This window comes from Herpailurus yagouaroundi, unplaced genomic scaffold (genome assembly GCF_014898765.1).
Source record: "Herpailurus yagouaroundi ecotype Mexico unplaced genomic scaffold, PumYag 142, whole genome shotgun sequence".
NCBI lineage: Eukaryota > Metazoa > Chordata > Mammalia > Carnivora > Felidae > Herpailurus > Herpailurus yagouaroundi.
Genome location: NW_024412397.1, coordinates 28,615,678 through 28,687,365, shown reverse-complemented (window position 1 = coordinate 28,687,365; position 71,688 = coordinate 28,615,678). Strand labels below are relative to the sequence as shown.

General features: G+C 45.8%; 1 protein-coding gene across 5 annotated transcripts; it reads left to right on the top strand.

Moving 5' to 3' along the window:
- Positions 1-13,838: 13,838 nt before the first annotated feature.
- SLC14A1 (solute carrier family 14 member 1 (Kidd blood group)) lies at positions 13,839-54,911 on the top strand. Of its 5 annotated transcripts, none has more exons than XM_040478938.1 (11): positions 22,014-22,148; positions 22,827-22,890; positions 25,070-25,234; positions 35,705-35,861; positions 36,552-36,741; positions 39,182-39,310; positions 40,780-40,972; positions 44,932-45,079; positions 45,276-45,410; positions 51,294-51,343; positions 52,847-54,911. In XM_040478938.1, the coding sequence occupies exons 3-11, from the start codon at positions 25,088-25,090 to the stop codon at positions 53,021-53,023; spliced, it is 1,326 nt and encodes a 441-aa protein (XP_040334872.1). In that variant the 5' UTR covers positions 22,014-22,148; positions 22,827-22,890; positions 25,070-25,087; the 3' UTR covers positions 53,024-54,911. The 5 variants fall into 5 exon arrangements, with proteins under 5 accessions (XP_040334876.1, XP_040334872.1, XP_040334874.1 ...); XM_040478939.1 differs by having other exon boundaries at positions 22,020-22,148; positions 22,260-22,890; XM_040478942.1 differs by lacking the exons at positions 22,014-22,148; positions 25,070-25,234 and adding an exon at positions 13,839-14,054.
- Positions 54,912-71,688: the final 16,777 nt, after the last annotated feature.

Sequence of the window (71,688 nt, the reverse complement as noted above, 5' to 3'; positions counted from 1 at the left end):
CTTCTGCTGCTGGGTTTAGGCTGCCTTTGCTGTTCTGCTTCTATTTCCTTTAGGTGTGCTGTTAGATTTTGTATTTGGGATTTTTCTTGTTTCTTGAGATAGGCCTGGATTGCAATGTATTTTCCTCTCAGGACTGCCTTCGCTGCGTCCCAAAGCATTTGGATTGTTGTATTTTCATTTTCGTTTGTTTCCATATATTTTTTAATTTCTTCTCGAATTGCCTGGTTGACCCACTCATTCGTTAGTAGGGTGTTCTTTAACCTCCATGCTTTTGGAGGTTTTCCAGACTTTTTCCTGTGGTTGATTTCAAGCTTCATAGCATTGTGGTCTGAAAGTATGCATGGTATGATTTCAATTCTTGTAAACTTATGAAGGGCTGTTTTGTGACCCAGTATATGATCTATCTTGGAGAATGTTCCATGTGCACTCGAGAAGAAAGTATATTCTGTTGCTTTGGGATGCAGAGTTCTAAATATATCTGTCAAGTCCATCTGATCCAATGTCTCATTCAGGGCCCTTGTTTCTTTATTGACCGTGTGTCTAGATGATCTATCCATTTCTGTAAGTGGGGTGTTAAAGTCCCCTGCAATTACCACATTCTTCTCAATAAGGTTGCTTGTGTTTATGAGTAATTGTTTTATATATTTGGGCGCTCCGGTATTCGGCGCATAGACATTTATAATTGTTAGCTCTTCCTGATGGATAGACCCTGTCACTATTATATAATGTCCTTCTTCATCTCTTGTTACAGCCTTTAATTTAAAGTCTAGTTTGTCGGATATAAGTATGGCTACTCCAGCTTTCTTTTGGCTTCCAGTAGCATGATAAATAGTTCCCCATCCCCTCACTCTCAATCTAAAGGTGTCCTCAGGTCTAAAATGAGTCTCTTGTAAACAGCAAATAGATGGGTCTTGTTTTTTTATCCATTCTGATACCCTATGTCTTTTGGTTGGTGCATTTAATCCATTTACATTCAGTGTTAGTATAGAAAGATATGGGTTTAGAGTCATTGTGATGTCTGTATGTTTTATGCTTGTAGTGATGTCTCTGATACTTTGTCTCACAGGGTCCCCCTTAGGATCTCTTGTAGGGCTGGTTTAGTGGTGACAAATTCCTTCAGTTTTTGTTTGTTTGGGAAGACCTTTATCTCTCCTTCTATTCTAAATGACAGGCTTGCTGGATAAAGGATTCTCGGCTGCATATTTTTTCTGTCTAGCACACTGAAAATCTCGTGCCAACTCTTTCTGGCCTGCCAAGTTTCAAAAGAGAGATCAGTCACGAGTCTTATAGGTCTCCCTTTATATGTGAGGGCACGTTTACCCCTTGCTGCTTTCAGAATTTTCTCTTTATCCTTGTATTTTGCCAGTTTCACTATGATATGTCCTGCAGAAGATCGATTCAAGTTACGTCTGAAGGGAGTTCTCTGTGCCTCTTGGATTTCAATGCCTTTTTCCTTCCCCACTTCAGGGAAGTTCTCAGCTATTATTTCTTCAAGTACCCCTTCAGCACCTTTCCCTCTCTCTTCCTCCTCTGGGATACCAATGATGCGTATATTATTTCTTTTTAGTGTATCACTTAGTTCTCTAATTTTCCCCTCATACTCCTGGATTTTTTTATCTCTCTTTTTCTCAGCTTCCTCTTTTTCCATAACTTTATCTTCTAGTTCACCTATTCTCTCCTCTGCCTCTTCAATCCGAGCTGTGGTGGTTTCCATTTTGTTATGCATTTCATTTAAAGCGTTTTTCAGCTCCTCGTGACTGTTCCTTAGTCCCTTGATCTCTGTAGCAAGAGATTCTCTGCTGTCAGCTATACTGTTTTCAAGCCCAGCGATTAATTTTATGACTATTATTCTAAATTCACTTTCTGTTATATTATTTAAATCCTTTTTGATCAGCTCATTAGCTGTTGTTATTTCCTGGAGATTCTTCTGAGGGGAATTCTTCCGCTTGGTCATTTTGGATAGTCCCTGGCGTGGTGAGGACCTGCAGGGCACTTCCCCTGTGCTGTGGTGTATAACTGGAGTTGGTGGGCGGAGCCGCAGTCAGACCTGATGTCTGCCCCCAGCCCACCGCTGGGGCCACAGTCAGACTGGTGCGTGCCTTCTCTTCCCCTCTCCTGGGGCGGGATTCACTGTGGGGTGGGGTGGCCTGTCTGGGCTACTTGCACACTGCCAGGCTTGTGATGCTGGGGATCTGGCGTCTTAGCTGGGGTGGGTAGGCAAGGTGCACAGGGGCAGGAGGGGCAGGCTTAGCTTGCTTCTCCTTAGGTGATCCACTTCAGGAGGGGCCCTGTGGCAGCAGGAGGGAGTCAGATCCGCTGCCGGAGGTTTGGCTCCGCAGAAGCGCAGAGTTGGGTGTTTGCGCGGAGCGAGCAAGTTCCCTGGCAGGAACTGGTTCTCTTTGGGATTTTGGCTGGGGGATGGGCGGGGAAGATGGCGCTGGCGAGCGCCTTTGTTCCCCACCAAACTGAGCTCTGTCGTCAGGGGGCTCAGCAACTCTCCTTCCCTTTGTCCTCCAGCCTTCCCGCTTTCTGAGCAGAGCTGTTAACTTATGACCTCCCAGCCGCTAAGTCGCGCTTGCTGTCGGAACACAGTCCGTCACTAGCCTCCATACTCTTTAAGCAAGCTATAATTTTAATATCAAATGTGAGATTGACCACGGGACTTAACACCTAATTTTATGGAGTCCGCTATTGCTAGTTTCATCGGGATGAGTTCATACTCATACTTCCTCAATGAGGCGGCAAATTCTGAGGCCAGGGACCTCATCTCATAATTATGTGGATACAACATAGTCTTGGGTTCAAGTACATGGCTGGGCGCAGGGTTTCCTTGCAGCTTGATTTGCTTGTTTGGGCTCATAGAACTGTTATCTGAAGGAAGGAAGGCGCTGGGAGGGCTTCCTTGGGGAAAGGGAAACAGTGTCTGAGTGTTAAGGGTGAGGGCTGGGTGTCTGCAGAGCCGATTCCAGTCCCAGCCCTGCTGCTGGCCATGTCCGCTGCGTGACTCTGCATCGAGCCATCTCTCCACCAGCCTCCATCTCCTCACCTACGAAATGGGAGTAATAGTGGAAGCCGCCTTCTAGGTTTGTCACGAGGTCCAAAGGAACTACACCATGACCCCTCCTGCACTTGAATGTGCACCCAGATCTCCTGAGGGTCTTCTGTAAATGCCAGCTGTGTGTCAGTAAGTCGCAGGTGGGTCTGAGCTGCTGAAATTTGCAAGTGCCCGAGTGATGCTGATGCTTCTGATCTCCCAGCCAAATTTTATGGTGACATTGTGTGGTCCCCAGTTAAGCAGCACTGCATCACTGGGGACACTTGGTAGAAATGCAGATTCCCAGGTGCCACCGGACCTACTGACTCAGAGGCTCTGAGGGTGGGCATGGCCGAACCATATGAACAAGCCTTCCAGATGCTTCTGCTGCAGGTGGGTTTGAGAACTCTTCAGCTCAGCACGGTACCTACTTTTCAATCACACGAGTACCGACATAAGTACCTGTTAGGTACGTAAAAGTGTGCTCAGTGATGTGGTAGGAGCAAAGACCCTGGAACCCTCCTGGTCTCTACCTGTTTAGAATTTAGCTCGCTGGGCACCAGCTGTTGTGTATATAAGAATGGGGGGAGGAGGTAGGTCGGGGGGTATGCTTATGGGAAATGCAGATTTAAGGTTTGTCTACCATAAGAGATTTTTTTTCACCCCCAAGAGATTTTGATTCAGTAAGTCTAGATTTTTAAAATAGAACCCCAGCGTTTTCTGACCCTTATTCTGTAATCCACTGACAAACAGTGATTTAGAAGGTGACACCAGAAAACTCATTGGAAGTTAACCAGCTGCCAAGCTGTGTGATGCAGACCCTTGTGTTCTTGAAACATCTTTTGGAAGGGGAAGAGGTTGCTACAACCTGACGAGCCAAGCAGAATCCCTTGGATGGGATGCAATGTCAGCCAGTAGAACTGGGTGGGACCGATGCAGCCTTAAGCCCCGCACTTTATGTAACAACTCAGCTACATCTTATAAGTCCTATCCAGTTGAACATCTCATTCCCATTTTACAGGTCAAATGCCCAGAGATCTAATACATTAAGTGGCATCTTCACAGATACCCAGTTGGTAAATCTCACAGCTGCAATTCACACCCAAGCCCCCATGACTGCCTTTGAAGGCTCTAGAGCAGGAGCGGGACTTGAAGACAGAGATCATTTGGAGATGTTAGTTTGTTAAGGGTGGGCAAGACAGACAAGGGACCAATGACAGCAATCAGCCTGGCTATGGTCTTCTGGCCAAGGAAAGTAAACAAAGGAGACTCAGAGCTTTTGACCATCATAAAGTGCACGGAGACCTCTCTGGGTAGAGGACAGTTATTGACAATGGAAAGAAGCCACAGTAGTGTAAACAGACATGGAATCCAAAAACCTCAAGCCCATGTCCCTTTTCTTCCTAATCGTGGCCCTGAGCAAGATATTTCCTGTCTTGAACCTGTTTTCTCACCAGTAAAATGGAAATTATAATCCCTGGCTTGCCTGCCTCAGAGGTTACTGTAAACACATGTTTACACGTTTTGGAAACCGTAAGGTGAAATACTGTTAATAGTGTCGGCTAAGCTGCCTTAAATGGTACTGGGCATGTTAATAGACTTAGTCCAAGGAGAACTTTTCCCCTGTCTTTTCTCCAAGAATATATTTTCAAAAACTGTAAGTCCTTACCACCGTTTCAGCTCGGGCAGCTAATAGTTCTTCTTTTAGTGGGAAGGTGCAATTTAAAAATAAAGATTTCTTTTTATACCCAATTCTTGTGATTTTCCCATGGCTTCTATGGTGGAAGGAATTTATTAGAATTTTTCTATAACACTTTTGTTGAGATGAAATTCACATTTTATCAGACAATTCATCCACTTAAGTATACAGTTCCATGGAATTGTGCAAACATCACCACCATCAACTTTAGAACATTGTCATTGCCCCCAAAGAAACCCTGTACCAATTAGCAATCACTCTCCATTTCTCCCCAAGCCCTCCAGCCCTAGATAAACTTTAATCTACTTTTAAGATTAATATTAATACTAAACAGTAAGGTTTTTTGAAAATCGAGGTGGTCCAAGAACCACCTGCATAGAATCACCTGAATGGAGTTTAAAAATGCAGATCACTGTGGCCCCTTCAGACCTAGTAATCAGAACTCTGCAGCTGGAGCCCAGATGCTGCCTTCCCAGCTCTTGTGACTTTTGTTCACACCAAGGCTTGAGAACCACTGCTCATCCTTGGATTAAAGGAGAGAGACAAGCTGTCTGGGGAGAGATGGGGGCAGAGGTTGACAGGCACCTAGGACTAAGATGGCTCTTCCTGTCTCGTCTTCCTTTCTCTTCCCCAGCTTCACTGCCCACCTCTGTGCCCTTTCTCACGCTGACTCATCCCATGTGTGGGTATGATCACTGAACTTCAACAAGTACTCCTTGCCCTGTGATACCTCCAGATTCTCACCAGAGGGCACCAGAGCATCTCCAAAGCCAAGCCGCCCTCCCCTTCCAAGGCAGACTCTCCACTCAGGAGGGTCTCCCAATCTCAGGCCGTCCCTCACCTTACCGGTTCTCCAAAGGATGTCAGGCCACAGGAGGGTGCACAACTGCTAAAAAGCACTTATTACTTGAGAGCCCTGGAGAGTTTGTCTAAAGACTCTGAGCCCAAGTTTCTCCTCCTAACAAGGAAAAATACGAACTTGGCTATTGCTGTGCTTTCAACAGTGAAAGGAGGTAACTGCAGTAACGCTCCTCCATCAACTCCTGGCTACTACTGTTCTACCACAGGCAGTGATTTGCACTGCTAGGAAACCAGAAGCTTGAGTGGCCAAAACGTGTATTTTTTTAACTTTATTATGCTTTAGGAGCATTAACTTAATCGAGCCAAATAAGGAATATTCAGTTCTGAAATTTTGGATCATCTCTGCAATGAGGTAGGTGTGCGTGGCCTGCCCTCTCCCCAGCCCGCATGAAAGCTAGAACTTGATGTTCAGTGGATACACCCCACTTCAGAGACCCTCATGAGCTAGGACTTCTCGAAAGGATGGGTTCAGGAACTTGACCTCAGACTTAGGTACACTGTGATTGTGTTTTAGAGAAATTGGTATTTGCTAAAACCCGTTACGTTTTTGTAGGTGTGTAAGAGACAGAAAAATGAATTTTACAAAATGCTTATAAAAGTATTTATTTTATTATTATTTATAATTAATTTCATAATGAACAAATCTAAGTTTCATTTTGACTAAACCGGTGGGCAGTGACGCTGGGGAAAAGAAAGGAGGAAGAGAGAAGAGCCATCTTGGTCCCGGGTACCTGTCAGCCTCTGCCCCCCAGCTCTCCAGACAGTTCTGAGAAAGTGCTTCACAGGCCTTAGAGGGTGTCCTTACATCTTTAGCCTCATTTCTCACCAGCCACACATACATACACACACACACACACATACGCATACACACGCATACACACTTACACACATACTCACTAAGCTCTTCCGCATTAGGATACTTCCTGAGCCTCAGACACAAGGCACCTTATTTTACTCTGTCTTTGTTCATACTACTCTCATCATCGTTGTCTTCCCTTTTCCAACCAGAAATATTCCTATTCAGGCTTCAATACCCAGTCCAAATGTCGCTGGCATCTTTTGAGTGGAGTTCTTTGATTCTTAAGGCAAAGTTAAGTTTCCTTCCTCAACATTTCCATGGTACCTCAACTCCGACATTTTTTATCTGCTTTGTAACAAACGGGCTAATGGGATCTCTTTGCCCACCAGAGGTGGCCTTAAAATTGACCCCTCCACAGATCTTAGGCTCTGACTCAATGCCCTCATGCCAAGCCAGCAGTCACTCCATTTCAGTCTGGGATGCCTGCTATGAGGTCAAGTGGCAGAGCTCAGAAAGCCTACAACAAATTTTTTTTTATGTTTTATTTATTTTTGAGAGAGAGCATGAGAGGGGGAGGGGCAGAGAGAGAGGGAGACAGAGAATCCCAAGCAGGCTAAGTGGTGTCAGCACAGAGCCCAATGTGGGGCTCAAACCCATGAACTGTGAGATCATGACCTGAGTCAAAGTCAGATGCTCAACCGACTGAGCCACCCAGGTGCCCCTACAACAAACCTATTTTTAACATATATCCAGAAAAGTGACACAATCATAAGTGAATACTTTGTAAATGAATTATTGATAAGTGAACATACTCATGTGATCAAGAAACAGAATGTTAGCAGCCTCCAGAAGCCCCTCAACAATTGTATTTAAAAGTGCATTTCTATTTAAACTCATAATTTCAAAAATGACCCATCAAATTTCAAATATGCAAGCAGATACTTGCTTTTCCAAGATATTTTAGAAGGTACAGAAGCCAGACGCCCCCGAGGAAGCCACTCTGAGGATCTGGAGACACTGTGTCCCTTTCCAGAGCAACACCCAGGCCCTCAGCTAACCTGCACCCCACAGTGGGCACTCCTGAGCTTTAGAGCTGACCCAGGATCAGGGGCAGCAGGTACATCATCTAATTGAGTGAAATCACTAATGACGTTTGAAGAACAAGCTCACATTGACTATAAGGACATTCCAGGATAGGTTAATGGAAGTGAGGTCGTGAGCAGCTGCTGTCGGTCGCCTACCAACTCTGTGCCCATCTCTGCCAGGGACTTCCCATATACCACCCCCCCGGGAGACCATTGAGAGTGTCGTCCTATCTGAAAGAAGAGGGAGCTGAGGAGAGCTAACAGGACTTGTCCCAAATCTTCTATCTATCATGCTCAGAAGCCCCAGAACCAGGATTTCGATCCATCTGACTCCTGAGAACATCTTTCTAGAAGTAACAGCATAGGGAAAGGCACTGAGGTGGGAATGAGGACCACTTGTCCTGGGCACTTCCACTCTGGGGGAACGGACACACCCATGTGACATCCCACTGAGGAGCAATGAGAGTTAAGGACGGAGGGGGGGCGGAGGAGCACCCACATCACAGAGCTGGTGGGCAGAGGGGTGGAGGAGCACCCCATTTCAGAGGGGCGTCCTGAAAATAGGTAGAGGAGCCTTAGTGAAGGGACTTCACTTGCCCCAACCCGCTACTTTGCCCCTCCTGCCCTTCCGTGTATGGTTAAGAGTCTGTGGTGGGGACCTTGGTGTGTGTGTGTGTGTGTGTGTGTGTGTGTGTAATGTCTTAATACACATTTTTCTTCTGCATTTCTGCAGCTGTCTTGATGTTTCCCGTTGGCGTGTTTGGTAGTCCCCACTGCCCTGCTATTTTCCATTAGAGGAAGTGTACTGGCTCTGTTATCAACATATTGCCTTGGCCCCCAGCATCACACAGGGGTTAGAATGGTACCCTGACCTTCTGACCTAACGTGCTTACAGGGAAAGCACAGGCGCAGCAGCCCACAAGTGGGACAACGAGCCTGGGTGGCTGTTCTGTGTGTGCCCGTATTCCAGCACATTCCTCTTCTCTCCGGAGGCCCCTGTGTTCCAGGGAGGAGTGCCGGGCAGCATGTCGCTTAGTACCCCCTCAGGCTGACCTTCAAGGTCTTCTGTGGGGCTTGTCCACCTGCCCAGGTGGCTTGATGCCCTGTGCTAACGGCAGCCACAGTGTCAAAGGTACCACGTGCCTTGGAGGTGGATGGCGTGGCTGGCTCCTGGCTCTACCGCCCACCAACCCCAAACAGTTCGCCTCACCACCCCTCTGTTTCTTCACCTTTTAAAAGGTGATGCCACCTGCAGGGATGAAGAAGCATCTGCCCTCCACCCAAGAAAAGTAGAAGTCCCAAAGGACAGAGCCAAGCAGCGGATCCCAGCACAGTGAAGTGCTGAGTGGCTTCTTTTTTTTTTTTTAATTTTTTTTTAACGTTTATTTATTTTTGAGACAGAGAGAGAGAGAGAGAGCATGAATGGGGGAGGGGCAGAGAGAGAGGGAGACACAGAATCGGAAGCAGGCTCCAGGCTCTGAGCCATCAGCCCAGAGCCTGACACGGGGCTCAAACTCACGGACCGCGAGATCGTGACCTGAGCTGAAGTTGGACGCTTAACCGACTGAGCCACCCAGGCGCCCCTGTGCTGAGTGACTTCTGATGAACGGCTCTGCTCACTCCTCACCCTCCCTGCACCTTCTCACGGGGCCTGATGCTGGTTCCAACAGCCCCCAATAGCCACTAGGCTCTCATCTTCCCCATCACCTCTGGGTAAACAAGCCCCAAGTTCAGTGTCTCCAGACCTGCACTCTTGCCCAGACCAGTCTTCCATCTCCAACTGCATCCTGGGCATTTCCACCGGCCTGTCTAGACATCTCAAGCTCCCTGCCACAAAATGGACCTTATCTGCCTTTACTCTACCTCAGATTGTCATTTCAAAATTGTTATTAAAGAGCAATAGACTTACTGGGGCATCTGGGTGGCTCACTGAGTTAAGCATCTGACTCTCGACTTTGGCTCAGGTAATGATCTCACAGTTTGTGGGATTGAGCCCTGCATCAGGCTCTGTGTCTTATGTCTTCCAACATAAGACCTGCTTGGAATTCTCTCTCTCTCAATCTCTCAAAATAAATAATAAACATTAAAAAAACAAGAGTAATAGACTTCCCTTGAAGTGCACATATCGTTAGTACACAGGTTGGTGGATTTTCACAAACTAACACACCCCGGTAACCAGCATGCTGATCGAGACACAGAATGTCATGTGCCCCCAGAAGACCTTCCTGTTCCCCTTCCAGTGGTGGCTGACATACAGATTTCTCTCAGGTTAGCCTGTTTCAAACCTTGCATAAATGGAATTACACAATCTATTATTATTCTTTTGTGTTTTGCTTCTTTTGCTCAATGCTGTGAGATGAATCCCTACCATGGCCCGGAGTTGTCAGGCACTCATTCTCTTCAGGCACAAATAGATCATTATTTATCCTCTCTGCCACTGATGAACCATCGGGCTAGCTCCTATCTGGGGCTGTTACGAGCCGTACTGTACCGAACTTTGTGGTGCGTGTCTTTTGGTGTGATGGATGCACGTCTTTCGTCTGTGCATGTTGCTGGGAAGGAATTGCTGGGCAGTGGCTGTGCAGATGCCCGCTCTAGCAGAGACCGCCAGGCAGTTCCCTAAAGCAGTTATAGGTACATTTCTTCCAGCAGCGGATGTGAGTTCTGGCTGTTCCACATCCTTGCCAACACTGGACGCCATTTTTGATTGATTCAACCTTCACCCCGTGCCTATCTGTGTCCCTTCTGCCTTCCAGACTATCTCATATGTGCAGCCCTTTCCCGTTGACCCTGCCCTGCTTCAGGTTCAAGCCCTGTGAACTCCCGCCAGCCTCCCTAGCTTGGGCCTTGAGGCTCCGTGAAGCACTCCCGGCCAATCCTCCCTAAATGTGGCTTTAATCATCATGCTGTTCTTTCCACACACCTTCAATGGCTCCTCATCTCCTATTACATTAGAGCTACATCTCTTCATTTGTCTGGCTTTGGACACTGTCTGCAAACCTAGTCAATGAACAAGTAGTCCCCATCTTTCCCTCAGGCCTCAACGCCACCTCTACAACTCTCGTATGGTGAATTCCAATGCCTCAGTCCCTCTCCCTGTAAGTCTGGGATGTCAGCTTCTCTGGCAGGAAAAATGTCCTCCTTGTTGGCAGTTCTGTAAGAAACCCCCCAGCTGGAGAGGGTTAGGGCTGGCAGAGGCTTAGAGAGCCTGGTCCAACACCCCAGTTTCCAAAGAAGCCCCAAGTTATAAAGAATTTTTTTTTTAATCCTAATGACTTGGCAGGTATTTTTGTGACTTTCTTAAGGTGACAGCTATCGTTTCTTATTTGCTGGTAGCTTTGATCTGAAAGCAGGCAGAATTGGGGATATTAGCCGGATGGGGAGAAGAGGGGCAACAGGTAGAAATTCCAAGTCAGCTCTGCTTTTAAAACTGCTTCTTGGTGAGAGAAACATCCTCACCAGCGGAAGCTCTCAAGCAGCCACCACATTTAAGGAGCTTTCTGATCTGTAGAAAGTTTTTGAAACCTCCTGTCATTACAGAGAATCACAGAAATAAACGCAGAGGAAACAGAAATCAGATTTTTCTTACTTCTCCCAAATTTTAAAAAGGCAAATAAAACTATGTGTTTTGTTTGCTTACAGTTACTTATAGTTATCACTTAAATTCTTTACACAAGGGACCCCAATATACTCTAGTTCGTATTGCCCATCTTTAGAGCTTGGAGCATCATTTTGCTATTTGAAATGGCCAGAGAGGTTCATAGGCCCATATTTTCTTCTATAACGTAGCATTTTTCTCATCTGTACTTCTTCTGGTGCGGAGTCCTTCGGAAGGGATTCAATGCCTGGCTAGTGTATCCTATCGGGGGAAGCCCATGTCAGAGGACACCGTCAGTCTGGATGCCTTGCACAGATGGAGCACTGCCTTCCGTGGGGACCCGAGTGGGGGCTGGACCTGTGACCCACAGCACGCACCCTCCCGTGCAATCGTGAGGCTGTTCACAGCCCACCAACACGCCATGTTTCTCTCGGCTGACTCTCAGGTTTCTTCCTGAAAGGCTGTTCCGTCTTTTCCTGCCTTCACCAAACGCTGCTCAGATGTCAAGGGCCCTATGAGGCCCATACCTTCAGTAAAGCCCCGTCTGCCTACTCCAGACACCACTGGTAGTATCCAAAGTCTTCTAGCTCTAAGCTGCGTCTGCTCACGATTTAACACTTCATTGCACATCATCTTGTATCATTTAAGAGAGCCCTAAAAGCTGCCAGTTCTTGATTAAACTTGACAGGCATCTTGTCCCTCCCTGGAAGACTGCATGATGGGCTTTCTTGTGGGCTAATGATATTACACATCCCTTCTGTGCTGAAGGAAAAGTTCCTTTCTGCTCATAGCATGACCAGTGATCACATACAGCCTTAAACCTGACACTAATGCTCTCCTGTGTCTTACTGCTGCACCAGATGTGAGAACTATCTTATACTTTGTGCCATCCACTACAGTCATGAGGACTTACCTTCGTATGGCAGGATGGGAAATTGGGGATGAATAAATGGCAGATAACTAGAGGAAGGGGGGTGCCTCAGAGCATGGCCTACAGCCTGAGAGAATGCTAAGTCTGAGGTCAGCAGGAGAGCAGTGAATGGGCAAGGCGTCATGAGTATACAGCCTCAGACCTGGGATGTAGAGAAAGGAGGAGTCAGCCATGCCCCACCCCCCAATCTTTGGAGAGCCCAGGCCTCCTGGGTTTAGGGTGAGCCCAGGTTGATAGCTGGGATTGGGGCTGTCTTATATCACAATCTCCACCATGGAGACCCCGAAGGTGCAGGCTTCCTTTCGGCTCACCCCTCCTCAGGATGACTCAGTGACCCAAGAACTGGGCAGCCTGCATGCCTGGAGATGGGGCTCAATCCTCCCCGATTTTAAGACAGTCCTAGAGTCAAGCCAGAGCCTCTGACCAGAAAGGCTGACCTGTAAGCTAGAGTGCTGGGTGCTTGGTGCCTATGGCTGGTTGACCTGTGGCAGAAGCAAATGAATAAGGGCCATCCATGTGTGTTCCAGAGGGCAGGGGCCCTGCCCCCTGGACTACATGTCCCAGTCATAATGCAGGATGCCACTCTGAGGGCTGTATTTGACACAAAACTACCTCAGTACCATACAAGAACTCACCCCAGCCCGTCAAGTCCCCACAGTCACGGGCTCATTCACCCATTTATTCATCCATATACTCAATGAAGAGCTATTGAGGATCTCTATGACCCAGACACTGAGCTCAAAACTGGGGCTACAGCAGCGAACAACATAGCCCAGACTCTGCCCTCAGGAAGCTTGCAGTCTAGTGGGCAAACTCAATGGAGCAAAAGCTCACATGATTATGTAATTACAGACAATGGTCAATGCTGTGAGAGAAAGAGAAACACTCTGGGAGATGTGTGCTGTGACTGTAGTCCTGGCCTGAGAGTCACCTTCTCTCAGACAGTGAGTCCCAGTGAAGGACAATTTAGCCGCCCCTGCCCCCACGTAGGAGGGATAGCAAACGGGAAGGCAGGTATAGTTTGTAAAATGTATTCAACATGTCTACTGGGTAGGGTAAGCTATAAAAAGTACAGTTCCACATGGGTGTTTTTGCCTTTCAGCCAAAGCAGTTGTATACCAGGGTGGGGTGGGGGAATTATTGCAGGGCCCCCAGGGTAAAAAAGCCAAGGAATCCCAGATGGAGAACCAAGTGGTGGGGGCCCCCAAGGAAACTGCTCGGGGAAGATCCTGAGCCCTGGGGGGTGGGCACTGTTCTGCAGTGTGGGGGTGTTTGTCCTGTGGATGGGCAGGATGCAGTGGCCTCTGGCCGGACCACAGGTGCCGCTACTGGGCTCCCCAGGCAGGAGGAACCTGCCCCTGTGCGTGCAAGCTTCCCCCTCTCGTGACCTGTGATAATCTCTCTGCGGTGACTGCGGGCCTCGAGGCACTCACCAAGCCCATGTGAAGCAATCGACACCAGGCAGAGGGTGAGGCCTGATGGAGTGGCCTGATGGAGTCTAATGGGATGATGAGGCTTCTCCTGGAATGCTGCCTTCCAGCGGCGTGGCCCAGCCTGTGACAGCATGCTCCATGCTGCCAGCTGGACCGGCACAATGACTCACTTGGGCTCTCCATGGCGTCTCCAACCAAGACGTTGGAATTCGTAAACGGTCGCCGCTCGGGGGTGGAGGTGGGGGTGGGGGGTTGAATCCATCCCTTTTCACCGAGTCTCAAGGACAGGGATGTTTGAGAGGGTGCTTCCAAAACTTTAATGTGCATGCAAGTCCCCTGGGGACCTGGTTAAAATGCAGATTCTGATTCCAGCAGGCTGAGTGGGGCTGAGATTCTTCATTTCTAAAAAAGTTCCCAGGGATGTCGAGGCTGCTGGTCTGTGGACACTTTAAAGACTTGAGAACATCGGTAAGAGTGAACGAAATTAAACCTTCCCCACTTACTCGTAAGTGAGGAGCGTCAGATCCACCATCCATTACTCACGCAGCAAGCATTTGTTGAGCCCAAGAACTGAGGCCGTGATGGCACCACTGGCGGAAATAAGGAAGTCAGAGGTAAGAACTGTTTTAGATGCAAGTAAAGATAAAGATTACCTTTCCCTAAATGTCTTTCGTGTTCCATGATCCTGCTTAATCTTCGGATTTGGCAACGTAGGTATTGTTGATCTCCATAAATTTCATAATGGAATTAAGGCTTGGAAAGGTGAAATAATCTTCCCCAGGGTGGGATAGCTGGCTGGAATTTGAATCTGATCTGTCGAACTCCAAACTCCAAGCCATCTCACTATGACACATGTCCTTGTTTTAGAGGGTAAGGAAGTAGGATTGAATTCAGTCCAGTGGTTCTCAAACTTGCTGGCATGTTAAAATCAAGAAGACTTTTGAAGCTCCCACATCCCAAACCAATGACATCAGACTCTAGTATCAGTGTTTTGTCAAGCTCCCCAGCAATTCCAATGTGCAGATAAGGGGGAGAGTCACTGAGCTAGTCCCGCTCCCCTTCTAATAAGTGAGACAATTTGAGAAGCTTATGGTTGAAGTCCATTCTCATCAGAACTAGTACCTCTCAATTCCTACTCCAGGACTCCTTCCAAGAATCCAGCTAGACACAAAATGATATATCAGGGTGAAGCAAGACCAGAGAGGATGTAGGATGGAGGCGCTTGCCAAGGAAAACTACGTAGAAAAGAGCAGAAAATGTCAGCTGATGCTAAAGTACTATAATTTTAGTACCTGAGGCGAAAATTCAGAAAGAAAAACTCACCAAACCGAAGTCCTTGACTTATCTCTAAGTCATCCTAGCATATGCTAGACAATGGATAGATGAGTGAATGGATGGAATAAGGAAGATGGGGTGGGTCCCATGGACAAGGAAATCTGAAACCCAAGTTGAGCAGACAAGTGGGGACTCATACTGGGATTAAGGGAAGGGATAATGATGGGAGAAAAGCTTTCACCTAGTATAAAGCTACCATCACAGAAGGGACTAGTCCATTAGGAAACATTGTGTTGGGATTTTATTTGTAGGATTGGAATTGTTTTTTTTTTTGTTTTTTTTTTAATTTTTTTTTTCAACATTTATTTATTTTTGGGACAGAGAGAGACAGAGCATGAACGGGGGAGGGGCAGAGAGAGAGGGAGACACAGAATCGGAAACAGGCTCCAGGCTCTGAGCCATCAGCCCAGAGCCTGACGCGGGGCTCGAACTCACAGACCGCGAGATCGTGACCTGGCTGAAGTCGGACGCTCAACCGACTGCGCCACCCAGGCGCCCCTGGAATTGTTTTTTAATAATAGGATGAAATGCACCAAGTGGAGGAAAAAATGGAGCAATCTGAAGCAAAAAAAAAAAAAAAAAAAAAAAGTTTAAAGCTTTTCTAAGACACTTGGCACATCATCTCTTGCCATAATCAAGATGAAGGACTGAGGCTGCCCACCAACCCTTCAAATGGAAATCTCAGATTCTAAACCAAGCAAAACTCTGGGTCCTCCACCTGCCCCCAAAGCTGCCTTTGGGTAACTTTTTACAACTTCCAGATTTATACCTTTACAGACTTATTACAAGTCTGTAATAGATATTAATTTAAAACTAGTTTTGCCCTTTAAAATTTTGGGGATGAGAAGCTATTGAGAAATTGGTGGTCAGCATTACATGGCAGTTGGCTCCCTCTCTGAGAGCCTGTAAACCCCAGATTCCGCAAAAGTATGAGTCAAGAGGAGTCAAAACTCCGAGTGACGTAGAATATTAAGAGTCCACCTGGGGATGTTGTTTTGCTCATCACTTATCAGTATGTTTGTTTAAATTTCTTACTGGATTTTTCCCCTAATTCAACAGTGTTTAATTCATCCATCATTAATATCTTGTGTGGCTTTAATTATGAACCCACAGACCTTCATCTTCAAAGATGACATTGCCTGAGCTCTATCTCAGGTGTTTTTCTGCAAAGAGGATGAACTTTTCCACAACCATCCAGGCTCCCCTGGCCCACTTTGTCACATTGGCCAATTAGCTTCCAAGAAGCTGAGTCCTAACCTGGCTTCTTCCATTTGGAAACAACATCATTGGGGTGTTTTTCCAACTAAGGATTACAATAGTGTTGAGAATTGCCATGCTTTCTTTAAAAACAAGAGTTTGTGATTAATTGTGAACTCTTCTTCTCGTCTATTGCCATTTTTACATCTTGTTTTAAATAAGAAATTGAAATTTTTTATTTTCAAATAGCTGTGTACAGAGAACAATGGCATTATAATGCTTAGGTTTTTTTTTTTTTTTTAAGTTTTAAGAAGAGATATTGCACCAAAAACATATAATGCCTTCTCCACTGGGTTTAATTTTGGTTTTGAATGAAACATGGAATTAACTTCATTCTCTAAGAACAAGGTGCAGTGTCAGACTTGCACAGGAATTCTCCCCCGTGTCTGTCGCGGTATGCCTGCACAACTGCGTTTCTTAAGCCAAGAATTGCTAAGGTTTGAGTCAAGGCTTCGAGTTGAGGATTGCTAAGGCTCTGATGTGAATCTGTGGCCAATTAAAGCATAATAGCTCAACTAATCGGCTCAACTGAAAATGCAGTATGGTCCGCCTTTGAGCTGGTTGGCAGACAGGTAGCGGAGCTGGTTAGTTTGCTCTCAAGGTCCAGACTCTCTGCCTTTGGCCCCCACCCCAGCTTGGCAGATGCCAACAGTGGGGAAAGAAGAGGTGAGGAGAACAGAAAGACGGGTGAGGGCCAGAAGATTCTGCATCCCTCTCTAGCTCTCGGCTGCCAGTTGGTAGGAGGCAAGGGATGGTAATAGTGTGCGTTTCTGAAAACCACAGAACTGTGCAGCCAGCACTCAGCAAGCCTCCAGTTGGGACAAGCGTGAGGAGCCCGAGCCAGCTGCCACCTCCTGAGCTCCAGAGGGCAGCCTCACCTAACACGTCCACACCATCCACCATTCTTGGCGACATTCCTGCCAGGTCTGTCTGTGATGCTCTCCAGTGAGTAATCCCGATTCTGGAAGTGACCTCAGCCCGTCCCGCTCAGACTCTGGTGGCTGATGTCTTTGGCAAGAGCCTGTAGCCCTTGACCCAGAGAGCCCCGTGGGCAATGGTGGTGCCAGGTCATCTCACTTTCTCTTCCGGGCCCAATTATAAAATAAAGCTCGACTCCCCAAGCTTGGAGCCAATATCACAATATCTTTAATGGTGAGGAAACAATTGAATGAGCTTTAAATTAGTCTCAAGAGAGGGTCAGGGAAACAGGGCCGCTCCCCAGCCCTCATTTTCCCCAACACTTCGATCCCTTCCTCAGTCTACTCAAGAGATTGAAAAGATACTAATCCTACCCCCTTTCCTATTGTCTTTCATTGGGATTTTTTTTCCAATCCTGGAGAAACAAAACACCAGCAGGACCATTGCTAGGTGACATGGCCCCTTCGTGCAAAGGCATCCTGACACCCTTTCCTCAAGACACGTTAGTACCCTCTGCAACAGTTTTGTTGCCATGAATACATAAATGTCTAGGATGTTAGTGGTACCACTTTAGACGTGGTGCATTTGTGCAGTGCACAACCTGCTCATCCTTAGACACTGTCTGTGGAGATAAGAGATCTACATGACGGACCTTAATGTGACCTGAGTTTAAGCTAAAATCTGGAAAGAAGGTGCTGCATGGAAAGAAGGCACCTGATAAAAGTCATGGCAGGGATGGAGATTCTCTCACCATTCTAATGTGTGCAGGAGAAACAATGAGCTTTTAAATGGAGCAGAATAATTGCATGACCGCATCTGAGAGCTAAAAATGTAGGCGCCTCACTGCCTCCTGCTTCTATCCAACCCCACTCTCCCCTGGCAAGGACAGGCAGTGAGAGAGACACGACACTATGCGCCAGCTTGCCTCTTGGCTCTACATCTAGGGAACGCCTGTCACAAAGGGTGCCCCCCAAATGACGCTCAGGGTCAGTGTGAGTTTGGGCTCTCATCTGGTGCTTTTTGTCTGACTGTTTACCAGATGACAACATTGTGGGCTCGGAACACACTGCAGAGGAACATTGTGTCCTGGATTTGCTGGTCCTGCTTCTCTGGGGGGGGGGGGACGGGGGGATAAGAAATGACTTGAGAATAAGTTTCTCCCATGCTCCCTCTGCCATTTAGAACCTGCTGCTCAGGATGCAAAAGACACTCACAGCCGGCCACACTTCCCGAGCGCGGGCACTCCAGCTGTGCTGTGCTGAAGTCATTTGTAAAGTTTAAGTGTCTATAGGTAAACCCAGAGCAAACAGCAGTCCAGACCAGGTGGTGTTGGGATAATTTCTGGGTCAAACAACACGTATTTAGAAACACCTACAAATGCAAGATGTAGGAAACACTGAAACCATGTCATTATCCGTAACTTAGTTCTCCTTCTACACCACTTTTTTCATCTAGTTCCTTCCTCTTCTCACATATATTTTATGAACTTTCTCAAAACCTTTCTGGAGAGAGATCTGTTGGGAACAAAGACGACTCTTAGATCCCAACCTTGTTGCCTAGTATCTTCCAGTCCAGGTGGGATGGTGCAGCATAAGATACATTTTTTACACAATAAAGGACAATGCCAGAGCTGTTGCGGGGCCAGGGGGTATGGTCGCCTGTCTAGTGAGGAATAGGGACATAAATTGCTTTTGGTTCCCAGGAGTGTGGCATGGACAGGAGTCTGCTACAAAATCCAAATAGAGGAAGAAAGAAAGTGGGGTGTGAAGGTTGGGGCAGAGCAGGTGGGGAGAAGAGAGAGAGAACTTTCTAGGGGCAGAAATTCTATGGAGACATTCAGAGGAGGGAAAACTCTGCATACATTCGGTTGTGATAGAGCCAGACCGAGGGCTGGCAGATGGGTTCAGAGAGCCGGTGGAGGAGAGGGGCGCACACACGGGGGAACTGGCGGGGGGACTCAGGGCAGGTGAGAAAAGAAAAGCAATGTCTGGGCTTAAACACTCAGACAAAGATATGCCGTAAGTGATAGCAGGAGATGCTGGAGAAAGAACTGAGAAAAAGGCATCAAATTCTGCAACGAGCATTGAAAAGCACCTAAGAACCCAGGTTTGCACCCATTGGGTGCCCAATCATCCCTCTGCTCTCCTGCTCAGGGGGTTCTCTGCAAAGCTCCTGGGTGACAGTAGACACTTGCGCCTGGGGATCTTGCAGGACAAAAACTTGGGGAGCCTCATCAGCCAGCCACCTACCCCCGAGTTGTTGCTGAACAGTGGTCTCCATGCTCATAACTCTGCCCCTTCTGGTGTCACAGCCGGGAAGATTTTCCCCGTGTCCAAGCTGGGAGGAGGGACCTTTCGGGAAAGCTCAAGGACAACCCAACCTCTACGGAGACAGGGAGGCGTCGGAATGGCAGCACCTCCACGGGTCAGGCGCAGAGCTTTACCAATTATCCTTGCCAAAACTCGTCACGACCTTTTTAGTGAGGAATCTCACTTTCATAAAGGGGTGCGCACGTATCTAAGGTAGAACATCTAGGAACTGACAAAGCGAGGATTCGAACACAGGTCCGCCTGACCCAGAAGCCCACATGGGCACGCTGCCTCTTGTACATACCACATAGCAAGGCTGCATTTTGCAAGCGGTACTTTAGGTGTGACTTTACAGGAAGTGGGGAAGAGGATGGGGAGGGATGAGGAAGGTGGTCCTGCCAAGAAGGTTTGGGACTCAATTCTGACCAAGGCCACTGAGGCAGAAGACTGCATGGGTGCCGTGTGGAGGCGGCTTCAGGATTAGGATCGATGTGTTGAAGGCCACGTTCACGAAGTTAATCAGTGAATTAGTGAAAAGCAAAGCATGGGCAGCAGTTGGAAATATTGGATGGTGCTGAAGTACATCAAAGTACAAACTTTGGTGTTAGACTTCGGATGAGTTATTTAAACCCTGTGAGCCTCTGTTTTCTCATCTGCAAAATGGGGATAATAGCATTTAACTCATGGGGTTTTTTGCAATTTTTTAAAATGTTTATTTTTGAGAGAGAGAGTGCGTACAAGTAGGGAAGGGGCAGAGAAAGAGGGAAACAGAATCCGAAGCAGGCTCCAGGCTCTGAGCTGTCCACAGAGCCCAATGTGGGGCTCAAACTCACATACTGCGAGATCATGGCCCGAGCTGAAGTTGGACGCGTCAGATGCTTAACCAACCAACTGAGCCACCCAAGTGCCCCTAATGTTTATTTTTGAGAGAAAGAGAGAGAGAGCACGTGCGGGAGAAGGGCAAAAAGAGAGGGTTAACGAGAATCTTCGAAGCAGGGTCTGTGCTGACAGCAGCAAGCCCAACAAGCCTGATGTGGGGCTCAAACTCATGAACCATGAGATGTAAGACCTGAGCCGAAGTCTGATGCTCAACCAGCTGAGCCACCCAGGCGCCCCAGACTCTTACAATGTTTAAATGGCTGATGGGAATTAGAATGAAGTGATTAGCACAGTGCCCAGCACACAGAGTGATTCTCAACCACTCCCACCACTCTTACCTCTTACCGCGATCGTTATTATTACTGTGAGGGAAGGATTTATGTTCCATTTGCACGAGGAACTTCTAGAAACTAGTGTGATGCCTTTCATTCCCATTCCAGGCCCTCTGACTGTCCTCTTGACATTCATTTTTCCCTTTCAGTGTAACCCAGGAGCTTATTTTCTCCTTATTTTCCTACGACAAAATGTTGGAGGCAGATTTCCCTGAAGCTCAGAACTGGAATCATGAACCTGGACCTCTGGTCTCCTCCTAGACCTCAGACACACACACACACACACACACACACACACACAGGCATTAGCACACACACACACAGGCGCACACACACACACACACACACACACACCCTGAGCTGCAGCAGGTAGGAGTGGGGGCTGCCCACAAAGGGAGACCTGTGGTTTCGTGGGTGTCCAGTGGGAGGAGCCAGAGAGTCGCAGCTGCCTCGAGGACCTCTGACAAGCCCTTCAGCTCCAACAGGAGGCCAGAGGCCCAGAAGCCAGAAACATCATGACATCTGCAGGGCTTTCTGGGGGCTGTCTGGTTTTTTGTTTTTGTTTTTGTTTTTAATTCCGTGCTCCATGAAGTGCACCTGAGTTAGTTAGATTCCTGCCATAACAGAGAAAGCCCCAAAACCTGAAGTTTAAGAAGGATGGGGGAAGAAATGGATTTTTCACTTGAATTTTAGATTCCTCTGCTATGGAATGTTTGCATCCTATTAAAAGGCAGCAGAGTTTGTCCTGGGATCCACACCTGGAAAAAAGAACATTCCAGGGAACTTTTATTTTTGGTTCCTTCTAACTGGGGAAAAGAGCAGGTCGGTTTCCAGAAAATGAATTGCATGCCCCTTGCCCTCCCCACCCTCACACCACACCCCTCGGGACTTTGCTGGATTCCTACACCTGTGCAGAAGCTGCGTGGTGTCTAAGAGAAAATTCCACCGGGAGCAGTCACGTAGCACAGGAGCCTACAGTATAGCAACCTGACCCTCAGTTTCTAGTTTTCAGGGACACTATGTTGATCTTTTTTAGTTACAAACATTCCCCGAAATATTTCAGGGTGAGGGCAGGAGCTAAAGCAAGAGGGAAAAGACAAAGTTGCAGGATTATCCCTGGGCATGGATCTTGGAGCACCACACAGAGATGGCACCAAATCAAGGCCAGAGGGGGAGACAGACAGAGAGAGAGAGAGAGAGAGAGAGAGAGAGAAACATCAGCAGAGAGAGGAAGAGAGAGAGACACAGAGAGAGAGAAACAAGAGACAGAGGAGAGACACACACAGAGAGAAACATCAGCAGAGAGAGACAGAGAGGGACAGGGAGGAAGGGAGGGAGGGAGCGAGGGAGGGAAGGGAAGAGAGAGAAACATCAGCAGAGAGACAGTGAGAGAGAGGAAGAGAGAGAGGGAGGGAGGAGGAGGGAGAGAGAGAGACATCAGGTACAGGACAGGGGACTGGTCCTCCGCAATGCTTTGGCCCTGGGGCTCCAAGTGGGAGGAGAAAGCCAAGTGCAGGGGCGGGGGCGGGCGGGGGGTGGGGGGGTGCAGAGCCAGTTTGAGTATAAAACTGTTAGGTGCCTCCTCCCAGTGCTATCTCCTCCTGAGCACCTCCCTCTCAGTCGAGCCCAGCAGGGCTCTATCAGCCAGTGCCTTCTGCCACCAGGAAGCCCGTGGAGTGTGAGTACCCTCCTCCTCCTCGTTTCTATTCATTTCCAACTGCTCCTTGCTGCCGGTTCGTCTTCTTACTCCTAATGGTTGCTTTTCGCCCTTTTCTTCTCTTTAATGAAGAAATACATCTCAGATGGTTGCAACTGAGTAGAAGCAGCCAAGTCCGAGTCCTGGCAGTCTAGAAAGCAATTCACCAAGGCCGCGGGCTTCTTCCTGGAAGCCTGGAAGCAATGTCTTTGCTCATGGTTTCCAAAGCAGGGTAGAAGGAGCACCTGAGTTCCATGTGCAAGCGGGGTTTGGGCAAGCAGTCCACTGCACCTGCCTAATGACTCTGGGTCCATCAATGCTCTATAGGAGTTTCGAGCGTGTTCTTGAAATAACTGAGTAAAGTTGGAAACCTATCATTTTGACTCAAAAAAAAAAAAGCGGGGTGCTAGGAACGGCCCTTCCCAACTCTGGCTCTGTGCACCTCTCTGCCTGTGCCGTCATGCTGACGGGAGTGTGCTGGCCCATCGGAGAGCCCAGCGGCCACACTGCAACCATAGATCTCACAGCTTCTTTGCTGCTGCATTTTCTGGTGTGGTATTCAGACCTCAAGGCTTCTAGGAGTGGTGCCTTCTGAGGACAGAAGTGTTTTCCTCAGGAGACAAGAACACCTGACAGCATTTTCTTTGTTTCTGATAACAGCTTTAAAGAACACCGAGCACCTCCTACCACTTCAGACCAAAAGCTACCTAAAATCAGGATTATTGTAAGTACCAAATAAATGTCAATGCTTTCGTTCTCTTTGTGATAGAGCATGAATGTTTAAATGTTTTCTTCTATGTCTGTACCCAAAACTTTGCATTGTTTTTTTTTTAAGTGATACTTGAGCCATAGAAAATTAAAGACTTTCCGGGTCTCTCCAATTGCACAGATTTCTAATATACCCTGGCAACAGAATGAGTTTTATTTCATAGACTAAAATAAGGAGTGTTGGTTGAATTGAAATCCTGATATTGTCTTGTATTGGAATAAGTACTGCTTCATTTCACTGGTGATTTGGGTTATGACAAGCGCTTTCTGACTCCCGCTGGAAAGCTCAACAGGTGCAGCTTCCAGAATATTCCTCAGATGTTGTGAGGATGTGTCAGTGATAGAAAAGAACGAGGCTCTCTTTGAGGTACAGGGTCATGCCTGTTTGTCAGGAGAGTCACTGTTTCCAGCAAGGGCGTGGGGTGAGAATGGGGGTGACTGGGCCCTTGGTTGTTGTTGGCCCCCACCCCCACCCCAGGGTTATTTCAAGGTGGTCATGAACGCAGCCTGTGTGTGCTGCATCCCTGAGCACTCTGCAGACCTCCTCTTTGAAGAGGGGCTCCTTCACTATTTGCTGACTTGAATAGACTCTCGGGTGGCATTACTGTGCCTGGCTCCAGGAAGACAAAAAACCACCGCAGCTTCCGTATTGTGCGAGGCTGACTCTGCCGAGTAAACTCTGATGGTCCCCACGCTGAACCTCAGTTTTCTCTTCTATAAAACGAAGGCTCGAACTACGTGCTCCTTACGACCTCACCCAGCTCTCACATTTTTCTCTCGTGGCTCTAAGAAAATACTGATGTTGAGCTCAAGGATATTGTCCTCTTAGATGTGTGTGATTTGGGTGGCAGGGGACAGGCAGGAGCCATACAGGGGCCAGAGGGGTAAACACCGACACTGAGGGAATGTGACAGTCCCTGCTTGTCTCTTCCATTTTCTTCTCTCCTTTTTTTTAAACCACAGGTAAGATGAGAGCCCTGCCATTGGTTTTTCATAATGTCGTCCTTTATCAAACAAAAAAATGCATAATGCAACCCACAGACACTTCTGTTTGGTACGTAACTAACCGGATAGTTTAACCACGGATAAACCCCTACACACACAATTTTTTCTAAGACATGTCAGTAACATTTTTCACAATTGTGGCTTTTTCAAAGCAAGCTGGTAGAGGAAAGTAAAAATTAAAATAAAGGTGAAAAAAACTACCACACACAGGCAACTTTTCTGGAACTTCTGAAGGAAGAATGATATCCCTGAATGGAATGGAAGTTTTTCTTTTTTAAAATAAAACTTAGAGGGGCACCTGGGTGGCTCAGTCGGTTAAGTGTCCAACTTCAGACCAGGTCATGATCTCATAGTTCGTGAGTTTGAGCCCCGCATCAGGCTCTGCACTAACAGTGCAGAGCCTGCTTAGGGTTCTCTCTCTGTCCCTTTCTCTGACCCTCCCCTGCTCTCTCTCTCAAAATAAATAAAATAAACTTTTAAAAATAAATAAATAAATAAAACTTAGGAAGAGTTGCCACGCTTGTTGAATTCAACTAAGGATTGTTTGTTATTAACAAGATGATATCCAGTATTTAACAATTCTTATTTTGATACAAGAAAAAAAATGCCACTTAGCAGTCTCTGAGACGGGGCTCTTGCTGTGCATTAAAAGTACGGCTCATATCTTACTACAGAAAATAGAGCCCACGCCCATGCCTTCTTCTGTTTGTAAAGAACAAGGCTGAGGGAAATTGTTACATTGGCGTTGGTCCCCAAGATGGAGCCCTAACAGTTTGCTTGAAGCATGTCCCAGCCTGAAGCCCACCCCTCCCTCTAGACAGGCTTCAGATCTACCCACCTCCCGCTAGCAGAGAAACACAGCAGAACAAAGTCTGTGCAGTGGTCTCTGTGCAGGGTGGTTTGACATCATTTTTTCCTTTTATTTTAAACAAAGTACAATGAACATTCCATGTCTGTAGTCAGCTCATTGTCTCTTCTTGTTGATGGAGAAATGTGCCTTCTCTGCTGGCAGTCTCCATCTGGGGCCACAGCTCTGCTCCCCAGAAACCCACCGGGCACCTCCTGCCTCCCACCACCCTGCATTTCACGTGCTCATCCTTCTGATTCGCGTCTTTTTGCCCTCTGTCAAGTATGGAGAGAAAGGAAGGATGAATGGACAGTCTTTGGTTGGCGGCTCTGGTGATGCCCCTTGTGGTCCTCTTTGGAAAGACTCTTTTGGAGTTAAGGTTGGTGAGGCTGCACACGGAGGCTCCTCCTGGCACAGCTTGGCCCAGGCACGTGGGCCACCGGAACAGGTATGATCCCTCTTTGCAGCCTCCGTCTCCAGGAACGTGGGGGCCTGCCCTCCACGCTCTGGTGTGTCTTTTCTGAACACAGCCTGGGAAGTGGGGTCCTCATGCTCTGCTGAGTGGTGTGGCTTGAGCTCAGTGGCATACACAAGAGTCATGGCCGAGAAGTCACAGGGTGCTCATCTTGGGTTAGATGCTGACTAATGAGTTTTGGTAACAGTGGAAAAGTGAGGAAACAAAGTAGTCTGGGGTTTAATCTTACCCTGCTTCTACTTAATTAGAGCTTCTTCCTTTCATTTTCTTGTCTTTTTAGTTAAATTTCATGACCTACTTAGATTTAAGAAATCTGAGTATCAGTAGAGGTTCCCGGCTGCATTCTCTTCCCGATTGGAATTATTAAAGTTCCCCCCAAGACCTGCAAATAGTCAAGCGTGATAGAATTCTAAGGTGAACTACAACCTTGAATTTACTGGTTTCTCATGACCAGCGCTCGTGCCTGAGTTCTGGAGCAAGTTGTCAGGATTCAAGGGGTTCTGGAAGTGTTTAGTAGTTTCGAATGCATGGTTCCTGGGGTGGGGTGGGGGTGCCACAGCAGCACCTGTCTGCTTAACTCGGGAGAGGAACCCTCTCTCTAGGGCATGGTACCCCAACAACTCATCCCAACATGTGGGTACTGGAGACACAAATCACAATAAGCCTTCTATGGCTGTGGATTTAGACAAAAAATAACCCAGGCTTTAACGTTGGGTGGCTCCGCAGGGAGCTCAGGCCATGCAGGTTCTCAATCACGTCTGGCCAGTTAGAATATCGAGTCTGGCATCTGTTATCTCCAAAATCTCTGAGGTGGTGGTGTTTTTTAAATAAATAAATAGATGCCAGAAATTTCAAGAACATGAATTTGTTCACTCTGGAATAACCTATACATTTAATTGTTTCTGCAGTTGATGGAAAACTTGTAATGTTTTCATTCAGTGCTGCCTCTGTAGAAACTGACTTCCTCAATTACAGAAACTCGAAGCAATTGTGTCTGAGGTCCTTGACGTTGCCTGGGACGAATCCTGATGCCTCTCACAGATCAGCCTAGCTTTGCACGTGGGTCACTAGAGCTGAGGAAGTTACTGAGCAATACGGTCAGTTATAAGATTTAAAGAGGAAGATATATGAAAATAAATGATAGCTATCACTTAGATTATAAAATAAAAGATAATTTTTCATAATTGCTTAGAATTTGAATAGTGTTCCATGTTTAACTCTGGGGCCAGCTGAGCTCCATATAGGCAAAGTTTTGATTCCTGACCTCCTACAGCAATTTTCAATTTAAGAATTTCTTAATATGCCAAGGTTCGTTGGAAATCTCACAAATGCTGGTGTCTAACACTATTTTGCCAAGACGAAATGAGCTTGCTCTAGAATTCGTTGCATAAATAGCTTCTGTTTTGCGTAATGATTAATGGCTGGCCATTGTTTAAAAGTGGAGCAGTTAGTTGGGCAGTGAAAGAATGGAATTGAAGTGTAATGGTTACTCAATAAAAAAATCAGTGACCCACATTGATTTCTGTACTTGAATTAACAGAAGCCAAAACTAGATAGGATTGCAAAAAATAAAAATTTTGAAAAGGAGTAACTTTATTATCTTTTAATAGGTGTTTGTTGGCTATGGTAAATGCAACAGTGATGGGGTCAAAAATAGTCATGAGAACCCCTTATGCACAGCCTGGCCACAGAGAGAAGATGAGCTGGTTTATCTGCATAGATTTGGGGTATTACATGTTTTATATGCCTGTGGCTTCAACATTCCACTTGTGCCTCCTGGGATCTGAGAGTTTTGATGTTTTCCTACTCCCTGCTCGCCTGGCTGTGCTCTTGGCATTTCTTGCATGCTCACGGTGGTCTTGCCATTGTCTTTCTCTCTTTGCCTATCTCTGGGATTACCTCATTGGTATTCTTCATTTGTTTCTACCATTGGCACGATGAAAACTTAATTGTTGTCTGGTGGGTACCATTCTGGTGATGCTGGTGCTTTCCTATCATATAGTTATCATGAGAAGGGAAGAGCCTCGTAGTGAACACAAGCCACGGTCATATTAGCATTTTCCCGAGGCACGCTGACTATAATCATGCCTCGTACGTTCTTACGTTTTACAATTCCTAGATCACAACTCTTTGGTTTTCAATAGTTTGGTTCACTTTTACCTTTTCCAGTGTCTATACTTTGTGGAATATTATCCTTGTCTGTTTTTCAACATTTAAATAACAAATCCCCAAAACAAAGAATGTCTGAGGCAGTTGCCCGATGTGGGGACATATTCAAGCAATCTTTGAGTTGGAGAGTGTCTATGAGGGGCTTTACTTAGGCTGTGTCAACGCATACAGACTGTTTTGTAAACAATTCTGCCCTTTCAAACCTTAAAATCTCCAGCAATTTTCCATTTTTGTGTGTGTGTAAAATAAAAACTTAATTTTACAAAGCTGCTTGGGACTTCTAGGAAAGGTGGTGGAGTAGGAAGACTCTAAGCCCACCCTGTCCCATGGATACATCTAGCTAACACTCACTTCAATGTAAATAACCCAGAAACCACCCGAAGACTGGCAGAAACAAACACCACAGCTAAATGTAAAGAAGAAGCCACATGGAAGAGGGTAGAAAGGGCAAAGACACGGTCAGGAGCTAAACGGACCCACAGGTTGGTCCATGGTCATGAGGGAGTCCAGGGCACAGAGAGAGGACAGAAACAGACCCCTGGACCAGGGAGCCCACACAGGGAAGACAAATCCCCATAACATTTGGCTTCGAAAACCAGAGGGACTGAATTTCATGAGTTCTCACAATGAGCAGGACTTAAAATCTGAAACTTTAAAATCAGCAAACTTGGCACTAGGAGAACAGAGCCGGAGAGAGGAAACTGAGGCCCTGTGCTTAAAGAGACTGCACAACAGCCCTGTAGAGGCGCAGCAGAGACGCAGCAGTTTGAAAAACGCCTGGAACATGCAGGAGAAAGAGTTATCTACTCGTCTCAGAGCACGTCCTGGAGGGACAGAGATCACTGGGAGACCCTCCAGGCACGAAGGAGCTGGCAGGTGCCACTTCCCTCCCATGCCCCCCAGCATAAAGACACCACCACCTGCAGGAACCAGAGAGGCACTTGCAGTAGCTACCTAACTTGCTAAAGCAACTCCCCCGCTGATCCACCCCCTGCAGACACACCTGCCTCAGCCCCAACGATGCAGGGCCCCTTTTGGCTGGGGCCCATTCAGGGCAGTGCCACAGGCCTGTCAGAGTACAAGCAGACCCAACAGGACAGGTGGTGGACTCCCTCCTGACCACCACTCCAAAGTGACTCCTGTCCCGGGGAAAGGGAAAGATAACCACACACACCCGTGAGACTACAGCCCCAGCAGTGGGCTGGGGGAAGACATCTGTCTGACTGCAGGCCCTGCCCACCAACAAAAGCCTCTCAGTGGACAGCACGGGGAAAGCACCCTGCAGATGGGTGCTACCACATCTCTGGCAAATGCCTGGTCTGACTCAACTCAAGCCCCAGGCGTCCTCAGACTGGCCCACTAACACCACACGGACCAAACCCTGCCCACAACAGGCAAAGAAAGTCGCTGCAGATGACCGGACTGAAGGAGAAATCAGCTCAGTCACAAAAGCTGGATGCACACAGCACACTTAGAAGACACCCCTGGAGCACCAGGTCCTGGTGAACAGGGGACACTGCACTGCAGGGCACTACAGGACCTCTTCATAAGGCCATTACTCTCCAGTGCAGGAGACATATCTGACTTTCCTAACACAGAGAAACAGATGCCAAGACAGACAAAATGAGGAGACAGAAGAATATGTCCCAAATGAAAGAACAGGACAAAATCACAGCAAGAGATCTAAGCTAAATGGAGATAAGTAATATGTCCGATAAAGAATTTAAAGAAATGATCATAAAGATACTCACTGGACTGGAGGGAAGAGTGAGGGACAACAGTGAGACACTTAGTGATGATAAAAAAAGAACCAAACAGAGATGAAGAACACAATAAATGAAATTAAAAGTACACCAGATGGAATAAATAGCAGACTAGAGGAAACGGAACAAATCAGTGACCTAGAGGACAGAGGAAAGGAAAGCAATCAAGCTAAGCAAGTAAGAGGGGAAAAAATTATACAAAATGAGAATAGACTTAAGGAACTCAGCGACACCATCAAGGGTAATAACATTTGCATTATAGGGATTCAGAAGAAGAGAAAGTAAGGGGGGGCAGAAAATTTATTTGAAGAAATAATAGCTGCAAAATTCCCAAATCTGGAGAAGGAAACAGAAATCCAGATTCAGGAGGCACAGAGAGCCTCCAACAAAATCAACCCGAGGAGGTTCCCACCAAGACACATAGTAATTAAAATGGCAAAAAGTAGTGATAGAATTTTAAAAGCACCAAGAGAAAAGAAAACGCATACAAGGGAAGTCCCATAAGGCTATCAGCTGATTTTTTCAGCAGAAACTTCGCTGGCCTGAAAGGAATGGCATGATATATTCCAAATGCTGAAAGGAAAAAAATCTGCAACCAAGAATACTCTATCCAGCAAGGCTATCAATCAGAATAGGAGAGATAAAGAGCTTCCCAGACAAACAGAAGCTAAAGAAATTCACGAGCACTAAACCAGCCCTAGAAGAAATATTAAGATAGGAGACTTTTTGAGTAAAAAGCAAAGACCACAAGTAAGAGTAAGGAAAGTAGGAAACACAAAAGCAGTGAAAAAAAAAAAGTGTATCTGCAAAAATCAGTCAAAGTACTCACAAAATAAAAGGATGTAAAGTATGACACCATATACCTAAATATAAGGGCAAGTGGAATAAAGAAGAGGTTCAAACTTAAGCGACCATCAACTTAATATAGACTGCCAGATGCAGAAAATGTTATATACAAACCGAATGATAATCACAAATCAAAAACCAGTAATAGATATGCAAAAATTAAAGAGAAAGGAATTCAAGTATAAAACTAAAGAAAACCAACTAATCGTGAGAGAAGAGAGCAAGAGAAAAAAGGGAAAGAGAAAAACCACAAAAACAACCATAAAAAAGTAACAAAATGGCAATAAATACATACCCATTAATAATTATCTTGAATGTAAATGGACAGACTGCTCCAATCAAAAGACATAGGGTGGCAGAATGGATTAAAAAAAAAAAAAAAAAAAAAGACCCATCTAGATGCTGCCTGCAAGAGATTCATTTCAGACCTAAAGACACATACAGGCTGAAAATAAAGGGATGGAGAAGGATTTATCATGCAAATGAATGCAAAAAGAAAGCCAGGATAGCAATACTCAAATCAGACAAAGTAGACTTTAAAACAAAGATGGTAACAAGAGACAAAGAAAGAAACTACATAATAATAAGGGGAACAATCCAGCAAGATAAAACAAGTGTAAATATTTATGCATCCAACATGAAAGCACCCAAATACTTGAAAAAGTTAATAGCAAACATAAGGAAAATAATCAGTAGTAATACAATAATAGTAAGGGACTTTAACATCCCACTTAACATCAATGGACAGATCATCCAAATAATAAATCAATAAGGAAACAGTGTCTTTGAATGACACATTAGACCGTATGGATTTAGGAGATACAGTGAGAACATTCCATCCTAAAACAGCAGAATACACATTCTCTTCAAGCGCACATGGAACATTCTCCAGAATAGATCACATGTTAGGCCACAAGTCTCAATAAATTCAAGAAGACTGAAGTCATACCATGCCTTTTTTCTGACCACAACACTATGAAACTACAGATCAACCACAAGAAAAAAATCTGGAAGGAACAAAATACATGGAGGTTGGATAACATGTTATCCAACAACGAATGGGTCAACCAAGAAGTCAAAGAATAAATCAAAAAATTCATGGAGACAAATGAAAATGAAAACACACACACAAAATAAAGGAAGAAAATGAAAACACAATGATCCAAAATCTTTGGGATGCAAACGTGGTTCCAAGAGGGACGTCATATAGCAACACAGGCCTAAATCAAGAAGCAAGAAATATCTCAAATAAGGAACCTAACATTACACCTAAAGAAGCTAGAAAAATAACAAGAAACCCAAATCAGAAGAAGTAAGGAAATAATAAAGATTAGTGCAAGAATAAATTATATAGAAATTTTAAAAACAATAGAACAGATTGATGAAACCAGGAGCTGGTTCTTTGAAAGGATCAACAAAATTGATAAACCTTTAGTCAGACTCATCAAGAAAGAGAGAGAGAGAAAGAGAGAGAGAGAGAGGGAAAGAGATAATTAAAATAAACAATATCACGAAAGAGGAGAAATAACAAGTGACATTGTGGAAATACAAAGGATGGTAAGAGAATATTATGAAAAATTATATGCCAACAAACTGGACAACCTAGAAGAAATAGATGAACTCCTAGAAACATATAACCTCCAAAAACTGATTCAGGAAGAGATAGAAAATTTGAATAAACTGATTATCAACAATAAAACTGAATCAGTAATCAAAAACTCCCAACGAACAAAAGTCCAATACCAGATGGCTTCACAGGCTAATTCTACCAAACATTTAAAGAAGAGTTTAATACCTATTATTCTCATGCTATTCCAAAAAATAGAAGAAGGAAAACTTTCATATTCATTCTACGAGGCCAGTATTACCCTGATACCAAAACCAGATAAAGAAACTACAAAAAACAGACTACAGGCCAATATCTCTGATGAACATGGATGCAAAATTCCTCAACAAAATATTAGCAAGCCAAATCCACCAATACATTAAAAAAATAATTCACCATGATCAAATGGGATTTATTCCTGGGATGCAAGTGCAATATTTGCAAATCAATCAACATGATATATCACATCAATAAGAGAAAGGATAAAAACCACATAATCCTTTCAATAAGTGCAGGAAAAGCATTTAACAAAGGACAGCATCCAATTATGATAAAGAAAAGTCTTAATAAAGTAGATTTAGAGAGAACATACCTCAACAGAATAAAGGCCACATATAAAAACCACACAGTTAGCTTCATACTTAATAGTGAAAACTTGAGAATTTCCCCCTAAGATCAGAAATAAGACAAGGATGTCCATTCTCACAGCTTTTTTTTAATGTTTATTTATTTTTAAGAGATAGAGAGACAGAGTGAGAGCGGGGGAGGAACAGAGAGAGAGAGGGAGACACAGAATCCGAAGCAGGCTCCAGGCTCTTGACAGCTCAGAGCCCAATGTGGGGCTCGAACTCACAAACCATAAGATCATGACCTGAGCCGAAGTTGGACACCCAACCGACTGAGCCACCCAGGAGCCCCTCACCACTTTTTTTTTTAAAGTTTATTTATTTAAAGAGAGAGTGTAAGCAGGGGAAGAGTAAAGAAAGGACAAAGAGAGAGAGAGAATGCCAAGCAGGCTCTGCACTGTCAGTATGGAGCCCAATGAGGGTCTCAAACAAGCATGAGATCATGACCTGAGCTAAAGTCGAGTCAGATGCTTAACCGACTGGGCCACCTAGGCACCCCCACTCTCACCACTTTCATTCAACATAGTACTGGAAGTCCTAGCCACAGGAATCAGACTACAAAAAGAAATAAAAGGCATCCAAACTGGGAAGGAAGAAGTAAAACTGTCACTATTTGCAGATGACATGATGCTATAAATAGAAAACCTTAAAGACTCTAGCAAACTACTAGAACTGATAATTGAATTCAGTAAGATCCCAGAATACAAAATCAATGTATAGAAATCTGCTGCATTTCTATACACCAATAATGAAACAAGAGAAAGAAAAATTAAGGAAGCAATCCCATTTACAACTGCACCAAAAATAATAAAACACCTAGAAATAAGCCTAACCAAGGAGGTGAAAGACTTGTACCCTGAAAACTATAAAACACTGATGAAAGAAATTGAAGATGACACAAACAAATGGCAAGATATTCCAAATTCATAGTTTGGAAGAACAAATATTGTTAAAATGTCCATACTACCCAAAGCAGTCTATAGATTTAATGCAATCAGTATCAAAATACCAACAGCATTCTTCACAGAACTATGAGAAATAATACTAAAATTTGTATGGAACCACACGAGATCCCAAAAAGCCAAAAGAATCTTGAAAAAGAAAAACAAAGCTGGAGGTATCACAGTTCCAGATGACTACAAAGCTGTAGTAATCAAAACAGTATGGTACTGGCACAAAAACGGACACATAAACCAATAGAACACAATAGAAAGCCTAGAAACAAACCCGCAGTTATATGGTCAATTAATCCTCAACAAAAGAGCCAAGAATATGCCATGGGAAAAAGTCTCTTCAATAAATGTTGCTGGGAAACCTGGACAACTACATGCCAAAGAATGAAACTGGACCTCTTGCTTACACAATACAGAAAAATAAAGTCAAAATGGATTAAAGAACTAAACATGAGACCTGAAACCATAAAAATCCTAGAATAGAGCACAGGCAGTAATTTCTCTGACATGGACATTTCTAATATTTCTCCTGAAGCAAGGGAAATAAAAGCCTAAATAAACTTTTGGGACTACATCAAACTAAAAAGCTTCTGCACAGCAAAGGGAACAACCAACAAAACTAAAAGGCAGCCTGATGAATGGGAGACGATATTTGCACATGACATAGCTGATAAAAGGGTAGTATCTAAAATATATAAAGAACTAATAGAACTCAAACCCCAAAAAACAAATAATCCAATTAAAAATGGGCAGAAGACATGAACAGACATTTCTCCAAAGAACACATACTGATGGCCAGCAGACACGTGAAAAGATGTTCAACACCACTAATCATCAGGGAAATGCAAATCAAAACCACATAAGATACCACCTCACACCCATTAGAATAACTACGATCAAAAACAGAAGAAGCAGCAAGTATTGGTGAAGACGTGGACGAAGAGGAACCCTCACGCACTGTTGCTGAAAATGCAAACTGGTGCAGTGACTGTGGAAGATAGTATGGATGTTCCTCAATAAATTAAAAACAGAACTACTCTATGATCCAGTAATTGCACCACTTGGGATTTACCCAAAGAATAAAAAAACACGAACTTGAAAGGATACATGTACCCCTATATTTATTGTAGTATTACTTACAATAGCCAAATTATGGAAACAGCCTGGTGTCAATATAATGGAATATATGGTCCATCAATGATAGTAATATTCATCTATATTTTTTATATATGAATGATCTTTTTTGTGGCTGAATAATATTCCATTATTTTATATATTTTATATAATATAAAATGAAATAGTATTTGACCATAAAAAAGATGTGATGTGATATACAATGGAATATTATTCAGCCATAAAAAATAATGAAATCTTGCCATTTGTAACAACATGGATGGAGTTAATGCTAAGTGAAATGAGACAGTCAGAGAAAGACAAATACCATATGATTTCCCTCAAATGTGGATTATAAGAAACAGAATAAACGAACAACAGAAAGAAAAAGAGACAAACCAAAAGTAGAATCATAACGATAGAGAACAAAGTGATGGTTACCAGAGGGGAGGTTGGTGGGGGGATGGAGGAAATAGGTGAAGGAGATTAAGAGTACACTTACCATGATGAGTACTGAGTAATGTATAAAATTGCTGAATCAATATTGTATGCCTGGAACTAATATAACACTGTATGTTAACCATACTGGAATTAAAATTTTAAACTTAATTTTTAATTTTATTTTTTTTAATTATTTTTTTCAACATTTATTTATTTTTTTTGGGACAGAGAGAGACAGAGCATGAACGGGGGAGGGGCAGAGAGAGAGGGAGACACAGAATTGGAAACAGGCTCCAGGCTCTGAGCCATCAGCCCAGAGCCTGACGCGGGGCTCGAACTCACAGACCGCGAGATGGTGACCTGAGCTAAAGTCGGACGCTTAACCGACTGCGCCACCCAGGCGCCCCTCAACTTAATTTTTTAAAAAAGGCTTCTTCTCTCGGGAAATAGCTGTTTGGTCTGCATTAGTGAGCACCATTTTGTAACCTGACGTTTGGCTCTTTAACTGACAACATGAAGCTTCAGTACTTGGTCTTAGCTCTTTCTATATTATTAGTTGACTCAGTATGTTGAAATTAACTATTTTTCAGTCTTTCCCATTAGACTGAGCTCCTGGAGAGCAGGAGGTAGGTGCTCAATGAATATTTGTTGAACTAGAAATGGACTTACGAAATTCAAGGCCAGAACCTTCTCATGGTAGCATTAAAGGCAGTGATGAAAAAAGTACTATGGGATTTGGATGTGGACAATACTCGCCATGACAGTGTTTCAGGAGGAAATCGATGCTTTCTTAGTCCCCTGGGATGTCATGGTCTAAATGAAGTGCTTTTAAACTCATCCTCTGTGGCTACTGTAAGCAGGCCCGATGCTGGCCAGTCTCGAGTGCTCTGGCTTAGTATGTTTATGAGTTCTGTCCTTTCCTGAAGGAGCCAGAGGAAGAGCTATCCATGGAGAATAGCCCCACTATGGCTAAAATGGACCAGGGTGAAAATCAGGTTTTACCAAGTCCAAGAAGAAGACACCTCCCCAAGGCACTTGGCTATGTCACCGGTGATATGAAAGAATTTGCCAGCTGGCTTAAAGGTATTTATGCTTCCATCCCTTGGGTTGATGGGATAGGTAGCGTGGGGTTCTTGTACTCATATCTTTAGTTATATTCCCTTGACTTTTAACTATTCCTCTCCTCTCCAGTTTTTAACTTTCGTTTTTTTTTTAAGAGTTTATTTTTAACTAATCTCTATACCCAACATGGGGTTCAAACTTACAACCCCAAGATCAAGAGTCACATGCTCTACCGACCGAGCAAGCCAGACACCCCTAACTTTTTATCTTCTAACCTGCAAGCCCCTTCCAATGTTTTGATTTTTTATGGAGATAGTGGTCAGGATCAGGGCCCTGTTCATAATAGAGGAAGGCACCTGGTTCCATCCCATAATTTCAGCACTTAAAGACTAAAGTTTTATTATTGGTAATTCATTTCTTTGACTTAAGAGTCTTTACCACTGAGCATGGTAAATAAGTGCATTCTGTGCTTTCTGCAGTGGAGATTCTAATAGGGGCAGTGTGGGTGGAGCATAAAGAAACAGAAGGGTTTCAGGGATCTGAGGGCCACTAAAAGGGAAATGACTCAGAGGGAAATAGCTTCCAGGAATATCAAAACTTAGTTCACCTTTCTCAGAAGGGGTGTTGGTTTTACTCAGGGTGGGCACTAGGCATGGAAAAGCGAATCTTGCCTTGTCAATTCCTTAGCTCTGCGTATCTCATCTCTTCCAGACAAACCACAGGTGCTCCAGTTCGTAGATTGGGTTCTTCGGGGCATATCCCAAGTGGTGTTCGTCAGCAACCCCATCAGCGGAATCCTGATTCTGGTGGGGCTCCTCGTCCAGAATCCCTGGTGGGCTCTCAATGGCTGTGTGGGAACAGTGGTCTCTACCCTGACGGCCCTGTTACTTGCTCAGGACAGGTAGGCGCGTCCATTCAAGCCTGCTCGTCTTGCTTCTGAGAACACAGGAGCCAACCAGTGACTTTGGGAACCAGTGATAAAGTCCCACTCTTCCCAGAAAACCTACCTTTATTCCACAGAACTCTACATTTGTCTTGAGTCAGACATCAAGGGATCATCTATATCCCTTATTATTTCTCTTTCATCATTCACTAAATCATTCTTCTTTAGTGATTAATCAGTTATTTATCATGAGCATTTTGTTTGGGCATGAGTTCTTAAAAAGTCTTGATGGCTTAAAATTTAAAAAAAAAAGGGGGGGGCGCCTGAGTGGCTCAGTCGGTTAAGTGTCCAACTTCAGCCCAGGTCATGATCTCACAGTTCGTGAGTTCAAGCTCTGTGTCGGGCTCTGTGCTGACGGCTCAGAGCCTGGAGCCTGCTTCAGATTCTGTGTCTCCCTCTCTCTCTCTGCCCCTCCCCAGCTCATGCTCGCATGCTGTTTCTGCCAAAAATAAACTAAAAAAAAAAATAAATAAAAAATAAAAAAAATAAAAAAAAAAGTCTTGATGGCTTAAAAAATTCCACTAATTCCATTATATCTTGTTTCCATGCTTAGTTTAGCAAATTCATTCTTTATAGACAGTGTAAAGGTTAGCTCAGTTTCTAGAAAGATGAATAATCACAAATTCCAAGTTAGTAAGTTCTGACTTACGAAGTGTTTGTGTGTTTTCTCAACTACGTGTTAGGTTAAAAATAGCACATACATTTTTAAGTTTACTTATTTATTTTGAGAGAGAGAGAGAGAGAAAGAAAGAGCAGGCAAGTGGGGGAGGAGCAGAGGGAGAAGGAGAGAGAGAGAATCCCAAGCAGGCTGCACGCTGGCAGCACAGAGCCCAGCTCAGGGCTCGATCTCATACTCGACTCAAAAATAGCATGTACTTTATAAATTGATCTGTCATTGAAGAAGTGATAAGCTGACTTCTACAATGGGAGAAGACAGCTCCTGACTTCCTAGTTTTATCAGGGAGGCCACTGGTCTTCTAGATGTCCAGGATCAATGCATAAGCACCAGTGGATGGTCATTGTAATGACTCAGCTCTTATAACACTTACCATAAATTACCTAAGGAGCTAACCAGAAAAAGAATCAGAAAAAGTTCCACTCTCCCATCAGGTCCAAAGAGCCTGATTTGTTCTCCATAGCTTACGTTCAGTCCTATTCCAACGCACATCAGGAAACAGTCTATTCAGTATGGAGGTGTGGTCCAAGACTGCGCCATATCAACTATTCCTTCATTGTTTTGTTCAAGTGGAAAATGACACATTTTCCTTATCAGGTGTTATTTAAAAATCAAGCCATATTTACACGTGTTGATTTTCAAATCTCTTTTACTCTCTTCAGTCCCAAAGGACCGCATTAAAATGGCAATCCTGTGTTAAGCGAATCCACATCTTCCTGCTGCCTTAAGTATGGCTTTCTGCAACTTGCAGACGTTGCCATTAAAGCAATGGCAGTCAACCATCAAGTCTCCAAGTCCCTTATTAGAAGATGAGTTTTTGCATAGCTGTCCACCGTCCTCATGTATAGTCCCAAATTCTAGAAGACAGTATCACTTCTGGGGTTAAACCAGTACAAAGCCCATCACTTTCTACCTGTCCTGATAGATTAGTTAGGAGAGACCAAGGACATTGGACAGACAGTCCCTCCTCTCATGCTCTCACCCAGGTGAGTGTAAGCGATACCACCTTGCTGTTGTACTGGTACCTACTGCCCCCGCTAAAGCTCTCACACCACCCAAACGACCCCTGTAGTGTGGCCTCTGGCTATGTCACCTTCCTTCAGACCCTGCACCTAACCTCACATACTCACTCCACCATCTTTGCACCCGGTGACCCAATGACTTCATCCTTTAACTCAGCCCTTCGTGGTGTGAGATGTCAGCTCTTAGAGCCCTAGGGGGCCTGGCTTGTCAGCCTTGGGGCTTATTCTGTAGAAGCTGTTCTATTTCTCACTTAGGGCTTCTAGTGCCCTCAATTATGAAACGGGAACCATTTGGGTCAGGAGTAGAAAATTGCCAATAGGACAACCTTCAGAAGTGAGGTGAAATGCTGAGAAGCATAAAGAATTCGGTGCTAAATGTGCACGTAAATGGAGTACCCTGCCCAGGAAAGGTAATTGTTTTTCATTGCAATAACTTGAAAATGGATATTTGGAGACGACCAAGTAGAGGTGCAGGAAGATGAAAATGTATGCTGAGCTGGAAGATTAATGTTTATAAGGTCACAGATGCTACAGAAGTGAATTTACAATTCGACAATCTTACACCTCTTACCAAGAATGTCAGAATTAGGAAAGTCTCACATAAGAGCTCTGAGGCCCTTAATGATGCAGGTCAGAGGCCCTTAATGATACAGAAGAAATAACAACTTTCCAATGTCCATGCTGTGCCTCTTGCCCGCAGGTCAGCAATTGCAGCCGGGCTGCAGGGCTACAACGGCACCCTGGTGGGAATACTCATGGCTGTCTTTTCAGACAAGGGCAACTATTTCTGGTGGCTGTTATTCCCTGTGTCTGCTATGTCCATGACTTGGTAAGTTATACCTGGTTTTCAAAATGCCTTAAAAAAAACATGTATAGGGCCAAGAGAGAATGGGGAGTTAGTGTTCAATGGGTACAGAGTTTCAGTTTTGCAAGATGGAAAATGTATGAATGGACAATAGGGATGGTTACACAACAATGTGAATGTGCTTAATGCAAGTGAACCTCACCCTTTAAAATGGTTAAAATGGTAAATGTTATTATATATTATATTATATATAAATATTATATATTATATATATATATATATAAATATGTATGTGTGTGATGGAGCCTAAAGATTTGCATCTCTAACTAGTTGCCTGGTGATGTGGCTGATCCAGGAACTACACTTTGAGAACCACTCTATGTGTGTGTCTATATGAACTCTCCCTACCCACCTGTCCCTGCTACCTTCAAAAAATTTATTTACTGAATTCAGTTCCTTTTTTTTTTTAAACCTAAATCCTTCAATCCTTCACACTAGTTCCTTAAACCTCCTCCCCCCTTTGTTGGAAGCAAACATTTCCTTCTTATTATGACATATTTAGGATTTAAAACACTGATAGCCACACAAATGAGAAGTGTGGCCCACTAAGGACAGTGTCTGCCGGGCCACCCACCCTGGCTTCAACCACAGGTGTGTGGGAGAGAACTTGCTGGTAGAGCCAACCTGTCCAGGAAGTAATTTCTGACCAGTTCTGAAGAACTGGCTGGAGGACGGAAGTTGTCCCCTGCAGTGCTCCCCACACCCTTTCCCATAACCTGGAGCTCTTGACCTTAGTGATGGGCCAACACGGGAGAGCACAAAAGAGGCCCAGAGACCATCTAATCTAATCCAGTCCCCCAGGCTACAGACAAGGAAGTGGAGGAGTAGTTCCTTGCCAAAGGTCACGAACTGCTAAAGCTGTTGCCCCCATCCTCCATCCCAATCTTCTTCCTCCAAGCCCACACCACCTTATATCCTCCCTTGGACAATTGTTTCTCTTCTTCAAAAACAGATATAGTAAACACAAAGATGATCTAGAAATTCAAGATGGTGGTCGCCTCTGGTGGGGAGGGAGGGGCATATGATCAAGTGGGTTGCACAGGGGGGCTTTAACCGTGTAGATAGTATTTTACTTCATGCTAAAATACTTCAAAAATATTTCTAAAACCTGGATTTCATAAGTCACTGTGAGAAACCCCAGAATATAATTTTTCAAAACCAAGTAAGCAAAGCATTCATTTTTGACCTTATGTAAGAATTATTCTCTGACAGGGTTTATTCCACGTGTGTTTATTTTTTTGTTTCATTTTGATTTTTCGGTTATCTTCCCTCCACCCCCCCCCCCCCGCCATGAAAAGTTTGTTGAAATAGTACTTTAGGGACATATTTGCCCAGGAGACAAAACCCCTCCATGGTGTAGAGATTCAGTGTCAACTGACTTGTCACATGCACGTTCTTCCATTCTGTTCTGTGGTTGTTGCTGTTGTCATTAGTCCAGTTTTCTCAAGCGCACTGAACTCCTTGTTCTGCAAATGGGACCTCCCCGTCTTCACCCTGCCCTTCAACATGGCATTGTCAATGTACCTTTCGGCCACGGGACATTACAATCCATTCTTCCCAGGCAAACTGTTCAAACCTATAACCGAGGTTCCCAATGTCACCTGGACTGACCTCAGTGCCCTGCAGGTAAGGTATACCATCTTCTCATATTCCTGCCTGGCTCTGGAAGACTCTGTGTCCTCCTGGCTAATTGTTCTTGGGCATCAGAGCCTTATGGAGACTCAGCTCTAGGGTGGCCTTGCTGCCTTCATCTTGCCCTCTGAACCATTTGTCCTGCTCCAAAGCTTTGGGCTCTAAGGGTTTGTGTATTATTGTTATTGAAGTATAGTTAACATACAGTGTTATATTAGTTTCAAGTGTACAATATAATGATTCAGCAATTCTATACATTACTCAGTGCTGATCAAGATAAGAGTACTCTTAATTCCTTCCACCTACTTCACCCGTCTCCCCACTCACCTCCCTCTGGTAACCACCATTTTGCTCTCTGTATTTGCATCGGGTTTTTTTGGTTTTTGGGTTTTTTGTTTTTTGTCTCTTTTTTCTTTGTTCTGGGGTTTGGGGATTTTTTTTAATTTTTTTTTTTAATGTTTATATTTGAGAGAGAGACAGAGCATGAGCAGGGAAGGGGCAGAGAGAGAGAGAGGACACAGAATCTGAAGTAAGCTCAAGGCTCTGAGCTGTCAGCACAGAGCCTGATGTGGGCCTCAAACTCAGAGACCACGAGATCATGACCTGAGCTGAAGTTGGACACTCAACCAACTGAGCCACCCAGGCACCCCTGTTCTAAGGGTTTTTTTTTTAATGTTTATTTATTTATTTTGAAAGAAAGAGAGTGGGGGAGGGGCACAGAGAGGGAGAGAGAGAGAGAACCCTAAGCAGGCTCCCCACTGTCAGTGCAGAGCCCAACATGGGGCTCAAACCCACAAACTATGAGACCATGACCTGAGCCAAAGTCAAGAGTCACTTAACCAACTGAGCCACCCAGGCACCCCTCTAAGGGGTCTTTTAAATGACTGCTCAAAGCTAACTTTTCCTCCTCTTTTCCCAAAATCCACTCCAGAGTATAGCTCTGTTTCAAAGTCGGAGTCAAAGGCTGTTTCAAACTTTGGGTGGGTGTGTTGGGGGCCATCCTTTGAGGCAAGGCCTCCAGCCTGGAGTTAAGGCTTCCATGATCTGGCTCCTCTGATCAAAAGAATTTGTTCCTTCCATTAGATCTCATTACAGAACCTCTCTATTCTGCTTTTTCGTTTGGCAGATCTCACAGAATATGTAATTCATGGTTCTCAAGCTTTGGTAGGCATCAGAATCATTGTTTGTTTCTTTTTTAAATACCAGTACAAGCCCCATCTCAGACTCTCTAAATCCTAATCTCTGGGCATAGAGTCTGGGAGCCTGTATTAACAAGCTTCCCAAATAACGGTGATGTAGGCCAGAGTTTGAGAACTGCTATCATAAGATGTATTCTATGTATCTCTTTACAGATGTGCACAAAAAGAGCACCTTTTTAAAAAATCTGGTTGACCCAGGGGTGCCTGGGTGGCTCAATTGGTTAAGTATCTGATACTTGATTTTGGCTCACAGTTTGTGAGTTCAACCCCCACATCAAGCTCTGTGTTGACAGTGTGGAGCCTGCTTGGGATTCTCCGTCTCCCTCTTGCTCTGCTCCTCCCCCATTTGTGCTTATGCTCTCTCTCTCTCTCTCTCTCTCTCTCTCTTTCTCTCTCTCTCTCTCTCAAAAATAAACATTAAAAAATAATAATAAAAATAAATTAAAAACCTGGTTAACCCAAATCACATTCCAGCTCTTCCTGTTGGTGTTTATTTAATAACTCTGTTTAAGGTTTCTTGACTATTAAAAACAAGAGAACACTTAAAATCAGAAGAGGGGCGCCTGGGTGACTCAGTCAGTTGGGCATCCGACTTCAGCTCAGGTCATGATCTCACAGCTTGTGAGTTCGAGCCCCGGGTCGGGCTCTGTGCTGACAGCTCAGAGCCTGGAGCCTGCTTTCGATTCTGTGTCTCTCTCTCTCTCTGCTCCTCCCCTGCTCACACTCTGTGTGTGTCTTTCTCTCTCTCAGAAATAAATACACATTAAAAAACACTTTTTTTTTAAATCAGAAGAAAACTACCACCTTTTATGATGTGAAAAAGACTGGCTTTCCCACTATCAGGTTATGAAACCCCATTTGCCGTCCTCCTTGCTGAGCGATCAAAACATGTGAAGAGCTCAGGCAGGCTTTTCTGTACATTCTTGCCCAGAAAATAAATAGGAGCGTTTGGAAATAACCCAAAAAGAAAATCAAATGTTTATTCGAATCCCCTGTGAAAAATATTATAAATAATGTTAAGTAATCTATCTAAAATGTCCCTGTCCAACATAGTAGCCATTATCCCCATGTGGCTATTTTAATTTAAATTTGAAATTCATTACAATTAAATGAAATTAAAAATTCGGTTTCTTAGCCTCACTAGCCACATTTCAGGTGCTCAGTAGACACACGTATTGGGCAGCACACATATGGAATATTCCACCTCCGTGGAAGTCCTGCTGGATAGTGCTGATCCGCAGAGGTAAGGGTCTTGCTCTTCTCACTATGAACTACCGCCCCAACATCAGCACCCTTATTTCCCATCTCACCCAGATTCTCCCTCCTGGGCTACCCAGGGGATAGTTCTGCTGTCCGGTTCTGAGATGAAAGCCCAAGTAGTCTTTGCCCGCATCAAGTTCCCTGCTCTAGAGAAACAGGAAATGATTTCGCGTAGACATGAAAATCCAGTGTGGGCTGGAAATGTTAAGGTCCATCTTAGGATAGACTCAAACTCACAGTATGGTCCCGTGCTCTGAGCAAGGACTGATGCAGCATTTGGAAGCCAGCATTAGTTCCAGCCTAACGCGTGAAGGGAGAGGGCAGTTCCCCGTGCAGAGGCAGAGCCCCCTGTGTCAGAGTCACTGCTTCCCCAAGGCCCCCAGAAGGTACACATGTGACCTAGAGAAGACGGAGGGAGCAAGATGGGAAGGCATCTTTCAGTAAATGGTCTTGGTCACAAAGGAACCTAGAGTGGCTAATTATGCCTATCCTGGACCTACCGAATGTGTTGCTATAAAATGCTATTCACATTTGTTAGCTTAAATCAAACCCTGTCCCTTCCCGAAAACTGCCATTCTGTGAACACATGAGCTGAATTCAGGCCTCGGCCAGAAAGTAGAAATGTACATGTATTACGTGTAAATTTACATGACATTTACATGTATTTTTGTGGGGTTTTTTTGCACTGACTGGCAGTTGTTGATAACTGGAATAAGCTAAGGATATTCTGGTTTAAATAAATACATGTTCTCATTAACAGCAGAAGTGTCAATAGGGTCCTGATTCATGAACTTGCTGATAATTGCTTCTGAATTATGGATAAGAGAACCCGACTCTGGGTCTCTGGCCTTAACAACCCAATTGCAAGGGAGCAATGGTACTTCTATTGACCACAGTGTGCACTGATGTATTAGGCCTGAGAACCAATGGACAGTTAAAAGCAACACAAGTGTAAGCTGTGAGGCAGTGACTCCACCTGGGAGCTTAGCAGCCAAAGCCACCGTGTCAGTGCAGCAACAGAGCCCCAGAGTGAAGGGGGTTCTAGGAAGGTGTGCTCAGTATGCAGCAGGTATGGGCTGGTGCATCTTTTGGGATAAAGCAAAAGTGTGAGGTTTTTCTGTAAAGAGAGAGAATTTTTAAAAAGGCGGGGGGTGGGGGTAGGGTGATGGTACCTGGGTGGGCCAGTTGGTTGAGCACCCGGCTCTTGATTTCGGGTCAGGTCCTGATCCCGGGGTCATGGGTTTGGCTGGGGCCCCACATGAGGCTCCATGCTGAGCGTGGAGCCTGCTTAAGATTCTCTCTTCCTCCCTCTGCCCCTCTCCCCCACTTGCACGCACTCTCTCTCTCTCAAATTAAAAAAAAATTTTAATTAAAAAAATAAAAAAATTAGTCACACTGATCCAAAAGACAAGCCCACTCTACCATTGCCTTGTATGTGTTTGTAGGTGTCTGTTCAGCTGTTTTAATGACCTCCTTCTCTAAATGGCTTTGCAGCTATTGAAATCCCTGCCCGTGGGTGTCGGTCAGATCTATGGCTGCGATAACCCATGGTCGGGGGGCATTTTCCTGGGCGCCATTCTGCTCTCCTCCCCGCTCATGTGCCTGCACGCTGCCATCGGGTCGCTGCTGGGGATAGCGGCAGGTAAGCCTGAGACGGGCAATGGGATATCGAGCACCTCCTCTGCTGCATGCACCCCCTCCGGCGTCTTCCATGCTCCAGACCTTTCTTGAGAGCTCTGCTTCCAAGAACTCCCTTGGTGCCTCCCCCACCCCTAACCTCCTTCCAGAGCATGCTGCCTTTTGTCCACAGCTGTGACTCCTTCTGTCTTACCTAACAGGACTCAGTCTTTCAGCGCCATTTGAGAACATCTACTTTGGACTCTGGGGTTTCAACAGCTCTCTGGCCTGCATTGCAATGGGAGGGATGTTCATGGCACTGACCTGGCAAACCCACCTGCTGGCTCTTGCCTGCGGTGAGTATACTGTACCTCGGAGGGAGGCTCGCTCATAACCATGGGATCAGCCCAAACAGTAAGATATGACTATGTCAGGAACTGGGGCAAGGGTTCCAGTTTGGGCCCTGGCTTTCTGCGTATGTGAGCAGGGCAGGTGTCTTCCTCTCTCTGGGAGGATTAAGCCCTGCTGGGGCCTCCTCATGGGTTATCGTGAGGACAGGAGAGCCTGTTGAGCCATATTAAACATTTGCCTTATGTATGTGTTGGGGGATAGAAACTTGACTCGTCCTATGTTCTTCATACTAGTCGTTGACCCAAGAAACAGCTATGTTCTTCAGACTAGTCGTTGACCCAAGAAACAGTAATAAAATGAGTCAAGCTAAACACAGAGCCATCTCTCCTGGTGAGTCAGGCAGGACTACATGTGGCCCTTTGAGAATCACAGGAACCAGCTGTTCTCACACTTTGGGGAGTGTCAGGATCACCTGGAAGTCTTGTTAAAACACAGATGGCTGCCCCCCTTCCCCAGTCCCTGATTCGTCGTTAGAGGCGGGGGAGGAGTTGGCGTCTCTAACGAGGGCCAGGTGACACTGATGCTATTCCTCCAGGGACCGCATTTTCAGATCCGCTGTATTCATCCGTTCGGACCCCCATATTCCAGCCAGACTCCTCCTGTCAGAGCCAGATGGTTCTGGAGATCCCCACACCTTCCTTCTCATTTTACTACTGGGGTTCTGAGGCCAGAGAAGTGAAGTGATGTGCTGAAGGGCATCCCGTCAATTAGGGTAAATTCAAGCCCGGAATCTACATTTGGTAACAACTTCTGTAATTCCCCTACCCTACTCTGTTCCCAGTGGCAGCATGCAGGCCTTTAAGAGAACACACCTCAAGTGATATAGATTTGAAAAGCTAACGGATTTCTCAGGCCCTTGTAAAGTGGAGACATATTTGCCCAGAGCCTCTGGCATCCCTAATTCAATACGAAGTAAAAAGTAAGATAATGTATTAGAGTGTAGGGATACTGGGGTATCCCTGGGTGATACTGGGGAAGGGTGGAATGTGCAGAAATTATCTGTAATCTAATGTAAATACTTGTGTAGAGTCAGTTTATCACCAGATTAATCAATCCAAGTTACCTACACCGCTATTAAAATGGTGGACCACATACACACACGTAATGGAATACTACTCAGCCATAAAAAGGATGAAATCTTGCCACTTGCAACAACATGGGTAGACCTTGAGGGCATTATGCTAAATGAAACAAGTCAGAGAAAGACAAATATCATATGATGTCACTTACAGGTGGAATCTAAAAACACAAAACAAAGCAAAACCCAGACCCATAAGTACAGAGAACAGATTGGTGGTTGCCAGAGAGGAGGTGGATTAGGAGCATAAATGGATAAAGGGAAGTACAAACTTCCAGTTATAAAATAAATAAGTCATGGGGGGTGTAATATACAACATGAGGAATCTAGTCAATAGTATTGTATTAACTTTGTGCGGTGATGGACGGTGACTTTACTGAGGTGAGCATCTCACAATGTATGCAAAGATGGAAACACTATGTTATACACCTGAAACTAATATAAGATTGTATGTCAATGATACCCCAATTAAAAAAAAATAAGATAATAAAATAAAAGGGTAGACCACATGTCAGGCAGAGAATTTAGAATGGATTCCTGTACTGGGCAGGAAGCAGGACCAAGGATTTCTAAGGCCTCACTCAATTTTAATTTTCTGATGCTGTAGTGAAGTTAAAAAATCTCAGATTGTTGTGGTGTTGCCACTTTACATGTCATTTTGCCAATTTCCTTATAGTACACAGCTGTTTCACCAACTAGTCCTGTCAAACTTTTTGCTCATTTTCCCGTATTTGTTCATAAGCTTAGGGCAAAGGAGAAAACTGATTACGTGTCACCTGAGGTAGGCCAGGTTAGAAGCTTTACTATGAGATTCTTTGAGATTTCAAATCTTTTTTTTTTTTTAAGTTTATTTTTGAGAGAGAGAGAGAGAGAGAGAGAGAGAGAGAGAGAATCCCAAGCAGGTTCCACGCTGTCAGCACTGAGCCCAACATGGGCCTCGATCCCACAAACGATGAGATCGTGACCTGAGCCGAAACCAAGAGTCCGACACTTCACTGACTGAGCCAGGCGCCCTGAGATTTCAAGTCTTTATTCAAGGGGCTTACATTTATGTTTCTGTGTGGGCGGTGATAGAAAATACATATTAAACACTCATGAAACCCACGTGGCCATGGCCGGATATGATGTATCTGAACTTCCTTCCAGACAGTACTGGGAAGACCTAGGGGGTTAGCAACTTTAGATCCAGAAATTCCTGTGCGCAGAGTGTTATGGTCAAGGGCAGAAGCCAGGTGGGTGAGAGCAAGCCCACTGGAGACCATACGATATCTGTGACAGAACAAGGACACATCTGCAGTACCAGATTCCCTGGGGGCACATGACAGTGCAGAATCATCAAGAAGCACCTCCTAGGGGCGCCTGAGTGGCTCAATTGGTTAAGTGCCCCACTTCGTCCCAGGACATGATCTCACGGTTCATGGGTTTGATCCCTGCGACGGGCTCTGTGCTGACAGCTCAGAGCCTGGAACCTGCTTTGGATTCTGTCTCTCCCTCTCTCTCTGCCCCTTCTCTGTTCTCACTCTGTCTCTCTCTCTCAAAAATAAATAAACATTAAAAATAAATTTAAAAAAAATAAAAAAAAAAGAAGCACCTCCTAGACACGGTGGCTTTTCTGTATGTCCTAAAATTGAGAGAAGGAAGTCCTGTTGGTGGAGGCAATCTGACTGGATGGTCGGGGCCAGCATGGGGACAGCCTGAGTACATCCTTCAAGCTCAAGCAGAAACTGTTTTTGGTCACACGAGTTGTTGCTGAGATCTTGACAGACTGTGGAAAGGGATGAGGCCAAGATGTTAGCAGATGGGTTTCCTCAAAGCAGGAATATCTTCATTATTTTCTTCACTATAGAAGTAAAGTAGTATGGGCTTATGGTACCAAAAAAAAAAAAAATCGATAAATACAGAAGAGTATAAAGCAGAGTGTAAAAAGACTCCCTCCTGCTCCCTCAGTGTAACTTTTTGCCTCCCTCTTATAAGGACCTCGGGTTACGTTGGGTCCACTTGGATAACCCACACTCATCTCCCGGTCTCAAGATCATTAACCTAATCACAGCTGCAAAGCTCCTTTTGACAGATAAGGTAACATATTCACGGGTTCTGGGACTAGAGCGTGAACGTCTTTGGGGGCCGTGACTGTGCCTATCACGCCTACCTTCCTTTGGACAGGTCAGATTTTCTTTAATGGCGTAGTGTAATGGATGAGGCAACGTACTGAATTAGTTGAGAACCCAGACCCTCTGCCACGTCCTAGCTCTGCCAAGTTTAACTTCAGTAGATGCCACGTTCAATAGATGCCTTCCCCCAGGGGCCATCCCGCTTTCCCCTGCCACCAGTGGTGTGTGAGAGGGCACGTTTCATCCACACTAGGTACTGGCCACCCTTTCCCTCTTTGGACATAAAGTTTTGAGGCAGACCTCCAGCTTGCCCACGTCACCCTGACCCTGCCAAACCAAAGACTGACTCGGCCAGCCAAAGTAAATAAAGAACAGACATTCATTACAGAGTTGCTCTTTCATTAGATCACATGGCCTTCTCAGCAAGAGGACCCGGGAAGCTCTGACAGGGCCCGGCACTGCTGCCTTCCCTGCCTCGACACCGGAAGCTGCCCACCAAGGAATTCCTCGGTCTTGTTATTTTATCAGTGCAAACTGTAAACACATTTCGTCTCCTTTTAATGCTTGGCTTGTCACAGTAGGACTTGTACACGGTGGCCTGTGGGGACGGACATTGCCGGCCCTTCAGCTCTCGGGGCCTCTCCTCTCCCTCTGCTGCCCAGAGCTCTGTCAGAGTCATCACCTACAAACTGTGGTGTGCAGAATGTCACCTCTACCGTAAGGCTTTCCCAGTCTGATTCAGCAAATCTTAATGGATGGGCAGTTACTGTTATGCACTCTGACTCTTACTATGGGGAGAAAAGTGACTTGTAATTGGAGAGCACCTGGAAACCGCCTAACAGTAAGAAACCAGAGCAATGCCTTCCAAATGTAATAAGTATCAAATGGAGAGAAGTGGCAATGAGTCTCAGGTGCTCAGGGGACATCTCCTAGAAGAGCCGGCGCCCAAGGGAGCAAGGACAGAATGTTCCGGTACTTGCTCAAGTGCCGGTGAATATTTGTTGAATGAGTGAGTGAGTGAATGAACGAATGAAATAGAAAAAAAAAGAATGAAATTCTCAAAACCCAACAAAAAAGCTCTTCCAACCCAAGCTGTTGCTGGCTTCTGCTCAGATCAGTATCTCACCCCCCAGGGACAGGGATGGGTTTGAGAGCTGCTCTTTGTGGAAATACAGGATTGCATGTGAGATCCGTCTCCTCCCTGTAAAGAGCATCTTCAAGTTGCCCTTTGACAAATGATAAAACCAGATTCCGAAGTTCAGGGATTTGTTGTACAATTAAATGGCAGAGCTGGGGTTTGAAGCTTGTCTTTCCAAGACACGCCTTTCCCGCTAGCTGGAGACAATTCAGATGTTGAAAGACATACTGTTGAACAAAAATACCAGGACAAAAAGACCAAAGATTGATACAAGGTTGGAAGTCTGTGGTAAAGTAAATGAGGGAGGGAGTCCCTCCGCCCCCACTTCCTGCCCCGCCTCATGGTGGCTGTGTGATTTCTCCTGCTTTGGGGCAGTGGATGGTGGGTGTGCCTACCGGTGAGTGCTGCTGGGCCAGGTGGCTGTGTGGCCAGCTTATGAAGGTCATTCTGCAGCCTGCCTTGGTGAAACCCAAGGGCTTCCCTGAGCCTTCTTGAGTCCCACCTCCCCCCACCTTCAACTGATGATTAGCTACTTGAGAGCTTTGTTTTTGTTGTTTCACATTGAAGGTCACAGATATACTCAAACTGCTACTTTAAGATTTGCGCTTGCTCAGAGTAAATAAAAACGTAGCATGTTAGTTCATTAGCCCGTATGCCGATCTTAATGGTATTTGGAAAAATGTTATGGGGAGAAATCCCAAGTTTGTGTTCCGTTTCTACTGATCTCTGAGTTAGCATCTGTTTTTTTATACCACAAGTGTTTCTAACTGTGAATTCTAACCAATACGAGAATCCTTGTGATCGTACAGAAACCGTGCTATCCGAAGAAACATTCATACTTTTCATTTTAGTCCAACCATGCTCAGATAAAATAACAGGGAAGTTTATTGGCCATGGAAAGCCTTTTCCTTAAGGATCAGCAGTAACATGAACCAAATAGTAATCACAGAAAAGCTACCTTTACTGAGTACTTCTTTTAAATTTTTTTTAATGTTTATTTATTTTTGAGAGACAGAGCATGAGCGGGGGAGGGGCAGAGAGAGAGGGAGACAGAATGTGAAGCAGCCTCCAGAATCTGAGCTGTCACAAGAGCCTGATGTGGGGCTCAAATCCATGGACCTCGAGATCATGACCTGAGCCAAAGTCGGGCGCTTAACCGACAGAGCCACGCAGGCACCCCTACTGAGTGCTTCGTACTGCATGCTAAACCCAAGTACTACCTGCTTTCGTGTCACACCAACCCCGTGAGAAAGGAATTCCTATTCCCTCTATTGTGCAGGTGAGAAAGTGAAGGCTTAGAATGGAGGCCACCAAGCTCCTAAGTGGTGGAGTCTGGATTTGAACCCAGAGCTGCCGACTCTAAGCTCATAATTATAACCAGGGTGCTGGGCTGGCTGGAAAAACATGGAAGTTTCCTTTCCAGGGGATTTATACCAGAAGGCAGTCTTCCCTGTAATGAGAAGTGCACCTACTAAGTGCTGTGGTTCCCCTTTGTTTGTAGCCCTGTTCACTGCCTACCTTGGAGTCAGCCTGTCACACATGATGGCTGTGGTGAGTTTGCTTTAATCTTGCATTGTCGTAACATGATTGATCAGTTTTTGATGATATGGAAACCCTCCCGAGGTCCCCCTGGGTGGTGTCCCATGCAGGATCCATGGCTGTGATAGCCACTACTTTCTCATCTCCTGGACCTGCCTGTCCCCACTCACCTTGTAGCTTCTTCGTGAATTATAATCCAAACTACAATCACCAGGCTTGCTAAAAATATCAGATTGATAATTTAAAGAAGTGAAACTTAGGCTGTAGAACATATTTATCAAGTTCATATTCTAACTCTGAGTGTCAGGGAATTGACCTTAGAATATCTTCTACTTGAACAGAAAGCCAAGACCATGTGGTGGTTGAGAAATCAGGAAAGAGAGAAAAATATAATTGGCTAATGACCCAGATGGTGCTGTTTTTTGTTTTGGGTCAAGCCATTAGTTTTTCATACCCCATGTCTTTTTTTTTTTTTTTTAATTTTATGTTAGAATGAGAGAGAGAAAGAGAGAGCAGGGAAAGGGCATAGAGAGAGAGAGAGAGAGAATCCCAACTCAGGGCTCAATCCCATGACCCGAGCCGAAATCAAGACTTGGATGCTTAACCGACTGAGCCACCCAGGTGCCCCACACCTTGTCCTTTTTTAAATCTCCATCAGTCGTAAGACTTATTCAGACTCACATCCTGGCTTAAGTATTTAAAAATTTTTTTTGATGTTTTATTTATTTTTGAGAGAGAGAGAGAGAGACCAAGCCCATGAGCAAGTGAGGGGCAGAGAGAGAGGGAGTCACAGAATCCAAAGCGGGCTCCAGGCTCTGAGCTGTCAGCAAAGAGCCTGACGCAGGGCCCAAACTCGTGAACCGTGAGATCATGACCTGAGCAGAAGTCGGACACTTAACCAACTGAGCCACCCAGGTGCCACCCCTGCTGAACTATTTAATAGGCAAAACCATCTCCCATTTAGTGGCTCCTGCCCCTCTTTTTCCTTCCTTTTCAGCACTATCCTGCCCTTGACCTTCTCTTTCAGAACTGCATGAGTTGCCAAGAACAGCCCAGAGGAAGGACCTCCCCTCAAGGAGCTTAGAATCTATTTGGGAACTGGAACAAGAGGAAGGAAAGCCAGTAGAGTCCAAAACTAGTCTGGGTGGAAATCGGGAGGAGAGACGGCACCACAGGCTGAACTCAGCAAAGAGGGCCCTGTGGGTGTGATGAGGGTCAGGAGACATTGGCGGCTTGCTAAGTGACATCTCTAGGTGCCCCGTGGCATAGGAAGCCCACTGTATGAAAGGAAGGGAAAGATGTACAAGGTGGACAGGCAAATGACCACCCTAAGAAGCAGATGAGGGCATTTCACCTGCTAAATACCCTGGGATCTTGGACTCCATCTTGGGCATTAGTGGAGCCTGGGTCAGTGCTCCAGGGATGCATCCCCCTGGGCTGAATGAGAATAGGATGAAGGGTGGTACTTTGTGACAGGATCTCAGAGGAGCATGTGCCTTGTGTCTTCCTCTTCAGGTGGGATTGCCAGCTTGTACCTGGCCCTTCTGTTTGGCCACACTACTGTTCCTCTTGCTGACCACGAAAAATGCCAACATGTACAGGATGCCCCTCGGTAAAGTCACTTATCCTGAAGAAAACCGCATCTTCTACATACAAGCCAAGAAAAAAAGGATGGTTGAAAGCCCTTTGTGAGAGCAACCCCACCCACAGCCATGGTCACAAGGGGTGGCTGACCGACTGCCCCAGGTGACCCCCAGGGTCTTGGCAAACTGCTGTTTTTTGCCTTTAACGACTTTCGTACTACTAACCCATTGGCGATCTGCTCTTAGGCTCACTTTGTAGCTTTCTCTTAGACTCCAGGAGCATCCCCAAACATGTGAGAGACCAGATGGTGTGCCCTGGTGGGGCGTTGGTGCTAAGACTAATATATTTATAAGGTCAAGTGCTCCAACAGAACGAAGATGTGAGACCAGAGCTAATGATTGACATTTATTGATATTCTTGGTGTTTGGTTAGGCTACGTGATGTTAACAGTATTAAAAATTAAGCTCTACAACTAAGCCTCAAGTGAATGGAATTCATGGTCACAAAGTCAAAGTCAACCCAGAATTCTCAGATAAGCAGTGTGACTTGTTTGAAATCGATACAAGTTACACATGACAGTGGTAGTGCCCACAGCTCATGCCCCAGCCCCTCAGCAGAATGGCCTGGATCCTGCCCTGTGTGGGTGGGATTCTCTTACGGGAGATGGGCTGATTCTTTCCAGGCGGACACAGCTGTAGGAGAGAGAAAGGGATTTTATCAGTCAAAATTATTCTGGAATGTTATTTTTCTTAGACATGGCAAAGGATTTTTTTAGATAAGGTTTATTATCTTTTTCTTATGAGAATGCATTTGTGTTTCCAATGAGGTAAAATAAGAGAAGTTCCTGGCTTAACCAGTTCCTAGATATTAAAGAAAAGTTACATTTTTATGAAATATTCGGCATAGCTGTTTTCACTTTAATCCACATGTTGATTTTGTAAATGCCAGGAACGTGTAGAACCAAGTTATCAGCATCCAAGGGTCCTTTAACGCCACAATTTGCCATCCATTTGGGATGTTTTACATGTTATAAAGCCTGAAAGTTAAGTTCAGATTGTTTCTGGATGCTTGGAAGTTGTTGAATTTCTTTAAAAAAAAAAAAAAATTTCATGAAAAAAAAAAGTCATTATTATCTGCACACTCAAAATATTCTCACTCAGAACCCAAAGGTAAAGGGTTCTCCTGTTTTTCTTTGTTTTAATTTTAAAGTCATCAGTCCTATAAACATCCTATAACCAAACACACTGAGGATGCCATAGAAAGTGCCACTCGCTACCTTCCGCTGAATCTGTACGGATTCAGTGTTTTGGAGGATTCGGAAAGAGAAACCGTGGAATCCTAAAGGGTTTTTCCCCCCTGTGGGTTTGCAGTGCTCGGTGCGAAATATTTAGGTTGTGCAGGAATAAACAGAAGAAGGGAAGCCAACCTAAAATATTTCAGGGAGAAGTCCACTTCTTCCTTTTCTCAGGAAAACAAACATTGTTCTGATTTAACAACCCTGTGACCAAAGCCTTTTGAAACCCTGAATCTGCAACTGTCATAGAGTCATGTGGAAAAACTAAATCTTCACCGTGCGAACGGAAATCTCCCTTGTTAGGGAATTTGTGAAATAAGACTTGGTGGGAGGGCAGGGGAGGAGGACTCAAAAACGAAAGCAGAACCAAAGATAAACCAGGAGAGAAGAGTCCAGGCTGTGGTTGAGTGAACCAGAGCCTCTGACATGCCTCCAGGCCCATCTTCACAGGAGCTGGAGTGTTCTCCGTATACCTTCTGCTGGTGGGCTCACACAGGCGTGTAAATAGGAACATTCTAAAGCCTTGTACATGGCCGAATTTAAATGGTATTAATTTTTTCAAGCTGTTTTTGTTACTAAGTGTTACCCTGAAATGAAGTGAGTATTTTGGTAGTTTCCTCAGGGATCACTTGGATTCTTTTCCTATTGTTTGTATAACAAATTTCTAGGTAAGAATATGAATAAAATTATACTCACAGCTCAGTTTTGTACCGATTCTGTTTAAAAGTCACCTATGCCTTTTATAGCTATCGTGTGTGTATATTAACAATCACATGCATAATTGTGTCTTGCTTATATGGGCTTATGTTTTGATGTGCTGGTATCCTGATTCCTTTCTTCTACTTGGTAACAGCACCAGACGTGCCTCTGAGCAAACCCTGTTCAAGTCAGATATATGGGCCCATCCCTGTGGGTCTCCTCTCAACTACACATCGTTCTCCCCACTCAGGGTTGAGACTGGATTACTGAGGATAGCCATGGACGTTCAGGACATGCTCCTAAGACTTTAAGATGAATATCCCGCCAGGCAGCTCCAGGCATCCCATCCGGACCCTCGGTACCCCACCAGGACTGGGCCTCAGGGGGCAGCATTCTGGGAGGAACTACTTCTCAGAACGTTGCCCCTGAAGGGGAAGCAGTGCTTGTCTCTGAAACCTGCCTTCAGAGACCGCTCTCCCACCTCCCTTCATCCACGGTTAGCGTGTTTGAAAGAAAACCTGGTAAGAATGGAAATTCACTCCAACCTTCAAAGGCAGTCCGAACAAGAAATAGAAGAAGGCCACAGTAGATTAGCCACATTGGAATGCCTTCTGTCAAAACAAAACCTCTTCTACCTATTGTTTCAAGATGATAAATATACAAGAGTGATCTGGTCATTAAATGCCCCCTTTGGTCTTCGGTAGAAAACAGAGAAAAGGTTTTAAGGCTCTTCAGCTAAAGACTCCAAATGCTAAATAGTTACCTATGACATCTGATTAGCATGAAATATGTTGAGATAGGAGGTTAAGTTCAAGATCAGGATTTTCCAAGGGGGGCCTCTTACAGACAATCTTGCAGAAATATCTTTGAGGTTGTTAAGTATAGCAAAATGTTTTATGCATATGAATGTTTTCAGCCTTCCTTTTATCTAACAACCTCCTTCCAAAAGGCTTTCATCTTTAGAGTAAAATCTCCTTTTTTTTTTTTTAATTTATTTATTTTGAGAGACAGAGAATGCACATGGGGCAGAGAGGGAATCCCAAATAGGCTCCATGCTGTAAGCACAGAGCCTGAGGCTGGGCTCGAACCCAGGAACAGTGAGATCATGACCTGAGCCAAAATCAAGAGTCAGATGCTTAACCAACTGAGCCACCCAGGTGCCCCTAAAATCTCCTTCTTGAACCTGCTTTGACAATCCCCCCAGAACATTAGAAGGCTTATAATTTCAAGGCTACAGAGTGCCATTTGCTAAAACAATTAGCTATATAGATCCTGAAGGAATTTAAACAAATATAGTAAATAACAGACTTTTAAAGAAGTGGATTTAAATTCTCTATAGTCTGCTTTCACAGCTCTTAAAATCGAACTATAAAACACACGTAGTAGATCAAAGCTGACATGTGAAATCGTCTAAACGACTGCTCCAAGGTCTGACCTTAACCTTACTAAATATTAACCAGATAGGTGTTAACATAGCTAAAGCAACCTTACATCTGAGGGAGACCAGGTCAGCCACTGAAGCTTAGGAGTTGAAGGCAGACACAGTTGGGGGGGGGGGGGCCCCCAGCACGGGGAGTAGTGGTCTAGGAACAGGTGTCTAGGGAGACCCTTGTGGTAGAAATGGGCACACTGGAGGAATCATGGCTTAGCAAATATAATCATTTAGATCAAGCAGCTAATGTTCCTTGTCTGAGCCCGTACTCACAAGCTATTTGGTTTCCTATGTAGATTTGCCTTCTAGGGGAAACAATGCACTTGTCCATACTCGTGAATTCCTGACCCTGGATAGTTACAGTTCTCATTTTAATTAATAATTCAAGTTTGATAATAGGGGTTTTTTAAGTTGTTTTTTTCTTTGTTTATTTGGTTGGTTGGTTGGTTAGTTGGTTGGCTTTTTTGCCCATACATGTCACCAAAAGCCAAATCACCCCATGGTGTTCCAACAAACTTAAATTTCTGAGGCTACAAAGGTGCATGGGGTCGGGGGTATGTGAGGTTGTGAGGTTTAGGCCAAGACCTAGAGTCGACCAGAGATGGGCAGGTGGAGGAAGCTGGAGGATGGAGAGAGCAGTGTTCTTGGCAGATGGAAGCTCATGCAGAAAGGTCTTGAGACAAGGATTGGTGCTTTCAAGGAGTGAGAGAAGGGGCACCTGGGGGGCTCAGTCGGTTAAGCGTCTAACTCGTGGTTTCAGCTCAGGTCACGATCTCATGGTTTCGTGAGTTCGATCCCCACATCTGGCTCTACGTCGGCAGCATGGAGCCTGCTTGGGATTCTCTCCCTGTCTCTCTCTCTCTCTCCCTCTGCCCCTCCCTTGCTCATGCTGTCTCTGTCTCTCTCAAAAAAAAAAAAAGAAAAGAAAAAGAAAAATAGGAGTGAGAGAAGACTGATGTGGCGGGACTACAGTGAGTGAAAGGGCTTGGAGTGGATTCAGGAAACCAAGCAGACCACTGCAGTAGTGCAGGAGAGATGTGATTTGGCTTGAACTCTAGTGGTAGCAGGGGGATGGAGAGAAGTTTATGGGGGTGAGAGACAAGAAGTGGAATCATGGTAATGGATTCACGTGGGAAGGGAGGGAGAGGGAGGTGTCAAGGATGACTTCCCGAATTCTCACTTGGGTAACAAGGTAGATGGCAGTGCCACACAATGAGATGGCAGCACCCAAGAATCACTTCTCTCATGCTATACATCTTCCCGTCCAATCCCATCTCTCCAGAGCTTCAATCCAGACCTGGTGTTCAACCGTCTATGGGGACTGTTCCAAAAGTATCCATCTCAACACATGCAGGGCAAAACTCATCTTCTTCAATGACTCTGCTCTCCACCCTGTACTGACTTACAAGGTAGCACCCTCTCGCCAACCATACAATCCAGAAACAGTTCATCATCCTTAGCTTCATTCCCTCACCTCTAGGCAGTAGCCAAATTCTAAGGATCTTACCTCCTTGAAAGCCCCCATTGGCTCACGAATTGGCAAATATTTGTTGAATGACTATCATATGATGGAACTGGGCTTCCATAGTGAACCAGTCAGTCATGGCCTCTGCTCTCACAGAACTTTATGAGGTGAACTGACCAGTAAATGAGGAAAGGGAGTAGCATGATGATGAGGATGTAAGAGGTAGCTGGCCAACGAGGTTGAAGGAACAGTGTTTCAGTGACTTCCTCCTTCTAAGAAACAGAAGACAAGAATATATCACTAAATGCCAGGCATCCATACCAGTAGGCATGCTTTTGGCAGCAAGTAAGAGAATACCTGCCCAAAAGTACTTTAAACAACAGTAGTTTCATTCCTAAAAGTAGAACGTTCTGCTCCAAGTTTGGTGCAGCTGCTCAGTGATGTCATCAAGGATGCAGTCTCTTTCTATCCTCCTCCTCTTTCGCAGCATCCTCAGAAGACTTCATTTTCATCCCTGGGCTTGTTACTTCACGGTCCCAAAACAGCTGCCTTGTTACAAACCTCACAACCACATCAGGAAGAAGGAGGCAACCAGAGTTGCAAGACAGTCATTCTTTCATGTCTCTCTCTCTTTATCAGGGAGGAAAATCTTTCCCAAAACGCTTTAACTTGTGTCTTTTTGGCATAAAAGGGTCATAAGGCCATTCCTGGCTGCAAAGGAGTCTGTAAAAGCATGCATGTGGCATTGTCAGCCCCTACTATAGCAGGTGAGCTCCGCCATATTGCAGGGAACGCAGGAAGAATGGCTATTGGACAAGCAGATAAACATGTCTGCCACAGTGGTACAGAGTATACAATACCACACAGTATACAGTACCGTCGTGCCCAGACCACACGGAAGAGAGCTATGTGGTGACAGACAAGATTATCTATTGTGGGATTTACAAAGGGGGTTGGGACAGAGACCCTAAACCAAGACCTTTTACGCAGAGATGCTTTGTGGAATAGTTGCTGGAATATTCCCAGAGTACTTTAGGATACCCCAGCTTCTGACTAACAAGAATCTTGTAGCCTCTGACTAACAAGATGCTAAGCAAAAGGTGAGGCAGCCAGTGATACTGACCAGAGCAAGGAAAGTTTAGGGTCAATTCATGTTTTAATTAGCCCTCTCGATCTAACAGTTGAAGCTTCTAAATCATTCCATGTCAGAAGGCCCCACTGGAAATAGTTAGTTTCAATTCAGTTCCAGCTCAATGAAGCATTGAAAACAAGTGTCTGACATTTTCTGCTTTATGGCTCCAAATAAACAATGAGAAAGCCAGTTTCCTGTTTGGGTTGGGTCCATTGGATCCTAGCCCTTAGAAGCTTTGAATTATATCACAGTGACATGCAAGGACTCGCAGGGGAAGAAATGAAGCAGAGGGGAAAGTTGGCACAGTATCAGGAAATCTAGCTAGGGTTAGGTCCCTCGGACCGCAGGAAACAAACGGCAGCTCGAGCATGAGTCAGTGACCCAACAGCAAGCACATCTTGGGGGAACACGAGCACATACGGGCAGGTCGTAGGAGCGGCAATTCCACACTCTGAGGCCCCATGTTGGCCTCTCAGCCAGATTTGTGGGAGCGAGTAGCCACACGCAACACCTGAAATAAAGCCAGCCCAAACTGAGGTGTGTTCAAAAGTACACATTGGATTTCAAACATATACGACCAAAAAAAAAGCAAAATATCTCAATAATTTTGTATATTTATTAAATATCAAGATGACAATGCCTTGTATACATTGGGTTAAATAAAAGATATTATTAATTTCGCCGTTTAAAAAGTTTGTAATTTGGTCACGAGAAAATTTTAATCGCATATATGACTTGCATTTGCGGCTCATATCATATGTCTATGGGACGGGGCTTGGTTAGACGAGTCCCAACCCTGGGGTCTTAATGGGCTACAAGGTCTCCATGGCAACTCAGATGGCACCGAGCTGTTGGAACTCAAACTTCTAGAGAATCATTATGTCCTGAATGAATGGATAAGAAGCCTTTCCTGTATCACATTGTGGAGACAGAGTTAGCTAACTCTGGAGTGTCAATTTCAGGTAAAATTTTACACCTTTCCAGGAAGACTTTCTGAGAGAGCAGGGGAGGGGCTGAGAGAAAGGGAGTGAGAATTCTAAGCAGGCTCTGTGCTGCCAGTGCAGAGCCCGACATGAGGCTCGAATTCATAAACCATGACATCGTGACCTGAGCCAGAACCAAGAGCCAGATGCTCAACTTACTAAGCCACCAGGCACTCGGAGGATGTCATTTTTAAAGAATAATCATAACATGGCTACAGAGGGAGAAGACTGATTTTCTTGTGTGTGGAATAAAGTTATGGTGAAGGCAGTACCTAAAAAGCAGCCTCAGAAACACTCGGAGCTGGGGCAACCCCACTGGGATAAGCGGGCTGCCGCCCAATGTGTCCATGTGAAGAACAGTGTCCCAGATGTACAAGTGCTCATGAGTCACAAGCGATGAAAAAAAGCAAAGCACCTGGTTATGAAGTAAAAGGGAACAGTGGGACTGTGGATAATTGAAAATTGCACACCCCACCCCAAGCCTACCAAAGCATTCACATTTCAGATTTTTTTTTTTTTTTTTTTAAGTAGGATTCACACCCAGGGCAGAGCCCAACCCGGGGCTTGAACTCAGGACCCTGAGATCAAGACCTGAGCGGAAATCAAGAGTCAGATGTTTGACTGACCCACCCAGGAGCCCTCAGATATTTTTAAATGCTGTACTAGCCAAACGAAGCCAGTTTGAGAGTTAGATTTCTTGCAAGGGCTCCATATTGCAAGTTCAACTCCCAGGCACTCTTATAAGTGTTCCATAATGTTTGTCAACCAAGTGCATTTATCAGAATTATGCACAAGGATCTTTGAAAAAATACAATTGTCCTGTCCCATCCTGAATCTTTAAAGGCTCTCCAGACGATTCTAAGGTGCTCTCCTACATAAAAGCAACTGCAAGTTCAGAAATCCCAGAGACTAACAGAAGCTGGATGGCTTCCTGGAGGAGGTGAGACTCTGCCGTTGTTCTGACACATTTTCTCCCTGGGTCATCGGGACTCGGCTTTGGAGGCTCATTTGGGTTCCTCCTGGGTCCCCTGACTACCACCCTTTCTAGAACCACTGCTAAGGTCCAAAGAAATGAGCCATGTCTTGGCGGGCCCTGAAATCCACAGTGATACCAGAGTACAAAGAAGGTGGTCAGGGGCAGAAGGAAGGGCCTGTGGCAGAGAATCTAGTCTTTAAATGCCCGAAGCTTTGCTATGTTGAGTCAGTCCTTCACAGCCACCACCTCCCACCTCACTCCCACCTGTCTCACTGCCAAGGCCATGGTACAGAGTTCATCTTAGCCATCCTCATGGGCTGCCATGTTATTATTTCTTTTCACCTGTAGGAAAGACTTAGAAATGTCTAATTAGATTTTTCATAGACACAAAAAACCCAAAAGAAGAAGGATAACATTGTTAGCCCCCAGGCCCTGCCCCGCACCCCTCCACTCACTGTGTGAGGACAGCTTCGCTTCTCTTTCTGTCTTCTTGGGGCCTCCTCCAATGTCCACACGTGCACCGCTTGTCCTGCCTCTGACCTTCACATTCCTCGTGGAAAGTATCCTGTCACCTGCAGCCCTGCCCCTCACAGCCTGTCACAGCCCCAGGCATGGGGAGCCCCCTTCCTCAGCATCCTGGATCTGATTGGTCAGTATCCTTGCCAGAGCAGTTAAAGTTTCTGAATGTCACCCCCGTGTATATTTGGCCAACTGATCCGTGCAGACAGACTTTGTATGCTTATTACCGCTTGTAATTTAACGTAAAGCAGTATTTCTTTCCAGGCTGCAAGGTGGGATCTACGTCCCAGGACTCAGTGTCAGGTCCATGAAGGAAGTGCATGCCCTTGGTGTCAGAATCAGCACAGCCACACCTGGGCCAGATCAGGCCACCACCTGCATGATCTGAGAGGTACCAAGGCCCTATGATGGCTTCGCCAGCAGCTGCCCACGCAATCAAAAATTTCTCCCTGGAATTCTCAGTGAAAGAGCATTATGTTGTGACAGCTGCAACTCATTAAGATCTCAGACAATAAAAACCTGGTGGAATTCGTTTATCTGGATTCTTCCCACCTAATAGTCAGCAAGAACAAATCGTATAGGAAAGGGGTTCTAGAAAGACCAGTTTGGGTGGACGAATCCAAGAAAGGCGGTCATCCGGCACTAGGGGAGCTGTCACGCAAAGGAAAGGAAAGAGGAGGGGGCTGGAGGAGGAGGGATGTACAAGAAGAAGCCAAGGACAACGCATGATTAAAACACATTCCATGCTGAGCACATGGAAGTGAAGCGAGAAGCCAGCCAGCGAGGACCAAGGAGCCAAGTCAGGTGCGTGCCTGTGCCGCCGGGCAGGCTGTAGGCTTCCCTCCACCATGCTATTTAGAATACGGTTACTTCCTCTTCCCAGAATCTTGAAATCCCAGCTTGCCTGCCCTAATGGCCATTTTTGTTTTTATCTTCCCAACATACTTCCTACCTTCTTCTGGTAACAGCACCTCCCTTCCCTTAAGAGATCTGCTCCTTCCCATTCACTGGGTTCTCTTGGGGCCGCCAACCTCAATACCCTACACGCAGGCACCTGAGAGTCAAGGGGCTCCGACCTGGCCAATCATTGGACTCTAATCCCCTGGTCAGAGGGATTGGCCCAAAGGAGAGCCACCTGACCCAAACTGGGCCAATCAGATTCCGCCCTGCAGGAATTTGAAATTTGAGCAGACATCCAGGGTAGAAGGGAGTTGGAGCTGGGTCTGACCGCAGTGGTGTGGAGAAAGGCCACGCAACCTTCATGCGATCTTGGCTTCTTCCCCCAGGGCCTACCCCCCCACCCCCTCCCAAGGCCAGATTACTATTAACTTTCATGCAGTGAACTAGCCCCATGACTTTCCAATAAACAGGTACTTAAATGAGTTAGAATCAGTTTCTGTTGTTGTGACCAACAACCAAAACTGACATAGAAGGGGCGTCTGGGTGGCTCAGTGGGTTGAGCCTCCAACTTCAGCTCAGGTCATAATCTCGTGGTTGGTGAGTTTGAGCCCCGCGTCGGGTTCTTGTGCTGACAGCTCAGAGCCTGGAGCCTGTTTCAGATTCTGTGTCTCCCTCTCTCTCTTCCCCTCCCCTGCTTGCACTCTGTCTCTTTCTCTCTCTCAAAAATAAAAACATTTAAAAAAAAACTGATAATGGAATATTCAAGTGACACACTGAGCGGATGGAACAGGCTGAGTCAAGAGGGGGTGGGGAACCAAGGGAAGACACCCCTGCCCCCTGCCGCCCCATCCCAGGCTGGGAATCTGATATTACTTGCTACATGGGGTTAAACTACTAACTGATGTTATGACCCAAACTCTGCGTCCCCATGGCTAATGCTTTGGGACACACATGGCAGAAAATGCCAGGCTGTGGGAGGGCTCCGGCTGTGCTCCTGGCTCATGTTAACATGGGATGCATGGGCATGTTGAGAATCTCTTTCTGCCTTCAGCAGTTTCTCCTCAGCCTGTTAGCTCCTGCTAATAGGTTGGACCAGAGGGAGACTCAGAGGCAGGAGGCAGGATGCAGGGAGAGGGATTCTGCCAATTTCTTGTCACTGTCCCATGTGAGTCACTGACTTACCACACCCCCCTCAGAAGTCCCAGGTGTAGGACCAGCCCGGAGGTCCCTTTCTCAGCTGAGTTCTGTCCCTGCACTAAAATTAATGTCCTGACTAGGAAGCAACAACCTGGGAGGATGATGAGAAATTGGGGGAAGTCTTATCCCCAGGCCCTTTCCAAACACATTCTAGTATAAATTCGCTCCTTACCAAAAGAGACTGGCAATTCCTGGCCACGATTAAATGTCACTTTCTGGAGAGCAGCCTGGAGACACAAGAAGAACACGTTTTCGAGCTGGGCAGTGAGGGCCCTGTCCTGACCCTCTGCGCTTTAAAATGTCCTAATCTGACTTTCCTCTGGCCATGCCCTTCCCTACAGGATGAAAAGCCCAGGGGACCCAGAGGATGTGTCCACCGGGAGCCTGGGACCCCCTTCTAGACCTTGCTTTGAACACCCACGATCACAGAATGTCCTGCCCAAATGGCCAGAGCCTGCTTCCTGGGCTCCCATAAGGACCCCTTCCCTGAGTCATTCTTCTGAGAGGACCCTGTGCTTGCAGGTCACAGACCTTTGGGCCCACGGTGCTACTGTTGCCCGTGTGCAGGCAGGAGGCCCTGTTGTGCAGGACAGAACTGAGATGGGGTCTACCAAAGCCCTCTTTTCGTGCTCTTGCCCCAGCCCCATAAATGTTGGGGGAGGGCCTGACAGGAAGCAAATCAATTCTGCTCCCTGGATCTCAGCCATTATGTGTGTCTGTGTGGGGGGGGGGGGGTGGCTAAGAGGCAAGAATGGGTCCAGATTCAAACATCATGACTTAACAGTCAATAAATCTCCCCTACATGTAATCAGGGAGAGTTTCATTAAACTTTATTTGCAGAGATACTCTAGGCTGGACACTCAGGAGCTCACAATTATATCAACCCCACGGCAAACCCAGGCCCCAAGCCCATTCCAGGAGGGAGTGGGCCTCAAGGCCCAGCCCCAGAAGCAAAATCTTGACCAGCACACCTCAGGTGTGGCAAAGGCGAACCCCAGATGGAGGCTCCAGCAAGCAGAGCACAAGGAAGCCACAGTGGCCAACAGAGGACTCACCCGTTGGCTCACCTGGGGTAGTGAGTTGGCAAACATGTCTGCCTGCTTACTCACTGTTCCTGACCAGCAGGACATGCATCCTCTGGGCCAGTGGCTGTCATCTCCTGTTCCCTTTCCCCTTTTTTAAATGGAAGCTTCTATTGTTATTCTGCCCCTCCCCCAAAAAGATTATATATAGGGTGTGCTGAGGGGCACATTTCTCTTTTCACGAGGTCACACAGTGCACATCCAGCCCTGAGGGCGAAGGGTATTCAATAGACTTCTGGTTGTCTCCCAGGGGGAGGTGTGAGCAATGTGGTATTATCTTAAGTAGGAACATTTTTGAAGTTGTGTATATGGGGAGAAGAGGGTGTGTGCGCTGGGCAACAAAGTAACTGTTGTCTTTGTTCAGTCTGCACCCACCTCCCACCCCTGACACTTCCGGTCACAGACCTTGAACCTCTGACTGCCGAGGGAGGCCCATGAGCCAGGTTAGAACAATCACTGCACTTTACCGCAGTGATTGATTCAGGAAGGTCATATGACAATGACAATAGCTGCCAATTTCAATTCTTGTGGCTGGAGCCTGTAGAAGTCCTTTCTTGGTGACACAAGAAAATGTGAGTCCAAGGGCTAGAATGTGAGTACAAGGCTGTCAGTGTCCATGTTCCCCTCTGTGCGGAGAAAGACCAGATGAAGTAGGAGAGAATGAGGCAAAGAGAAGAGAGAGAGAGTGTGTGTGTGTGTGTGTGTGTGTGTGTGTTCTGGAAGGCCCAAGTGTCCAGGTCTGGTCCCTGAGGTGCCCATAAATTCCCTGATTCCTGTGTGTCTTCTTTATCTATTGATTCTCTGAACTTACCTTTTCTGGTTAAGCTAGTATAGAAAGTTTAGTTATCGGGGCACTTGGATGGCTCAGTTGGTTAAGCATCTGACTTCAGCTCGGGTCATGATCTCACAGTTGTTAAGCTCAAGCCTTGCATTGGGCTCTCTGCTGTCAGCTCAGAACCCGCTTCAGATCCTCTGTCCCCCTCTCCCTCTGCCCCTCCCCTGCTCCCACGTGCTCTCTCTTGCTCTCCCTCAAAAATAAATAAGCATTTTTTTTAAAAAGGAAAGTGTCATTCACCTAAAAGTCCCAACAAACCAACCATTTCTGAACATTTGAGTTGAACTCTCTCAAACCATGGCCTTTTACAATACTTTCTGGACTAATCCACATAAGACACGATGGACAGAATGGCATTGGATGGGAGAGAATAAGAGACTCTAAAGCACTTTGGGAGATGGAATTAGGACTTAGTGGTTTACTTCACGTGGGGAATAAGACCAAATCAAGGATGGCCGTCTTGGGCAGCCGAATGGTGGCGACAGTCACTTCTGTGAAGTGAAACACAGAAGAGAAGCAAGTTGAAGAGTTTGGAGCAGGGGAATCCAAGTAGAGGCTCCAGAGAGGCAGGTGACCACAGTGGTCTGGGGCTTGGAAAGTGCCTCAGGCTGCAGATGATAATTCACCCCATGAGTTAATGAAATGACCCAGGAGAGCATAGGGAGTGAGAAGATGAACACAGGACCCAGAAAAAAATCCACCGTCAAGCTGCAACAGAAGAAGAAGGTCAGGAGAAAGGCTGAGAAGGAGTAGCCAGAGGGGCAGGAAGAAAACCAGGAGGGTGGGTACCACAGAACCCAGAGGAAGGACAAGATTTATTTCTTTTTTCTTTTTTTTTTTCTCCTTTAGAGAGAGCGAGGGTGGGGGAGCTGAGGGGTGGGTGAGGGGCAGAAGGACACACAGAGAGAGAGAGAGAGAGAGAGAGAGAGAGAGAGAGAGAATCTCAAGCAGGTTCCATACTCAGCGTGGAGCCCAGTGCAGGGATTGATCCCATGACCCTGGGATCATGACCTGAGCCAAAATCAAGAGTCAGACGCTCAACTAACTGAGCCACCTAGGTGCCCCATAAGGACACATATCAAAAAGAAGGGAGTGCTAGTGGTGGCTGCTCTCCCAAGAGACTGATGGTGAGATCCCACAGTCAGGAGGTCTCTGATGACCTTAGGAGGCAGACCTTGGGGTGGTGGGAGCAAAAGCTGGGGAGTCTTGGATTCAGGAGAGAACAGGAGATAGAAGTGCAGACAGCGAGTTAGGAAAACTTTGCTAATCTTTAAAGAGTGAAGAAAAAAGAGAAGAGTTACCCGGGAGGGAGATGGGAGGGATATTATTTTAAATATGGAAGCCACTTGGGATCGTTTAAGTGACTTCAATTTTGTTGCATACTCCTGTGTGATCTCATTTGCACCATATAATAACCCTGTGAGGAAGTTTTCCCGTTCTACAGACATGGCAACTGGAACTTAGACCACATGAATGTCCCGGGGAATGGTGGGAAGTTTGGAAGAGAAGACACAGCCATTCCTTCCCTCCCTTTACACTCACTGTCACCCCATCACACTAAGGCCCCTGAGGCTGAGAAAGGTTACGCCTTGGCCAGGGCACACAGCCAATAAGTGACAAAGTCTGGATTTGAACTTGTGTCTGCTGAGGTGTCTGTGCTCACCACTTCCAGGGAGCCCTCATCACAGGTTCCCAGGGCCTCTCCTGTGCCCTCTCGAGCCCTGCGTGGCCCCGTCACACACCAGAGCCCAGAGTGCCACAGGAGTGCAAGGCGATGTGCCTGGGGGAAGGGAGCCTGGAGAAGAACATACCAGGTCCTTCCCTTTCACTCAGTGGTAAGTAACTTAAAATACTTGTAATTATTTTATTATAAAAATAATAATATGAAGTAATATAGAAGTCATATAAAAATGCCTTTAATAATTTTAATATAAAAGATGATTTTTATATTAAAAATAAACACAGAGACATTGTTAAGCAGGACACAAGAATCACATGAATTTCCAAGATGAAACATGAGACTTCTATGAAATGTCTTGCTGGCAGTTGCCAGTTTGGACTCCAACCAGCTCCTGTTTAGAATATTTCCAAAGAAAACTATGAAAACAACTGGCAAACAGGATGAAGGGCTTAGTACGGAATGTCAGATTTCTGGTCTGTCCCACTCACCTTCCAGGCTCAGCTAACCCCACTGCCGCACAAGAGCCTCGCTGGATTCCCCCTCTATATCCCTTTGGCTTTCCCCCATCTGCTTGGTTTCCCCTGCGGTCTGGGATGGCTCACGAAGCCCTCCAGGACGGCGGTATCTCCCTCGGCTAAGCCCCTGGATTAAGCCAGTGGGTTCACAGCTACGTGCATGGTTGTATTATCCAGCTGCGGCGTATGGAGGGTTTGCCTCATTAAGCATCTTGAGAGTACGGACTGCAAGTTCCACACCTCTGTGGCCCACACACGGAGCAAGATATCGTTCCCAGAGAAAACAGTAACTGCCACACCAACGGAGATTTAATGAAGACTCGCATATGTGGTCCCATCTGAACCCCATAATAGCCCCACGAGGAAGTTTTCCCATTTGACAGATGTGAAGACTGACACTGACAGGCTAATTGTAAGGTCATGTAAGGAGGAAGTGATGGCACCATTGTCAGGCCAGAGTCTGGGCTCTCAACCACCATGAGACCTAGGTGCGCAAAAATATTTACTGGTGTTTTCTTTTTCCTCTTCTTCCTCTTAAAATGTTGGCAGAGGACCATGGAGTGATCTTCATAGACTCTATCCAGAACAAAAGAATCACCTGGCAAAGCCCTTCTCTCATTTCTGATCCACAAAATCATTAGATGAAATAAAATGGATGTTGACTTAAGCCACCAAGTTTTGGAGAAGTTTGCTAGGCCTCACGGGTCTCCAACAGCCTCCTGCTCAGAGATGGCATTTCACCCTTATTATCAAGACACATTGGGCAAGTTTGTATTGAATGCCCTCCCAGCTACCCGCAGTGTCCTGTCCTAACATCCAGGGCTCTTTAAGGTCCTCTGCCACACCCAGGCCTTCCTGAAGATCCCCCCGAAGTCCTCCCGCCCCCAAGATGCCCCAAACCTGCTCCCAATCCTTCACTCCCTTCCCAGCCCTCCCTCCATCCTTCCCTCTAACATGTGTTCAGATGAGTTAGTGTTTTAAAGGAAGCATCTGGAAACCCCAAAGAAACTCCAAGGTGACGACTAGAAAGAGATCAACTAAAACAGTATCTCTGGGGGAGGCTTGCGAGGAGAGAGCCTGAGGGTTTAGCCACCCCCTGATATTTTTCTCCATCTTACACCCAGAGCCTCCTACATGAACCAGACGAAGACCACCCACTTTACAGCAGGTGTGGGAAGATGCCCACCCCCCTCCACCAGCTTCTCTTGAATAGTTGCTACCTTTTAAATCTAAAAATGACTTGACATTTCATTTCCTTTGGAGCTATGGCATTACAGACCTCATTATCTTTTCAGGGAGAAAACTTCTGTCAGTGATGTAATTTGAAGGTTGGGTTTGAGAGTGAACGGCTAAAAAAGAATTCTTGAGACATTTTTGATGCAAAAAGGTGATTTTATTATAGCACAAGGACAGGACCCATAGACAGAGAGAGCTGCACTGGGGTTGTGAGGACTCATGGATTATATACTTTTATGTTGGTGGGGGCAGTGGGGATAAAGGAAGTTTCTAAGGAATTTTGAAGTAATCCTTTCAGGACCTTGAGGGGCTAGCTGCTGCTAAGGTAAGGTCACTTTCAGTCTCTAGCAAAAAACACATCAACATTAAGGCAGCTATGAATTCTCTGAGGAAAGTCACACTCTGCATGTCTCAGGTCATATCAGCAGAGATTTAATTTAAGCCATATTTGTCTTGTCTTTGTTTTCTTCATTATTTTCTTCATCATTAGGATCAATAAAACATTAAGGGTGCCTGGGTGGCTCAGTCGGTTAAGCATCCGACCTCGGCTCAGGTCATGATCTCACAGCTCATGAGGTCGAGCCCCGCGTCTGGCTCTGTGCTGACCGCTCAGAGCCTGGAGCCTGCTTCAGATTTTGTGTCTCCCTCCCTCTCTACGCCTCCCCCGCTCACACTCTGTCTCTCTCAAAAATAAACATTAAAAAAATTTTAAGAAAAAATATTAGTATAGGTACGTTTCTTTCAGAGCCTGTCATAAACATCAGACCTCTGCCGTGAATCCTTTCTTCCCTTCTGCTCACCACAACCCATCCTTCCCTTCCAGCACTGTTCTGATTATTAACCAAGAACCCGTTGAAACTGGGATTTCTCTCAGCCCTGCCCAACTGGGGTTTTGTTTTAATCGTTTTAATGTTTTTATTTATTTTTGAGACAGAGAGAGACACAGCATGAGCAGGGGAGGGGCAGAGAGAGAGGGAGACACAGAATCCAAAACAGGCTCCAGGCTCTGAGCTGTCAGCCGAGAGCCCGAAGCAGGGCTCGAACTCACGAGCTATGAGATCATGACCTGAGCTGAAGTCGGATGCTTTACCGACTGAGCCACCCAGGCACCCCCAGCTGGGGTTTAAATAAGCCATTAACCACATCTAACCAGGCCTTCTTAATGAACAAAAAAAAAAAAAAAAAAAAAAAATCACCCTGGAAGATCAATGTCACTGTCCTATTATGAGGCTGCCCATAAAACTCCAGACAGCTTTGTTTCCACCTTTGGATCTCCTGTACCTGCCCAAGGCTTTGCGCCATTTTCCCAAAGGCTCTGAGGAAAGCCGAAAAGCCAGAGTTCACAGAATTGCATGACTCAGTCTTTGTCCAAGTGTGAGGCAGCACATCCTGTGTCCTTACCAAGGCGGCTGGTCACCGAAGTATAAAGGTCTATGTAAAGACCGTATCTACTGGAGGAGAGGAAGTTTCACATGCCAACTCACACCGCCACCTATGGGAGCCCTCCCTCCGCCCCCTCCACCATGCCATTCCTCAGGTCACTCCCTTCCCCCAACTGAGAAAGGCCTCTCTCTTTCTGTCCAACCCTCCCAAGTCCACTTCAAGCCCACCTCCTCTCTGAAGCCTCTTCTGACCACATAAGTGACTTTTTTTTTAAGTGTATTTATTTATTTTGAGAGAGAGCACAAGGAGGGGCAGAGAGAGAGGGAGAGAGAGAGAATCCCAAGCAGGCTCCACGTTCTGCCCTGAGGCTCAATCTCACTGACCAGGGGATCGTGACCAGAGCCAAAATCAAGAATCCAACGCTTAACTGACCTAGCCACCCAGGCTTCCCAGTGACCTTTCTCCATACTCACACTGCAGATGGCAACATGTATTCAACTTGTATCAGTCCTGGAGGCGCCTCCACCCTGGGGGAGTGAAATCGTTTGTGGACCCTGCCTGCCCTCCTTGTGTCCCCAGCATTACCTTGAAGTTCTGGAGGGCAGAAAGTGTTTGCGTGCCACGTTTGAATGCCCCACAATGTCTAGCAAAGGGCGATGGGAATGGCAGACCCACGATAAATACCTTCTAAATACATGGAAGGGAAGGGGCCCCACATGGCTCTGTCACTAGTTAATGATGTAACGGACACTAATAGTTGCCTTTAGTAAGCCCGTGGGGCCCTGCAGACAGACACGGAGACACGTTCCAGGCTCCAGGACTCCCAAGAACTCAACAAGCCGGAGGGACCCCTGTTGGGAAGGAGACTGTACTTGGGGGGGGAGGGGGGAAGGGAGGAAGACCCCCCAGCTTGAGAACCCTCGAGGGGGAGGGGCTGCCGGCAGCGGCTGCCCCCATCTCCACCCCAGGCCCCTCGGGGAGAGTCGTTTCCGCGGCGGGACGGGAGGACACAGTGCTCCGACGGCACCTCGCTGCGCGCACCGGCGGCCTGGGGGACCCGACTGTCGCCGGCCGGCGCGGCCGGGCTTCTCCCCCGCGCCCCGGGCCACCGTGCGCAGAGCGAGGCTCCCTGGACAGAGATGCGCCGCTCCCGCGGCGGTGTCGGGAGGCGCTGCGGCGCCCGCCTGAAAATCCGCGATTAAACTCGCCCTCCGTTATGTTAAAACGGTGCCTTCCTGAAAAGTGGGTCGCGGAGTAAATTGGAACATGCAAATTTCTCTGCCTCACAGATGGCTGAAAGGGGGGCGCTGCGAGCGGAGGTTCCTGCGGGGAGGGAGGGAGGAAGGGAGGAAAGGCTGTGGAAGATCCTAGAAGGGAGGGGCTCCGCTGGGAGGGGAAACAACTCCAGTTGTTACACTAGTTGGCCCGACTTAGCTGTGTGACC

Excerpts from the sequence above, each read along its gene's own strand:
- SLC14A1 (XM_040478938.1), top strand. The coding sequence starts at position 25,088 with ATGAATGGACAGTCTTTGGTTGGCGGCTCTGGTGATGCCCCTTGTGGT. Across the intron at positions 39,311-40,779 it reads TCTGCTATGTCCATGACTTG|TCCAGTTTTCTCAAGCGCAC; the intron begins GTAAGTTATACC and ends TGTTGTCATTAG. Across the intron at positions 40,973-44,931 it reads CTGACCTCAGTGCCCTGCAG|CTATTGAAATCCCTGCCCGT; the intron begins GTAAGGTATACC and ends ATGGCTTTGCAG.